The sequence below is a fragment of the Podarcis gaigeae genome (genome assembly GCF_964106915.1).
Source record: "Podarcis gaigeae genome assembly, chromosome: 9".
NCBI classification, from domain to species: domain Eukaryota; kingdom Metazoa; phylum Chordata; class Lepidosauria; order Squamata; family Lacertidae; genus Podarcis; species Podarcis gaigeae.
In genome coordinates this window covers 71648013-71720101 of record NC_139685.1, presented here as the reverse complement: position 1 = coordinate 71720101, position 72089 = coordinate 71648013, and the positions used below count along the sequence as shown (strand labels likewise).

At 44.3% G+C, this 72089-nt stretch overlaps 1 long non-coding RNA gene across 2 annotated transcripts; it reads right to left on the bottom strand.

Annotated features, from left to right (window-relative positions):
* Positions 1-29673: 29673 nt before the first annotated feature.
* On the bottom strand, positions 29674-66104 carry LOC310852922. Of its 2 annotated transcripts, XR_014568439.1 has the most exons (5): positions 65990-66104; positions 36737-36925; positions 35153-35296; positions 29950-30113; positions 29674-29801 (listed from the first exon to the last, which is right to left on the bottom strand). It is a non-coding gene; the product is annotated as an uncharacterized lncRNA (long non-coding RNA). The 2 variants fall into 2 exon arrangements; XR_014568440.1 differs by lacking the exons at positions 35153-35296; positions 36737-36925.
* Positions 66105-72089: the final 5985 nt, after the last annotated feature.

The window sequence follows — 72089 nt, the reverse complement described above, 5'->3', positions numbered from 1 at the left end:
ACACATTTCCGAGAGTTGTCGACCTTTTCCCCAAGCCTTTGTGGGGATCACTCTAATCCTGCAGAGGCTTGGTAAGGAAGCTGCACGTCCGCCAGTCATATAGTTGGTGGGGCGGGGCGCAGCTTCCATCCTAAGTCTCTGTGGGGATTGCTCTCTTCCAGCGGAGGCTTGGGAGGCAAGCTGCATGCCCACCAGCCATATGATTGATGGGGTGCAGCTGGCAGGAGTGCAGGAGGGAAAGGGGAGGCCACCGGCAAAGCCACGTAGCTCTCCCACTCACTGGGGTGCCCCTGAGAGGCCTGCGCCCTGGCGCAACACGCCAGTAAGCCCAATGGGAAAGATGGCTCTGGCTGCTTGCATCCATATTATATTCATTTTCACTCTAGTTTCACATAGGGGAAGATGCTGCAGGGCTCTGTCTTGGGCCAATTGCTCAACATATTTATAGATGATGAAGTGATTGAGGGGATGCTCATCAAATTTGCAGGTGACTCCAAACTGGGAGGGGGAGCTAATGCTGCCGAAGACAGAATCGGGATTCAGTATGACCTTAACAGATTGGAGAACTGGGCCAAAAGTAACAAAATAGGGGCTTATAGAATGTTCTGTACTTAGGCAGGAAGAACCAGCTGGACAAATGTAAGATGGGGAACACATTCCCAGCTCCTCCAACCGTTCCTTATCAGCCTTGGTTTCCAGACCCTGGCCACCCTCCTCTGCACACCTTTCAGCTGGTAAATAACCTTCTTAAATTGGGGCACCCAGAACTGGGTATGTTTAGCCTGGAAAAGAGGAGACTGAGGAGAGAGATGATAGCCATCTTCAAATATCTGAAGGGCTGTCACATGGAAGTTGGAGCAAGCTTATTTTCTCCTGTTCTGGAGGTTAGGGCACAAGAAAGTAGATTCTGACAAAACTTCAGGAAAAACCTTCTGACCGTAAGAGCTGGTTGACAGTGGAACAGTCTCCATCAGGAGGTTGTGGACTCTCCTTCACTTGAGGCTTTTAAGCAGAGATTGGATGGCCATCTGCCAGGGATGCTTTAGCTGAGATTCCTGCATTGCAAGAAGTTACACTAGATTAGGGATGTCCTGCTTCCAAGAGACTGCAATCTACTCCCACTATAAAAACACTGGCAGTGATCTACCCAATGGGTTGAGCTGTTGTTGAGCTTTTGGGCGGTAGGAATACCCACGGTTCTGGAGCTTCTTCTGGGGAGGCTTCAGCAGAGTTGTTCAGCTTTGGGGGGGGGGGGGGGTCATCTATTAGGATTACTCAATCAGCCAGGATTTACCAGGAACACCCCGTGATCGACTGGTAGATCAATCTTGGGGTTCCTTCCATCTATGATTCTATGATTCTCCTATTTTATTTTCACTGTCCACATTATATGCTGTTATCATTTTTGCTTGTTGTTTTTTATGTATGCGAAAAATTGGATTAAAAATCATTATGATTTAAAAGGTGTTTAAAACAAAAGCAGAAGTCTGTGGAACAGGCTGCTGAAATTCAGTGCTAGATCTCTGGAGCTGAACCGGTGGGGATTTCTATGTAGATTTTTTTTAAAAAAGAAATCATTATTTACTATAGCAGGAGTGGGAATCTATGCTTGATGGCTGCATTCCCTTCTGAACAGCTTTTAGGGAACCACATGCCAGTAGTGGGCAGGGCCAGATACCAAAGTGGGTGGAGCTATGAATATACATGTTTACACATACATTCACACATCCCTCTCTGTTCTCCATTCAGACAAAGGTCATTATGAGAATACAAGGACACACTCCAGCCAGGCAGTAACCCTCAAGGAGTTTGGAAAGCAGGGCTAGTGGGGGGTTGTGATCTAGGGAGAGTTATGAGGGCCGGACTGAGAGCCTGGAGGGCCATAGTCAGTCCCTGGGCCAGAGTTTTCCCACCACCTGTACTCTAGCAACAGACCAATTCATGAGCTAGTACATTTCCTGGCTTCACTGCTGCCTCGCCCACCCACCTCAAAGGAGTGACAAACTCCACAGTCCAGCTGAAACAGGATTGTGTTGGGGACAAGATGTGTTCTGGTGAACCAGAGAGGATTTCATACATTTCTGCCCTTTCATCATACCTTCCTCTGCCTTCTATTCTCACGCCACCCGACACTCTGGCAGCTTTGAAAACTACCCACACAACCTTCAAATCGAACGCCGGTCTCCTAGCCATCCAGGGAATTTTGGATTTATCATTGGCTTTGATATGAATTTTCTTCAAAAGATCAGCTCACTTCAGATCCCTTCGATGACCTGTTTAGAAATAATATATAAATGAAAAGGGAGGGTTGGAATGCAAAACGCTCCCTCCCATTCTCTAATGCTTCTCACAAACAGATGCTTAAATGGGCATTCAAAGAGCTTGGGGGGGGGGCAAATGAGTCAGATACCAAAGGGAGTGCAAGTGTCTTTGGAAAGCAGAGGGCTGTTTGCTTGCTTTTAAAATATTTTAAAATATGTTGCGAATCTTTAACTATCTTAGTGGATATTCAGCGTAGCTTGAAGCCCAACTGGTCTGCAGCTGAAAGTTGCTGCGGTAACTGCAGAGAGGAGATGGATGCTGCATCTCGCCTCGCAACCCAGGTAAACTTTTTTCCCTCCCCCAATGAATTGAAATGCAAAAGAGGATGGATGGATGGATAGATAAAGGTAAAGGGACCCCTGACCATTAGGTCCAGTCGTAGACAACTCTGGGGTTGCGGTGCTCATATCGCTTTATTGGCCGAGGGAGCCGGCGTACAGCTTCCGGCTCATGTGGCCAGCATGACTAAGCCACTTCTGGCGAACCAAACAGTGCACGGAAATGCCATTTACCTTCCCGCTGGAGTGGTACCTATTTATCTACTTGCACTTTGACATGCTTTTGAACTGCTAGGTTGGCAGGAGCAGGGACCGAGCAACAGGAGCTCACCCTGTTGTGGGGATTCAAACCGCCAACCTTCTGATTGGCAAGCCCAAACTCTGTGTCTTAGACCACAGCGCCACCCAGATAGATAGATAGATAGATAGATAGATAGATAGATGATAGATAGATAGATAGATAGATAGATAGATAGATAGATAGATAGAATAGCTATTACAGGTTGGTGACAGAAGCCGCATACGCATCATACATTTAAAGAATATTTCAAGCAAGAATCCAGGGAATTGTACCTAACCCACCACTGGTATGGAGCTCAGAAGGGAATTCGGTCTTCAGGCTGAAAAATGTTCCCCAACCCTGCCTTATAAGTTATCAGATGCAGCAAACGCTCTGCAGAACATTTTCAGTTCGAAAAGCAGCAACTGTCTTGGTCTGGCCAAGTGTGTTTTCAACCAAGTACAAGGGCCTGGGAGCTGGGATTTGCTGTGCTTCCTTGCCACATGGTGTCAGAGGGGGAGGAGAGCCAGCAGAACTGGGACTGTCCTGCTGCTGGTAACCTCTGAGTCTGTGCTCACATTGTCCTGGTAGGGCCTCCTCACCCATTTTGATCACTCAACCTTGCTGCTTCTAGCACCTTCCAACTCATTCCTTCCCCCGGACTGGTCCTCAATGTCCCACCACCATGTTCCAAGGTCTAAGTTGTCATCTTTTGTGACCTCCCTGGGTGGGGTTCTTGGGCAGGAGGCTCCCATCACTCTTCCTCATCCAGCCAGTCCCTGACACTGTGTAAGTGGGAGGATTGTCAGAGAACTGCAAACACAGCTAAGTTTTCTGATTCTTGTTTCATATTTCATAGCCATCCCTCATTGGAAGGGTGATTCATGCACTCTAGAACTCTTGTGCTTATGCCATGTAGCACGTGATCCAAAGGTCTAAATGGCTCAATAAGAGCATGCAATAAGAAGAGTCATACTGGATCAGGCCAAAGGTCCATCTAGTCTGATTTCTCGTTTTCAGAGTGGCCAACCAGATACCTATTTGGGATCATCAGCAAATGTGGTTTTTACACACATCATCATAATCACCATCACCATCATCACCATCATTATTATTTTCTGTGCCTCTCTGTACCAGACTGAAAGTTTGCTAAAATAAAATTCAGACCAATTGAAGCTTAACCTTGCATGCAACACTCTGTAACAGCAGTTGGCTAAGTGCACCAGGATTTCCCCAGGCATAAAATTTTCAAAACTAGGCTTTCAGAAATATAAAGCCTACCGTTTTATCTCCTAATAAAAGGTGCAACTGCATGGTTACCCAAACATGGATTTTGTTAAAGGCGCCACTTATTGTTTCTTATGGACTGAAAAACAGCTTGTTATGTGATAAGCAGAAACAACAACACCATGAAGAATACACCTTGAAAGGGGATTAAGCAATTGTGTTCATGGTCCCCAGGAAAGTTACAGCCATTTCAGAGATTTGCAAATCACTCTTTGTCTGGAGAAGAAGTGGGGGATTGCCTGCTTTTTCACTTAAGCAATTTAGGGGGCTGGGGAGGGTTGGGGGAAGGATTAGGGGCAGAGCCTGGCAGCTTCTAGACATGCTGATTTGGGATGGTGGGAGTTGTAGTTGAAACATCTGAAAGGCCAAAAAAAAGAAAAAGAAAAAGAAAACATCTGAAAGGTGCCAGGCTGGGACAGGCATTCTGTGGAGTTCAAATGAGCCTGCACAATTTGTGACAATTTGTGATCTGAATCTTCCATCATCCAGCTTCACTGGAGGTCCACAGAGGGAGGGGTTGTTAAGAGCAAGAAAAGGAAGGCTTATGATTGGTGGTTTCTCAAGAACTGTTAGCTTGTTATCCTTAACTACTTTACTACTCCACACAGAACAGGTAGTTGACTGGGCCAGGTAGTTTTTTTAAAAAAGAAAAAAAAGAAAATGGTTAAAGGTTAAAGGGCTACTTAATGGAGGTAGCCAGAGGCGGGGGCAGTTATTGAAATACTTTATTGTCACTTGTACAACTTGTATATAGTTAGGGACAGAGGAAGCGTGCTGGACGCCAGCATAACACAACAGAGATTACACGAGCACCCTCCCCCACTCAGCTCTCTTAATTCCCCTCATTTACTGATGCATTCTTTTCATTCAGCAGCCTAACAGCCCATGGATAGAAGCTGTTCTTTACCCTGTTGGTGCGACTAACCATGCTTCTATATCTATATCCTGAGGGCAGGAGATCAAGAAAGTGCCGGCCAAGGTGTGTATCATCCCTGAGAATTTTCCTCACTCTCCTGAGGCAACGTTCCTCTGCGATGTCATCCAGTGGATTCACGGGACAGTCTATAATATCTTGTGCTGTATTCACCACCCAATGTAGGCACCTCCTATCAGTTGATGTCCAACCAGCGTATCACCCCATGATGCAGTATGAAAGGACACTTTCTATTGTGGACCAGTAGAAGGAGATCATCAAATGTTGACTGACATCGTTTTTTCGCAATACTATGAGGAGGTGGAGTCTCTGTTGGGCTTTCTTAACCACCTGGGTTGTATTGATTTTGCAAGTAAGGTCTTCACTGAGATAAACTCCTAGGAATTTAAAGAAAGAGACTCTCTCCACACAGCCCTCCCCGATGTACAGCAGGGCTAGTTCTGCTCTCTTCCTCCAAAAGTCCAATACCATCTCCTTTGTCTTGCTGATATTAAGGTGCAAGTTGTTCCCTAGGCACCATGTAGCTATTTTTTTGGACCTCCCTTCTATATACTGATTCATCTCCACCTGTTATTAGACCCATTATGGTGGTGTCATCTGCAAACTTAATAATTGCAGTAGACCGGTCAGATGATACACAATTCTATGTATACAATGAATACAGGTAGGGACTTATGCACTTGGTGTCAGTGATGAAGTTAACCAGGTGCACCTGGGTTAGCTGCTTTGATTGCCACCCTTGCCTACCACAGTGCAGACTTCTGAGGGAGAGATCATGCTGGTGTGTAGAGGCCTAGTTCTGTCAGTCCCCCTAAGCTTGCTTCAGTGAGGAAGTGCCAGAGCTCAGTAGCAAAGCATCTCCTTTTCATGCAGAAGGTCCCAAGTTCTATCACCCATCATCTCCAGGTGAGGCTGGGAGAGACCCTTGCCAGAAACCTTGGCGAGCCATTGCTAGTAGATGGACCAATCATCGGCTGCAATTAACTTGCTGCTGTTCCTATGAAGACAGTTATCATTCAGGCAAAAAATTCAACGCATATAACATGCCTTTTATAGCCTTTCCTGTCTAGGAAGGACCAATGGCTAGCTAGGGTGGGCAAGGACAGTCCAGAGCCAGAAAATACTTCACTTTCAGGGAGAAAGGGCCCTAGCTCAGTCGTAAAGCATCTGCCGTGCATGCAGAAGAACCCAGGTTCATGTCAGTATATGGAAACATCAAAGCTGCAGACAGCCAGATTGTTGACATCACATGATGCGGCTATCTGTGGGAAAGAAGAATTTCCCAGGACGTTCACAGGCTGGATAAGTCTCTGTGAAGAGTGTAATTTAAAACCTTCTGTGTGCACATGCTCAGGAAGTTTGTCAGACGTGCTGGAAGAACTGAACTGAAAGGACGTGTTTTTCTCTAGTGCTGTAATGTCAGAAATAAACATCATATAAATAGATTTATTTTCTTTTTTTAATGATATTTTATTAGAATTTTCAAAATAAGACAATAGCTAGAAAAAACACAGGAAAAAATACAAAAATACAGACAATTAACATAATAGAAAGAAAAAAAAGAAGAAAAAGAAAAAAAGAATAACAAAAAATCCCTCTTTTTTTAATCTCTCTTCTTTGGTTAACTTATTTTCCTGACTTCCTCACGCCTCCCTTTTTTGTATTCCACTTAAAAACTTGATTCAGCAAATTCATCCTATTAGTATATCCTTAATTATTTTTCATCACATATTTAACTTTGAACTTTCATCTAATATCAATCCACTCTTGCATAATCTTTTACCTTATTACTACAACCCCTTCATTTCATTTCAATGTCATCAACATTCAGAAATTTTACAATGTTTCTGTAAATAGATTTTAAATTTCCTCCAATCTTCTTCCACCGACTCTTCTCCCTGGTCTCGAATTCTGCCAGTCATTTCCGCCATTTCCATGTAATCCATTACTTGCATCTGCCATTCTTCCAGGGTGGGTAGATCTTGTGTCTTCCAATGCTTTGTGATGAGTATTCTTGCTGCTGCTGTAGCATACATAAAGAAAGTTCTGTCCTTCTTTAACACCAATTGGCCTACTATGCCCAGGAGAAAGGCTTCTGGTTTCTTCAGGAAAGTATATTTAAATGCCTTTTTCATTTCATTATAGATCATTTCCCCAGATTTCTGACTTATTTTCTTTCCCCTGCGGAAGCAGGAGGGAGGGGTTGTGCATTTTACCCATGCTTGGGAAAATGTCGCCTATCAAAATCTCCCTGGTCTGTCTGGATGTCAGCCAGAGGAGGTTACCGGTAAGCAAGCTCCGAGAACTTTGAGAGGGGCCAGCCTCTGTGGAGGGGGCTTGCAAACCAACAGTTCAATCCCCAGCATCTCTAGATACAGCTGGGAATGCAACCCTGGAGAGCCTCTGCCAGTCAGTGTAGACAATGCTAAGCTAGACTGACCAATGTTCTGGGTCAGTCTAAGGCAGCTTCTAAGGTTCTTAACATTTTCATCTTCCATGGGTTGACCCAGCAGGCCTGTGATAACAGACTGATCTCCCTGGAAATCTAAATTTGTTTTTCCCAATATCAATGATTTTCTGTACAGATTCTGCCTCTCATTTGTTTCTTGTCTGGAGCCTGAGCTGTGTTTGTTTTTAAATATAGAAATAGAAAGTGTTTCAAAGAAGCATGGTTTGAATCGCAAATATTTTCTGCTTCTATTAACCAGCAAGGATCTAATAAAGCTATACTATTACCTAATTATCATTATCTGTTAAATGAACAAGGATGTTTTTCAGACTTGACTCTCGCAGAGAGAGTATTTCTGATTTGTTTCTTTGACCTTTTGCTGTCTGGGCCAATAGACTTTTAAAATCTCTTTTCTCTGAGCCTTCAGAACAGATGCTGATGTGTATGATTCCTGGATCAATCAGCGTGAATAAAACATGCCTTTACTTTCTTTGCAGCTCGAATACACATTTCCGATGAGGAATTCAACAACTGGGGGCTTTTAGGGCCATTCCATCTTCCTGTAGCTTTTCAGCCGGAAATAAAAAGCAAGTTTAGGATTTGTATTTGTGACTGAATGTAAAACAAACATGAAAAGGGTCTTGCTTCATCACGTCAAAGGTGCATCTTCTCCAGAATTAGGAACATAGAAACCTGTTTTTATAAAATAAAACTATTGATTCATCTAGCTCAGTGCTCAGTACACCAGGGATGGGGAACCAGATGTTTTTGGACTCCCATCAGCCCCAGGGTTCATGGTCAGTCGTCAATAATTATTGGAGTCCACAACATCTGGGTGGCCACTCCTGATCTCCTGACCATGGTTCTCCAGGATTTCACATGAGGGACATTCACAGTCCTACCTGGAGATGTCTAGGATTGAACCTAAGACCTTCTACATGCAAAGCAGGTGCTCTACCACAAAGCTATGGCCATTTCCTAAAGGGAGATGCCTTTCCCACAATGGACCAGCCCCAAACCTCTGAACTTCACTGTGGTAGCTCACTGGAAGGAGCTCCATACAGAAGGCCCCAAATTCAGTCCTGGGCATCTCCAGTTAGAGCTGGGAAAGTACCTGTCTGAATTTCTGGAGAGCCCCTGCCAGCCAGTATGTAGATAATACTGTGTTAGATGGATCATTGACTTCCTATGTTTCCATGACATGGATGATGGGAGCTGTAGTCCAACAAAACCTTGTTGGGTCAGAGGTTCCCAATCCCTGTTTTAATGTTTGCAGCCTCCATTTTGACTTGGTCTTGGGAACGGATTATGGGGCTAATGAGGATTTTGCAGCATTTGGGTGTTATATGGTCTGAAAAGTCTAGCTACTGAATTTTGCCTTGATGGAAGTTTTTGATACTTTTCAAAGGCAGCCTAGCACAGAGTACAATCCAGTAGCCTAACTTGAGATGTAAGCAAAGTGCGTGAAGCTGTCACAACTTTTTTCCTCCCCTATCTTTCCTTACAATCTACGAGCGATCAAATTCTGCTGCTGTTTCCTTGTTAAATATGCCTTAACACAATAGAAATCTTTTGTTTCCAATTTTCCTATATACTCCCACCTTTCCAGGCTTTTGGGGGAGGGGGATGCATTCCTATTACAAGCAAGAGAGGAATTAAAAGGCAGAGAAAGGAAATTGCATTTCAAAGAACCAAATCTCTTCAAATATTGCCATTAAATTCTCTTGTCATTTAGGAAAAAAGGTGAGAGAGAAAATGTCTTTGTTCAGTTCTGTCCTTAGGGTGTTCCAACAGACTCTGTAATGTGCCCCCAATCTCATTCTAGTCGCAGAATGCATTATTTCAAATCATGAGCATTTCAGGTTCAGGGTTCTAGTGGGTGTGTTTTAATGCTGTTTTGAAATTCTGCTATACTCCAATCCCAATTGCTGTATGAAATTCACTCTGGTGACAAAGTAACCTCTTTACATGGGAGCATAAGAAGTGTCTGGCTGCTAGATCAGGCCAAAGGCCCATCTAGTTCTACATCCTGATCTCACAGTTGCCAAGGAGATCATCATCAACATTTTTTATATGCATGCCGCCTTTCCACAGTTAAAAACAATGCTCAAGGCGGCTTACAACATGACAAGGTTTATATAATTACAAAAGTCATTAATAATAATCCCAGCCACTCTGGGTGGCTTCCAACAAAGTATTAAAATACAGTGGTCTGTTAAACATTAAAAGCTTCCCTAAACAGGGCTGCCTTCAGATGTCTTCTCAAAATCTGGTAGTTATTTTTCTCTTTGACATCTGGTGGGAGGGCGTTCCACAGGGCAGATGCCACTACCAAGAAGGCCCTCTGCCTGGTTCCCTGTAACTTGGCTTCTCGCAGTAAGGGAACCACCAGAAGGCCCTCCGTGCTGGACCTCAGTGTCCGGGCAGAACGATTTGGGGTTGAGATGTTCCTTCAGGTATACTGGACCGAGGCCAGTATAACAAGAAACAATAAATAAACCACATTAAAAAAAATACACAAGCAAATGGAGAACAATTTTCACATAAATCAAAATCTAAAACTAAGAATACAGCATTAATATCACAGTTTAAAATGACATAGGTAAAAAAATAGCACCAATTTAAACAAAAACAAAAAACAAAACGGCAGCAGCAGTCCTTTATAGAGCCCATCAGGCCCCGCCCTAAGCCAGGTGGTGAATGGCAGGACTGGGGCCCTCAGGCGCTGAGCAGGGGAGAGAATGGTGGCATAAAGAGAGAAGGGGGAAAGGGGTGCCACTCTCACTTTTTTCTCTTTTCTCACTTTTTTCTCTGGCCACACCTCCGCTGGCTGCAGTCCAACCAGCCGCCAAAGGCAGCACCCCACATATTATCTCCAATTGAATGCCTATGGATGATTCACCAATTTAGGGCTTATTTTAGGACTGCTGCTATCTGCCAGTTATATGTGGGTGGTTCCATTTTGGCTATGTTTTTGAACAGGCCTGTAAAGATTTGATTTTGAAGTTGAAGAGATTCAGTTTAACAGGTATCCACCATCTGTACTTTCTGGAAATAAATGAAGACACGCTTTTCCCAACAAGTTATTCCAGCTGGTACCTGACATGGATGCCTCCCTTTATTTCATCAATCTGCTGTTACTTTCTGTGCTTTTATTTTTTTTAAAAAGTATTTTATTGGGTTTTGTATAATATAAATGGTGCAATAAGGAGTAACCATAACAGTGAATGAAATACAGGTCTCTTGTGATCTGTTCCATAAACTAATCCATCCAGAGCAATGACAGAAAGAATGAAAATAAAACAAAGAGATCTATTGTTTTTAAACAGAGTTTTATCTGTTTTTAGTATATTGTGCACATTGCCTTGAGACACATATGTGGAAGGCAAAATAATAATAATAATAATAATAATAATAATAATAATAATAATATGCACTTTTGTATTTCAAAATCTGGTAAAGTGGGTAATCCGACTGGGAGTTCTGCTCAGAGCTGCAAGCAAATTCAGGAATGTCAACTTGCCTAATGACAAAAACGGTCTGTGCACTTGAATTTTCAAATATGGTCAGATGGGGAGCTCACCGACTGGCCACTGTTTTGTAATGATCATTTAAGTCTTCACTGAGATGGATTAGATAAGCCTTCACTATACTGACAAATCAGCCCCAGGGAATAGTGATTATGGGGCAATATCCCACTTCACAAGGTGGGCCTTTTGAGGAAGGCAGTAGCAAACACCCTCTTTTCTAGCCCTTTTGAAGACACATCCTGATGTAGTGGAGAATAAATAGATGTATAACTTAAATGAAATGACAGGAGCGCCCATGAAAACATGCTATGAAGCTTAAGATGAAAGCCGCGATATAGGACTAACATCTGTAGCAAAGCAGCCCAACCTGGCTATATATGGAAAAATCTAATTTCCTGGCCCCTTTGGTCTGGCAGAAAAACAACCATCCAGGTTAGATATCGAAAAGTGCAACTTTGGAAGCTTCTTTCTTTTTTTGGTACATGTAAATGTCAAGAAATATCAAGCTGCAAATTGAAATGAAAGCATTTCTCTCTCTTTCTCATCACATGTCTTATCAGTAATGAACAATATTCCCTTTGTTATCTGTTTAATTACACTCACAGGCATCTGCAGGATATTATGGAGAAGTTGGTGGTGGGGAGATGAGCACCACTGGTTGAGGGAGGGGTAGTAATAATGGTTCTTTACAAATTATGATGAATAAAACAGAAGATGAATATTTACAGATAGTGTATCAGCGTAATGGACTGCTCTCCAACAGCCTTTTTTTTTTTAACCAGTGCTCCATCTCACATGAAATTAAATTGCAAACTTGGGAAGGCAAACTCTTTTGCATAAGAATCAATCTGGTTTAGGTTGTCAGGGTGTCTTACAAGAACCCACAAGCCTTAGCTTGCTTGGCTATTGGAGCTGTTGCTTCTGCCTCCCACAGATTAAATGCCATAGCTCAGTGGCTTTGCATGCAACACCCCCCCCCCCAAGAAAAAAAACACATTCAATCATCTCCAAGTACAGCATCTCCAAGTACAGCTCAGAAATACTTCTGCACAGAACCCTGGAGAGACACTGCCAGTCTGTGTTGATAATACCAAGCTCAATGGACCAAGTGGCCTGACTCAGTATAAGGCAGCTTCCTTTGCTCCCAGGAGTGCAGAATGATGCATGTTATTAAAATGTTGTTTCATGTAGAGATAGATGGAGCCTGAACTTGATATGCCCAGCCAGGAAAAAAAACAAAAAACAAAGTTTGGGTCCTGGTTGATGGCTCACTGAAAGCAAGCAAAAGGAACGATATCATTCCTGGGAGTGTTTAGGAAAGGGTTAAGAAAACAAATTAAATGATAATGCCCTTTATGGCAGGCTTCCCAAAATTTGGGCAGCTTTGGGCAGACTGCCCAAAATTTGCATCCAATTCTGGCAGGGTTTTTTTTAGACTGTTCTGTTCTATTCTGTTCTTTTAAAACAGGGGTGTCAAACTCAAATTCATCGGGGGCCGCATCAGCAGTTTGGTCACCCTCAAAGGGCTGGTTGTATCTGTAGGACTATGTTGTATCTGTAGGACTATAAGCAGACCCCCCCTCCCCCCCACATACATCATATGTACTTACAGTACAGGAGAGAAGGGTTCAGGCAGCCGTTGGATCTGTCACATCACAGGATGGCATGCGCTCAATATAAAAACAAGTGGAGGTTCCCTGTGTAGAACGGCTGGCGCCGCTAGAGGGCAGACGTTCTCTGGCTTGTAGGCTGCCGTGCATGCGCTGAAGAGGCGGCTTTCTTGTGTCAAAAAAAAAAGTGAGAATAAAAGGTGAAGGCTGGCGGCCGGCGGCGGCTACACGGGCCACATGACGAGGTCTGGCGGGCCGGATTCGGCCTGCGGGCCTTGTGTTTGACACCCGTGTTTTAAAATATAATTTAAAGGTTCACTGTGTAGATCCTTTACCTGCAATTTTAACCACTTGTGAAAAAGTGGCGGGAAGATATAGTCATTTTTAGATCCTCCCCATTGTAGTCAGTGAGGAGGGGAACAGAGTTTAGAATTTAAGAGATTGGAGTTGGATGCAAATTGGAGTGACAAACCAAACTGGAGTGATTGGAACTGGACCCAAATTGGAATGGGCAGTTTCCAAATGCTACATACACTATACAAGGTGAATCTTGCGGTCTCTGCACAGCCCTAACACTTAATGGAATGGAATGGTCTTGATAGGCTGCATCAAGTCTTTCAGGACCCTGGACAGATCCCTGTAGCAGGTGGTTAACTGGAACTCATTATATCCTCAGCTGCATGCAGAAGAAGCTAGATGAAAGTGAGCTTGTCTGGCCTTTCTGCACACTCTCCTAAGAGACAGTTCCTGTCACAGGGGTTGCCCTCTTAGGAATAAAAGGATGAATTAAAGTATTGGGTTGGTACACCTGCCAGTCACTGAAGCCATTCCTTTGTATTTTACACTGAACCTTGCAATCCCCGAACTTGGATAAATAAAAGGATTAATGGTGGGAGCAGGGAGCAAACAGTTTGCAATCCCTTTACCCCCTTCCTTATGTTATTGATCAGTGTGAGCTTAACCTACAAGTACAGCAGAAGACATTTCTAATGGGCTTATTTTGCGGAGGCTCGATGGTTCCAATATAAGCCTCAGCGGTTCACGTTTCGAGAACTTCCGCTAAGCCTGTGATGAGATGCATGGAGCTGCTGTGCAAAGGAGCACCCCTGTGCTGAACTTCTTGACATTCTTTAATCAAGACATTTTATTGCTTCAGGTAAAGGACAGGCTGGTGCTTTCTCTCCTTTCCACATAGCCAACTGGAAGTGGGGCTGTCTATTGCATTTGTTTCAGGAATGGCAATTGGTGCAGAATGCTCCAGCACAATGACTAACAGGAATGAGAATGTGGGTGGGGAATATTGTGTTAGTTTTCCTGCTTATGTGTGGCAGCACCTACACTTTGGAACTCCTTGCCTCTTGATATCAAGGAAGTGCCTTCACTGTACTATTTTCAGTGCCTGCAGAAAGCATTCTTCTTATTATTATTATTATTTATTTGTACCCCGCCCATCTGGCTGGGTTTCCCTAGCCACTCTGGGCAGCTTCCAACGAAGATTAAAAATGCATTAAAATGTCACACATTAAAAACTTCCCTAAACAGGGCTGCCTTCAGATATCTTCTAAATGTCAGGTAGTTGCTCTTCTCTTTGACGTTTGGCGGGAGGGCGTTCCACAGGACAGGTGCCACTACCGAGAAGGCCCTCTGCCTGGTTGCCTGTAGCTTTGCTTCTCGCAGTGAGGAACCGTCAGAAGGCCCTCGGCACTGGACCTCAGTGTCCGGGCAGAACGATGGGGGTGGAGACACTCCTTCAGGTATGTTTTAAAGTCAAGCCTACCCATATACTTAGAAAGTTGAAATAATTTTAATCTGTTTCAGTATTTTAACTTGTATATTTTAAAATATGGTTGTAATTTTGTCTTGATTTTATTGTTTTATCTTTTTGTAAACTGCTTGGAGGGCTTTTTGGAAAATAAAGCAGGGTTGTTTTGTATTTCGATTTTATTCTGTGAACTGCCCTGAGACCTCCAGGTATATGGCAGTACATAAAAAAAAATATTGAAATATAAATGAAATAAATAAATTATAATGCTAGTGCTTCTTTCATGTTTTCTAGCATTCCTTTCACACTGTAGTACCTGTTGCATTGTGGAACTGTGACCTTTTGACCGATATACCAGCATGTCATGCTAAATTCCATTAACATCGGATGTCGTTGGACAATGTCGCACAATGTCCACCACCCTTTCCACACATGCATGCTTCTCTTCCCCCATGGTAACAGCAAGAAATAACTGTACTCTGGTATACCACCCCGAATTCCATCATTTCACTCCCACAATTTTCCAGCTTACCAGGGCTGCAAATGAGAGCTAAATATTAGTTTCCTGGAATTTGTTTTTCTTCACGTGAAAGCTCAGATGTAATGCAGAAATTAAGAGTTATGACAATGTTGAGGAAACTGAATAAACTGCTGTGTGAATGCAACACATACACATTCCAACATCTAATGGTTCCCCCACTGGGTTTCCAGGAGATCACCTGAATGCCATTGCAGTGGATGCTCACAGAGAACAGGATCAGGATTCTGTGTGTTCCAGCAAAAGATGAGACTGATATTCTTATTTCATGCTCCTCCCCAGTCAGGGCTGTGAGAGAAGTTGTGAAGAGTATTTGCTTCCACTGGTGTGTGTGTGTGTGTGTGTGTTTAATCTGATAATATTGGGATAGCACAGAGGCGAATAAATTGAAGAGGCATTAGCTTCTGTAAAGGTAATAAAACCTTGTCTTCTGAAACCATCTCCTGCCATTAATAAGTTCTCAGGTGTTCATTCGGAGGAGATTACTTTCTTAAGGTCATCTAGAAACTGTGTGCGGGTAACCTGAAAGCAAAACTTGTCTGATTTTATCCTGCTACAGCCGAGCATTTCGTAGCCAATATTTGAATACAGGCCACAGTCTCCTGTCAGTTTCTAACGCTGCATGCTGAGGGGTGCTTCAGTTAAGGAGGACGAACCAACGTACAGCCCACCAAGCTGGGTGTAGATTCACCGGCCCCACAGGATGGTTTATGAAAGCTCAGTACATCTCCCTGTTATACTGCTATTGTTGCTTAAGGCAGTGTTTCCCAACCTTGTGCCTCCAGATGTTTTTGGCCTACAACTCCCATCATCCCTGACCACTGGTCTTGCTAGCTAGGGATGATGGGAGTTGTAGGCCAAAAACATCTGGAGGCACAAGGTTGGGAAACACTGGCTTAAGGTTTGCCAGTCATCTTCCTCATAGAATTCGGAAGATTTGTATAGCACTTTCAAGTGAGGCAAGTCATCCCCCACATGCAATGCTTTTAGCATGTGACAGTTCTCACCACTTTGATTAACCATCTTCTCCTCTCTCTTTTTGTTTGCTGCCCATGACAACCATTTTGCGCTGGCAGCCACACCACTTCAGTCAAGAAATGTGTACTGGCACCTCACTTTTTACCAAAAAGAAAAAACACTGCCCACTTCGTAGAAGGGGAAAGGGGACGGAAGCTGAGACACTGGTTTTGTTTAGACCAGGCATGGCCAAACTTGGCCCTCCAGATGTTTTAGAACTACAACTCCCATCATCTCTAGCTAACAGGTCAGGGGTGATGGGAATTGTAGTCCCAAAACATCTGGAGGGCCAAGTTTGGCCATGCCTGGTTTAGACCAATTAGTCGTTTCAGGACAGAGGTGAGATTTGAACTAGAGGCATCCTGATTGCCAGCTCTGTCTCATTAGCCACCATGCTATACTCTCCCTCTCCCTCTTTTAACAGGTGTTTTTGTGTGTGCAGTTGCTGACTTGTATGCATCCTCTTTCAAGAGTGCATGTACCTGTCTAGGTGTGCAAATGTGTCTGTATGCCTGCCTGCCTGCCTTTAAATCTCCTCCCACCTGCCTGCCTTCTTACTTACAACTGGTTCAGGGGGACTTCTGGAGGAAGGACATTGGTGGACTGAAGGTATTTCTTTGGCGATAGCAGCATGGCTGTCCTAGCTCCTAGTTGCTGAAGAACAAATAATTGAGGAAGGATTCTTTCCAAAGACGTTAATGTTTAGATTACAGCAGTACATATGCAAATCGCCGACTTAGGACACTTCAAGCAATATGTGTGGTTACAGTAATTCTAAATACTGCTACAACCGTGGCAGATGCTCTGTCAAAGCTTTAGACATTGATTCAACACTGCCACACCCCCTTGCTATCCTATATATAGGAATCAGATGGGCTCATCTTAGGGCACTAACCAAATGCAGTCTCTTACTACACCCAGTAGGAACAACCCTCTGTTGCCGTCTGTTTGGACTCCTCCTGGACCTAGGTGATGAAGGAGAAATCTCTGTAAAAGAGGTGGCCAGGACTGATGAAACATCCCCTTCTGGGTGAACAGAGCTACACCCAGTAACTGACAGTGCTGGGCTAGGCAGTACAACAGGCATGGTGGAAGTGCCAGAGAGAGGCTCTGACAACCCTGGAGATGGAGGGAGTGATGGAGATGGCTCTCCTCACAGGGATGGAGGGAGCTCCCACCCTCAATGCAAGGATCTTCAGTAGCAGAATTCTCCACTCCTGACAGAGGCCCCCACATCCCACTGGAGCCCTGGGTCCTTGGCCAATCCTGCATCTGCATTGTGCTGAACTCAGCCAACCCATGACATCAGCAAAATCTCCCAAATTGCAAAATTGTGTTGTTGTTGTTGTTGTTTAAGGAAGTGTGGTCTATGCATATTATAATAATAAATTAATAATTTTTAAATTTAATCTTAAAAAAAGTTTTCCATAATTGCATTCCAGCATCTACATCCACCAAGTAGCATTGCAACTTCATTGGCTGATGAGTGCTTTGCCAAGTGACTGTTCTGCCTCCACCAACTGCAGATTGAAAGCCTGGCTGCTTGTTCACCCCTTGCCTCCAGATGGGAACTGAAAAGAGCATTGCCGGATTGTGGTTGCCAGCACAAGGCACTCCAACCCAGAAATACATTTTTTATGTTCAAAGCAAATATGGCACCCTTCCATCCCTCCCTCTAATGCCTGATGCACCATCTATCGGGGACCAATTTGCTGCTCCGTATGCAAGACAATGAAGATGTAGAGCAGCATCAGAGAATGGCAATTCTGTGAGTCAACCACTGCATTCTAGGGATATAAACTCTTGGCATGCTGGGAATAATGCACCCCACACCCCACATGATACCCTGTTTACAAAGATTGACATGTGGGTTGAGAATGTTAAATATCCTGGATCTCACAGTACTCCTGGAAGAAGGTAGCAAGGCAGGGGGAGTGACAAAGGTGGGGAGATAGTTCCTTATAATTCACTGGCAGCTAGAAAGACCTGAATGCAGTTCTTCTGTATCACAGATTCTGTAATGCATTTTCTTCTTGCTTGCTTCAGCCACCTGCTCTGCTTAGGAGAGTGTGGATGTAGGAAGCCATCTCCCACCCCCTATTCCCAAACACATTTTTTAAAGTATGTAATCCCACTATGCATCACTTGCCATAAAATATCTCCAAGCAATTCCATGGTAAAGCCATCAATAAACAACAATTAGAAACAGTTCCAAATATAAATACAATCCAAAACGATTCCAAACATAAATACAATTCCATATGCAAAAACCATCTCAGATCCAAGACAGATGCTTCCTTCGATAAAGATCTCCACTTAAACAGCTTGTTGGAAAAGGAAGGTCTTCAACAAACACTGAAAAAACAGTGTGGGCAGAACCTGTCTGATATGCAGTGAGAGGATGTTTCACATGGCTATACGATAAAGATGGTAGACCCACCTCTGTGGAGATGGAGTTCCACAATTTAGGGCTACCATAGAGAAAGCCCTCTCCCAGGCCATGATTCGCTTCACTTCTGAGAGTGGTGGAACTACCAATATAACCAGCCCTCCCAGTCATAGGATCATAAAATCTTAAGAGTTGAAAGAGACCCCAAAGGCCATCTAGTTCAACTCCCTGCAATGCAGGAATTTCAGCTATAGCATCCATGACAGATGGCCACCCAACCTCTGCTTTAAAACTTCCAATGAATGAGAGTCCACAACATCCCAAGGGAGACTGTTCCACTGTCGAACAGTTCTTACTGTAAGAATGTTTTTCCATATGACTAATCAGAATCTCTTCAACCATTGATTTGGGTCCTACTCTCCAGAGCAGGAGGAAACAAGATTGCTCCATCCTCCATGTGACAGCCCTTCAGATACAGTGGTACCTCGGGTTACAGATGCTTCAGGTTACAGACTCCGCTAACCCAGAAATAGTACCTCGGGTTAAGAACTTTGCTTCAGGATGAGAACAGAAATCGCGCAGCAGCAGCAGCGCGGCAGCAGTGAGAGGCTCCATTAGCTAAAGTGGTGCTTCAGGTTAAGAACAGTTTCAGGTTAAGAACGGACCTCCAGAACGAATTAAGTTCTTAACCTGAGGTACCACTGTATATGAAGGTGGCTATCATATCTCCTCTCAATCTCCTCTTTTCCCAGGGACGCAGGTGGCGCTGTGGGTAAAACCTCAGCGCCTAGGACTTGCCGATCGTCAGGTCGGCGTTTCGAATCCCCGCGGTGGGGTGCGCTCCCGTTGCTCGGTCCCAGCGCCTGCCAACCTAGCAGTTCGAAAGCACCCCCGGGTGCAGGTAGATAAATAGGGACTGCTTACTAGCGGGAAGGTAAATGGCGTTTCCGTGTGCTGCACTGGCTCACCACGCTGTCACGCTGGCCATATGACCCGGAAGTGTCTTCGGACAGCACTGGCCCCCGGCCTCTTAAGCGAGATGGGCGTGCAACCCCAGAGTCGGACACGACTGGCCCGTACGGGCAGGGGTGCCTTTACCTTTTATCATATCTCCTCTCAATCTCCTCTTTTCCCAGCTAAACATACCCAGCTCCTTCAACTGTTCCTCATCAGGCTTCCATTTTCATGGTGGCCAACCAGAAGGCTACAGGAGCTCAATGAGTAGAACATCAGCACAACAGCCCTCATTCCCAGGAGCTGGTATTCAGAGGCATACTGCCTTCGACAGTGGAGGCAGAACATAGCCGCCATGATTAGTAGCCTTGTCCTCCATGAATCTGTCTAATCCGTGAATCTGTCTAGTCACCCAAGTCTTACTTGGATCCTGATTGTGGGGTTTCCCACAGGCATCAGGTTGGCTACTGTGATAACAAGATGCTGGACTAGCTGGGCCATTTACCTGATCCAACAGGTTCTTCTTATACTGTTCTGTGATGTTCAAGTTGGACACAAGGCAGGATAGGACAAGCTTCAGGCTGCATACAAGGCTCTGGGAAACACACAGCTCAGAAGTTGCTCCAGGAGTGAACCAGCTGAAACTGAGCCCTTTTATAGAAGTAGCACCAGGTGCAGCCTAATTATTAACAGATGCTGCTCTACGTACAGGGGTGCAGCCTTGTCTAGGAGCAGAGGTTGTTCAGGGCTGCCTAGGCAGTCCTTAGAGTCAGAGGATGGCTTTGCTGGGGAGGCACTGGCCACACAGGTTTATCTGGTAGCAGCACCTCTGGGAATTTCATGCCCTCCCCCTTCAATTTTGCAGTGCTCACCTCCTTCACCCGATGAACAAAAAATCTGACTCTTGTTCCCAGATACAGGGAGGGATTCAAGTGCTTGCTGGAAATTTAGTTGTACACAATGAAAAATTAATTGAAGAGCTCTGTCACCCTAGCAACAAACCCAGTTTTTTTAAAAATAAAGAAATAGATGGTTTTTTTATAGTTATGAATTTGATGAGAAAAGGGTACTGAAAAGCGTTGATGAATGAGAAGGCTTGTATGCACCCGGGAAGCAAATCAGGATAAATAGTAATGGTTGTATAACTGCCCCATAAACACATCAGAATGAATGCTCAGTAAAGGCCAGGCATCATAAGTTTTGTGCAAGTGAGTCACGATGAATGCTTGGAGAACAGGTCATCTGGAGGAACTCTCAGAGCAGAACCAAGCAGAAGATGGACCAGCCTCTGATCCCTCATGTCAAATTAATTTCACCCACATCATGCAAATAGTTTGATGAAGGCATTGAAATGTTAGCCAGCTTCTTGCACCTTGCAACCCCAGTCTTTATGGCATATTAATTTCTTTTCACCAGCATGGGTGGCCAAGGAAAGCTGGACCAACAATATCGCCCTAAGTATTGTGTGGACATCTGTAGGTTGGGTTAGGAACGTGTGAATGATGCTCTAGGAATAGCATTGATATTATATGGATTTGTCACTAAACCCCACATGCAATTGAAACTTACCTTGCAGTTCATAAGGATGTGCAGAATTAAACAGTACAGCCCACCACAGAGATTTCACGATGGTATTTCAAAATGGCTCGCCTGAGTTGTTGCCTTTTATGTTTGAGCAAAGCCTTGTAATTATTATTAATTTGGAGACGTTTGATCTGCAGCTCTATATTTGATCTAATTAAGGGAAAGCTTTTACAGCCTTTAATTTTAAATTTGTAAATGGCATGAAAACACGATTTAGCTGCCCTCATGGGTATGATGATAAATTATAAAATCAAATGACTTTATCATGAAAATGATGATAAGAATGATAATTGTAATAATCTAATTGATGAAGATGAGCAAGGCATTTATCCAGCAGCAAAAATTCCATCATTTTTAAAAAATTTCTTTTGCAAAGTTCACAATAAGATAAAGACAATTTCTGTATAAGAATAAGAATAAATAGCATTGATAATTGATATTCTGCTTATCTTAATAAAGCAAATACTCTAAATGTTTGAACATTGAGTGCAGAGAGAAGAAATGCCATGGTGCATCCGCAACAGCACAACTGGACACCTTCTTCTGCTCCAGCTGCAACAAAACATGTCTCTCCATGTCTTTATAGCCACAGAAGGGTGCTGCAACCATCCAACAGCTGGACCTCACTTCCAAAAGCTCTCTACTCCATTGTCTCCTGAGACAGACAGATGCCAATAATCTCCTGACATTCGTCACTTCAGAACATTGCAAAAAGTGAGCATCTTTTTCATATTCAGGTATTTGATCTGTTTTGTGATATGCCAACTTTACTGTGGCACATGTTTTCTCAAACTATTCATAAGAACATAAGAAGAACTTTCTGGATCAAGCCCATCAAATCCAGAACTTGTTCTCACAATGCCAGGCCAGATGCCTATGGGGATGTGCAAACAGGACCACAGCATAAAAACATTCTCTCCTCCTGTGCCTTCCACACAGCTGGAATTCAGAAGTGTTATTGACTCCAACCTAGAGGGTCGTGGTGTCTGCTGGAGCAAGAGCACCATTCCCTTTCCAACCCCTAGCAAGACCCATTATTGAACTTGTTCATACATTTGCTATTATTTCTAGACCTACACCTAATGCTGCATGTTTGTGGTAGAATACAAGCAATATTTTTGGTGCTAAATATAATATATAACCAGTGGTGGCTGGGGGCCACCAAGACTAGTGGGACAGAGGCAGAGAATCCACGCAGTAGGCAGGGTGGGAGCCAATAACACAGAGAGCTGGTTTGGTCCACATCCTCTTCTCTGCAGAGGTCTACAAGGACAACTGTGATGGCCTGGGAGTCTGATTCAGAAGCTGAACCCGAAGAGTCCCAGCCTGCACACGGGTCCCCGCCTCCAGGGCCGGTTGAGCCAGGGCAGGGGCTTGAATCTGAAGGGCCTGCACCTGTGCCGGATCCTCAGGAGCAGACGCCAGATGTATCCACTCAGGCTCTGGAGGTGATTGAGGACCCATTGCCTGCCAGTGCGCCTCTCCCAGCCCTGTCAGGGGAAGGTGAAGCTGCCCCTGGGTCCAGTAACCCTCCAGGCTCTTCTTCTTTTTTTTTTTATAATAATTTTTATTAAGGTTTTCCAAATTAGAACAAATCAAAGCAAATTAAATCCAATCTATTGCCAATAACTAGGACTTCCCCTCCCTACCCCCTCTTGTGTTCCAAATCTTCCAAATAAGCAATTAAATTCAACAAATTCTTATCCCCAAATTACACTCTTCGTCAATAACCCTATTTATCCAAATTCTCGTCCCCTAAGATCGATCTTTACCCTTCCACGGGTTTCCCCCTTTCAAACATAGTACAGATGAAAATAAGATAAATGTAAATAATAATTTTACAGCCTTTGGATTCCAATTTTCCCTCCCCTCTTTCCCCTTTGCGTTTCACCTATCCCTCCACTTCTAATATCTTCCTGGAGTTCCCACATTATACTATATCCCTCCGATTCTTTGCCAGTCTTTAATTACGGATGTCCAATCGTAGAAGGAGTCTATCAAATAAGGGCCCATTTCTTCTATCCAGGTTTTTATATCCAGGAGTAAAAACTCCAATTTTGTATCCATAAGCTTGTCAAACCTGAATATCCCAAATGTTCCCCCAGTTCTGTCCAGTTCTTGTTGTTTCCTTGTTCTTATCAATCATTCTCCTCCTTTTTATTTCTCTGTTCTCCCACAGAAATGTTCTTTTTCCAAAAGTTTCTAGTGTCTCTGCAGAGGTTTGTTATTCTTGAAGCAAAGCATTACATCATGTTCCTTTCATTTTCCAACAAATAGTTCCATTGTTTCCTGTAGTATGTAGACCTCTGTAGACAAAATAGTGTTCCATTCCTGCAGTTTCCCAGGAGATTGAAAGTTCCATTCAACTGTTCACATTTCCTGTGAAAAACACATGCAATGTCCCTCGGCTCCTCTAGGTGGATTGCAGTAACAAAGTTCCCTTCCAGAATCACATCCACCAGACCAAGTAGCTTGTTGACCGATATTTAAAACAGTTTGTATTCAATTTGTAACAAATATAACCGGCAAAGTCCTCATAACAAAGTCTCTATTTTAATCTTCCTTTTTGACAGCTCTTTGACAGCTGTCAAAACCTCCATCACTTTTCTCCAGGCAGTTTCACGAATCGCTCCAGGGATTCCGGGGGGGTTGCTTTTTTTTAAAACAATTCCACTTTTCTCCTCCAGCTCAATCTTATAATTTTCCCTCGCGAAGTTGCTGATTCGGCAAGATAAGGTTACACTCGATCTTAGTTGTCCAGTCCTTTGTTTTGGCTCTTCTACAATTTAGGGGTAGGCTGACTTCCTTTTTTCCACCTCCCCCGTTCGCTCCGAATTTTAAAAATTTATCCCCTTTTTTTTTTAGTCCATATTCCAATTACTCACGGGTTCTTCTTTAGAGCCGAATTTTCAATAGAAGAAGTCAGCGCTCTCCGCCGGATGGCATGCGGCTGCGCTCGGCAGGGATAGCAGAGAACTCAAAGCACCACGCTTCTCCCCGGCACCCGATCCGTAGCCTTTAAAAAGGCTCCTTCACGAGTCGGGAGGGCGCTAACGGTGCCAGCCGAGTCTCCATGTCCACGGCCTCAATCTGGCCGTGGTTTTTAAGGGTCCCCGCATCGCCGGTGCGGTAGGACCCAGCCCCTGCCAAGCCGGCTCCCTCCGGAGCTCGGAGGGAGCCCGCCATTCGGCGATGGCGCCGACCCGGAAGTCTAACCCTCCAGGCTCTTCTGAGCTGCAGAGGCTCAGGGCAGAGAGGTCTAGGGAACTGGTTTCTCCCAGGAGGAGTGCTCACCTTAAGGCCAGGAGAGGCGAGTCACCTGTGGGCCAGGACCGCCCCTGGCCTCAGAGGAGATAAAGGCCGACAAGATGGATTGCTTCAAGAGGTGGCAGAAAGATATATCTAAATTTGTCTGGCAGGGCAAAAAGCCCAGAATAAAGTTTAAGATTTTAACAGATGCGAAAGATAGAGGGGGATTTGCCCTGCCAGACCTAAAACTCTATTATGAATCAGCAGCATTTTGCTGGCTGAAGCAATGGCTACTTCTTGAGGACACAGATATTTTGGACCTAGAAGGGTATGACAATAACTTTGGTTGGCATGCATATCTATGGTATGACAAGGTAAAGGTGCATAAGGGTTTTAAAAACCATATTGTTAGGAAAGCATTGTATAATGTTTGGATTCAATATAAAGATTTGTTGGAAAGTAAAACCCCCAGGTGGTTGTCACCAATGGAAGCTAAGGCAGTGAAAAAACTTAACATGGACACCAATTGGTCAAAATACTGTGAAATTTTAGAACAAGATGGTGAAAAGCTTAAACTTAAGAGTTATGATAAGCTAAAGCATAAAGTTCGAGATTGGTTACATTATCATCAGATAAATGAGGTATTTAAGCAAGACAGGAAAGTAGGATTCCAGAAGGAGAGGTCGAAGTTAGAAATAGAACTGTTAGAACCCAATACTAAGAATCTGTCTAGAATGTATAACTTGCTGCTGAAATGGAATACACAGGAAGAAACGGTTAAATCAGCCATGATTAAATGGGCACAGGATATTGGTTATGACATTATGTTTGCTGACTGGGAGCAGTTATGGACCACTGGTATAAAATTCACGGCATGCAGTGCCTTAAAAGAGAATATAATGAAAATGATCTATAGGTGGTACATGACACCAGTCAAGCTTGCAAAGATCTATCATTTGCCCAATAATAAATGCTGGAAATGTAATGAGTCTGAAGGTACTTTCTATCATCTTTGGTGGACCTGCCCAAAGATTAAAGCCTTTTGGGAAATGATCTATAATGAAATTAAAAAAGTCCTTAAGTGGACATTTATAAAGAAACCGGAGGCTTTTCTCTTGGGCATGGTCGGCCAGCTGGTGTCAAGGAAGGATAGGACCTTCTTTATGTATGCGACCACAGCAGCAAGGATCCTGTTGGCAAAGTATTGGAAGATGCAAGAACTACCTACTCTGGAAGAATGGCAGACAAAGGTGATTGACTTTATGGGACTGGCAGAGATGACCGGCAGAATCCGTGACCAAGGGAAAGAGACAGTGGAAGAGGACTGGAAGAAATTTAAAATATATCTTAAAAATTGTTGTAAAATTGAGGACTGATAAGATGTCTGGGGGTAAGAAATAGAGAATTACAGCTGTAAACATTAACATTAAGGAAATTTAAAGAAAACTACTAGAGAAATTGACTGAAGGGTTGCTAAAGAGTTGTAAAACAAGGATGCAGTGAAAGGGAGGTATGGGGAAGTCATGTTTTAAATGTTTTTTATATGTTTTTGTTTTGTGTTTTGTTTGTCTTTTTGTTAAAAAACCAATAAAAATTATTATAAAAAATAAAATAAAAAAAACAGAGGAGATAAAGGCCAGTCAGCCCAGTCCCAGGTTGCGGGAGCAACGTCGTTGGAAACCTGTTTCTGCCAGCACCCAAACCTGTTCTTCCGGAGTTCCCGACTAAGCCCGGCTTCTCACTTTGGACACCGCTTCACCCTTTGTGGACAGTCTCCAGACCCTTGACCCAGGACCGGACTCTGACCATGCCTCACGGTAACCTCCTCCCCCCCCCCCCCCCGGGACCAGCACAACAACACTGAGACTAAGGAGGAAACTGATGGGAAGACCCACCCCTGGAACACTTATAAGGAAGGAGAAAGGAAGAGAGGGGCTGAATGAGTTCAGTGGGGCAGTGCCCCATTCACCTTAGTGGATCAGCCTCCAATGCATTTACGATTTATTTATTTTTTTGTAAGGTGGGGTGTTGCTTCCTCCACATCTAACTTTTTGCATGTAACCCAAAACATTAGTCATTCCTTTTCAGTGAAAAGTGTTTTCTCTTGAAACTCTCCCTTGTATAATTATCTGGCTTAGTAAGCGCAGAGAAAGCCATGGGTGGTGGGGATGGAAGATTCACAATTTATTCTACCATTCCTCCTTTCCCTGGTGTTGTAGAGTTCTTTGCCTTGATCCAGAATTACACTCCAGGCTAAAAAGCCAGCCAGATTCTGCTCATTAGCACCATTCATCTCTTTAGGTGGCAGGCATGGGGAGAGAAAGGCTAGGCTAGGACCCCTCCTGATTCCATTATCAAGGATTGGTGCTATTGAGAAAACTCTCTCTGGGGCTGTGAATTGAAGGCTAATGTCCCCCAGAAAGGCCCAAATCAACCTAAATAAAGATATAAATTTGTGTACCAAATCACTTATTCCACCCTTCGTTTCTCCAGCCATGTTGTAAAGGGGGGTTTCAACATGAACAATATATCCCTACTGTGCAATTTGTTATTATTACTTTTATTCAATACCTGCCCTTCACCAGCAGGTCCCAGGGCAATTTACAACATCAAAAGCCATTTAAAACAACTTACAATCACAAAGATAGAGTGGTTCCTAAAAAATAAACATCTCACATGTCAAAGACCAGGGTAAAAAGGTGGATCTTCCACATTCACCCAAAAAGGTATAGTGAAGTTGCGAAATGTATCCCTGAGAGGAGGGGTTGCAACTTAGGAGCTGCCACAGAGAACCAGATATCCTCTAGATTAGAATATCTGGTTGGCCACTGAGATAACAGGTTACTGGATTTAATGGGCCATTGGTCTTGTTCAGCACCAAGGAGAGCTCCAAGTGAGCAACTTGCTCCGACTAGGGGTGCATGAGAATTGAAGCCTTTTAAAGCCTCTGCATCCAGTCTATGTCTCCTATGTCCCACATCCTACTGGAGAACTAAAACATCTTTAAAAGCCAGCCCTCTAGCCTGAAGACAACACTTCTACTGCCCTCCATGGCCTCCTACCCAGCACACTCTTTCCCCTGTTGAACTGACAAGGAACTGAGGGAGGCATTCAGTTCCTAAGGCCCAGAGGAAGGCACCCAGAAGCATCCTGGCTCCAGTTACAATGCCCTGGTGTTGTGAAATCTGGTTCAGTGGAATCTTGCCTGCCAGTCTCATCTTCACTAGTTCTGTGATCATCCTCATCAGGATCAGAGCCAGGAACCCAGTTTGGCTTCTCAGCTGGTGGCATTGCACTGTCCAGTTATGGGCGTTGCTGTACTCTAGGATCATGACATCAGTGATTGTCTTTGCAAATCTGCAAATCTGCAAACATTAGTCTCTAATACCCCCTTTGGGTTACAGCACTTGAGAGGATCGGTGCTCAATGCAGAGACGAGCTTTTTCACCAGCTCTGTGGAACAATCTCTCTGCTGAAATATGAGAGTTTACATCAGTATTGGCATACCGCTGACTCCTGAACATGCACATGTTTAGGTAAGCATTCCCCTGTATTTGAACTTCTGATTTTCTTGTTCTGTTTGTTTTTAACAATTTTAATTGTCATGCTTTTTAGCTGACTTTGTATTGAATACTTTACTTAAGAATGTTTTGATGTCCTAATCAGATTGTTAATTGCGTATTTAAATTATGTCCGCATTTTATAATTGATTTTTTAATACCTTTAAGCTGCTTGGAAGCCAGCTTGGTGTATAAGCAGTATATAAATTAAATAGTAATACAAGTGAAGAGCACTTGCCTGGCAGTTACAAAATATGCTCATCCAGATTCACAGCAAGCTGCTCTGAAGTCTCAAGACATGAATCTTGCAGGAGACTATCTGAAGAAATCTCTGCAAACAAGGAGCCTAGGGATGAAGGTTGAAATGAAACTAATTAAGAAAAAGCAGAGAGTGATTTCAGTTAAAGGATTCCTTCAGGGCTTGGTGTAGAACTGGCTAGCAGTGGACACAGACAATTGGTCTACAGCAGCTTTTTGTGTAAGAAAGCATCACTCAAGAGCATTGGCTTGTTCTGTTCTTTTGTCTGCATTCACCATAATTTATATGGCTGTCAAGGCAAGGAAAAACAGGAAAATAGGAAGCTGCTTTCTATCAAGACAGACCACTGGTCACTCTCAGTTCAGTACTGCCTGCACCAACAGGACGTGGTTTTCCCATATTTGAGGCTGGGGATTGAGCATGGGACCTTCTGCCTGCAATGAAGGTGCTCTTCTGCTGAGCTATGGCCTTTCCCCAGAGGAAGAGTCTCTACACTGGGGGATCTTTGCCTCTTCATATCATATAATCACAGAATTGTAGAGTTTCCCAAGGGTCATCAAGTCCAACCCCTTGCAATTCAGGAATCTCAGCTAAAACATCCATGACACATGACCATCCAAACTCCATGGAAGGAGACCGCCACACCGTTGTCAAACAGCTCTTACTGTCAGAATGTTCATCCTGATGTTTAGTCAGAATCTCCTTTCTTGTCACTTGAAGTCATCGGTTTGAGTCCTACCCTCCAGAGCAGGAGAAAACAAGCTTGTTCCCTCTTCCATGTGACAGCCTTTGAGATATTTGAAGATGGCTATCATATCTCCCCTGGGCAAAGGGCTGGGTAACAGGATGCAACCAGAGCTCCACCTAGTATCCTCTTGCGAGGTCTCCAGCACATTGTGAGAAGTATCAGTATCTTCAATATGTGGATGACAAACAGGTCTACACCCTCCATACCATCTGAACCACAAGTAGTCATATCAGCACTGAACTTGCGTCTGGAGGCTGTAATGGGTTGGATGAGGGCTAATAAACTGAATCCAAACAAGTTGGAGTCACTATTGATGGGTGGTAATGTGCTCTGCATAGGGTTGTCCTTGATGGCCCTGCAACAGCAGCAATTGTAGTCTAGGATGCAGCAGCCAGAGGGCTGCTTGAGGCACCTGCCATTTAAGACCTACACTGAGATTTTGTGTTGGCTGCCTCTATATTACAGGGCTCAATTAAAACATATTAATGTTAGGTATAAAGCCCTGGATTACTTTGGACCCACCCAAGTACTTGATGGAACTCCTCCCCGCCCCCCAATACCAGGTCCTGTGATGAGCTTGGTGGTGGCTTTTCATTGTTCCACCAGTGACTGTAGCTCACTGTGTAATGATGCAGGATAGGACCTTCTTTGTAGGCCACTTGATTCAATTTTGTCTTCATCCAGTGAGCCAATCATTTCTCCTTCTCTTTCAGCTTCCTTTGTTGTTGTTGTTGTTTAGTCGTTTAGTCGTGTCCGACTCTTCGTGACCCCATGGACCAGAGAACGCCAGGCACCTCTGTCCTCCACTGCCTCCCGCAGTTTGGTCAAACTCATGCTGGTAACCTCGAAAACACTATCCAACCATCTCGTCCTCTGCCGTCCCCTTCAGCTTCCTAGTCAGTGACAAATAGGCTTCATAGATGTTCCCCTACAGTTGTATCTGCAGTGATCAGGCAGATGTGATGTGGATGATGTTTAGGGGACAACCTGAGCTCCACTTCAAAAAATGTCACACGGTTGGTCGAGGAAGTGTTTCCGTGTTTCCGTGTTCCTGTGATAGACAGAGAGAGAGAGAGAGAGAGAGAGAGGTTTGTCTACATAATCGTAGATCATCTGTGATTCTTGGCATGCAGGTTGGAGTCTCTTCCATGATAATGACTAGAGGAAAATCTGTTGGAAGATTTAATAAGTGCACTCACTTCTATAACAGCTTTTATATACGCTCAAGCTGCTCTGTCCCGACATAGAAATGCAGGGCTCGTTCGGCAGTCTTTGTGCCTCTCTTTTAATGACTTCATTAATCAAATCAGGTAGGGGGAAGGAGGGGCTGGGTGGGTGTTTTCTTTCAAGTCCTTTTCAATAGCTGTGGGATAAGAAGAGAATATCGGTTTAGCTGATCCTTGTAGGAGGTTATTGTGCTGTAGGCACAAAGTCGATCAATCAAGCATGAATATTTTCTCTCTCCTCTTTCCCCTCTTATAGTTTTCATAAAATCTTTTTTGTTTAAAGGACTGTATAACACAGTTAACTCCCCCCCCCCCTTCGTTAACTGTTTGAACATCCTAAGCTGGTGTATTGATCCATCTTAACCAATGCCATCTACACTTGTGGATAGTGCTTCTCTGGGGTCTCTTCCATCACCTGCTGCCTCTTTTAAGAGAAGGTGCTAGGGATCGAACCTCAAATGTAGTGCTTGGGAAGCAAATGTCTTGGCAATGAACTATGGGTCCTCTCCATCTTTTTAAAAAATGTAGGGTTTTAGGTGGCTTTTTGCAGCTGAGGTATGCTGCCAGAGTGTGCAGTTCTGTGCAGATTAGTCGAGCAGTGCCAACTGAAATCTATGCAGGTGAAGAGAGCCTACACAAGGGTCTGTGCATGGAGCAGAATAATGAAAGGAAAGGCTTAGGGAGCACAAGAGCTAAAGGTGTTCACGCTCAAAAAATCAGTAGTAAAGCTTGCTTCTGATCCAGAAACACACCCAACCCCTGCTATTTGCCACCGCCTGTAATTTAGAAAAATTCCTTGTAATTCTAGATTATTTCTGGACTACCACCACTACCACCCTTTACTATTGAGCATAATCTAGAATCCAACCATTTTGTGAAGAAAATGATGCCCTCCAAGGTGTCCATGCTTTACAGAGGACTGTGCTTCATTTGAAGGGCAAAGTCCTCTGTTTGGAGGGCTGTCCAATCGAAACCAAGATTAAATATAAAGAACCACAGGAAAGGAGAGGTTGGGGGGCCTTGGAAGTTGCTCATCAGGACTCAACTCCTGGACAGCAGACTGAGCAGCCACACAGCTCACTGTGCTCCACAACAATTTTTTTTGTATATCTATCTATCATCTATCATCTATCTATCTATCTATCTATCTATCTATCTATCTATCTATCATCTATCTATCTATCTCTATCATCTATCTATCTATCTATCTATCATCTATCTATCATCTATCATCTAAATCAACATGCACAATGATTTGGAAATCTGTACCCTCTTCCTTTGGTGATGGCATCCCCTCTCACTGATTTGGCAAAGTGTAAATGACCACTCCAATGCCCTCCCATCTTTCATGGGGTGGCCTGGCCAACATAAATGCCAAGCATTGATAAGGACTGATGGCATCATCAGCCTATATTAGCATGCCAAGCTTCATAGCAGGGCATCAGTACAAGGAAGGGATTTTCAGGCTTGCTTCTATCCATAAAGTCACCTTCTACAGTGGTACCTCGGTTTTCAAATGTAATCCATTCCGGAAGACCGTTCAAGCTCTGAAACATTCGAGGCATAGGTGGAGGCACAGGTCAAATCTGTATCCAGGGCAGCTGTTTACCAGCTCCATCTGGTACGTAGGCTGAGACCCTATCTGCCTGCAGACTGTCTCGCCAGAGTGGTACATGCTCTGGTTATCTCCCGCTTGGACTACTGCAATGCGCTCTACGTGGGGCTACCTTTGAAGGTGACCCGGAAACTACAACTAATCCAGAATGCGGGAGCTAGACTGGTGACTGGGAGTGGCCGCCGAGACCACATAACACCAGTCTTGAAAGACCTACATTGGCTCCCAGTACGTTTCTGAGCACAATTCAAAGTGTTTGCACTGACCTATAAAGCCCTAAACGGCCTCGGTCCAGTATATCTGAAGGAGCGTCTCCTCCCCCATCGTTCTGCCCGGACACTGAGGTCCAGCTCCGAGGGCCTTCTGGCAGTTCCCTCACTGCGAGAGGCCAGGTTACAGGGAACCAGGCAGACGGCCTTCTCGGTAGTGGCGCCCGCCCTGTGGAACGCCCTCCCATCAGATGTCAAAGCGATAAACACCTACCTGACATTCAGAAGACATCTGAAGGCAGCCCTGTTCAGGGAAGTTTTTAATATGTGACATTTTAGTGTATCTTTCATCTTTGTTGGAAGCCGCCCAGAATGGCTGGGGAGACCCAGCCAGATGGGCGGGGTACAAATAATAAATTATTATTATTATTATTATTATTATTATTATTAACTGAAACTCAATAGCCAACAGCTAGGCTTTAGGGTTTTGCACTCAGTGGAAGGCGGGTTTACTGTTCGACTTCTGAGGCACGTTCTGCGTTTACAGTGTTTGAGTTTTGAAATGTTCAGAAAGGAGGCATTCGAAAACCAAGGTACCACTGTATCTGTATATTTTCATGGGGTGGGGATGTTATACATCTCTGAGTTACTGTCTCCTCTCCACTTGGATATGCATTTCAGGTTCCAAGCCACTCTATAAAATGAATATCTGCCTTCCCTCATTCTCTATAATGGGTAATTAAAAAAACAAACAAACAAAAATCTGCAACTCCCTCCCCCCAATCATTTTGGCCAAAGTGCATGAAATTTATCGGCACAGAAGCCCTTCCAGAGTGGATTAAGCATGCTATTTTTAATTTTTTTTATAAGGGAAGGCTTTTGGTGGGGGAAGTAAAGGGATTTCATGTTCCTCCATAATCCTTTATGGAAAGGGAATGTGAGTTTCGTCTCTTTCTTACCTTAAAATAATTAAGAGGTGGCCAAGTGGTGTGAATTCTCATTTGTACATTTAAAAAAGAAAATGTTGCAGCTTCACAGTGGGAATGTTTGTGTGTTCCATATTCTTGCAGGCATTCCAGTATGTCTTTCAAGGTCTCTGCCAGGCCTTATGACATCCTGAAATGCTCCCTGTGGAGTTCTAAAGAATCATAGAATCATAGTTGGAAGGTGCCCCAAGGGTTATCTAGTCCAACCTCCTGCAACGCAGGAATCACAATTAAAGAATCCCTGACAGATAGCCACCTGACCTCTGTTTTAAAAGCCTCCCATGATGCAGAGTCTACCACTTTCCAAGCTAGACCTTTCCAATGTCAAACAGCTCTTACTGCCAGGAAGTTCTTCCTAATTGTCAGGGAACTGACATCAGAGCGAGAGGTGGAGGCAGGGCTCCAGAGCAATGCCAGAGAGGGGACCAGCAGGGGGGAAGGAATTCAGCGCAACACCAGTAGAGAAGGGAGGGAGATGGAGGAATTGGAGACTGGTCTCCAAGACCCTGCATCAGAGACTAGTGGAGAGAGCGCTGGCACACCCCTGCCTTCCCCTTACTTGCGCAGACGAGTTCCGCACAGGGAAAGTAGGAGGAGACTTGGCGTCAAACAGCTCTTATGCTGGAAAAGGTTCAAGAAATGCCCACTGACAGATTCTGCAAGCGACTGACCGGCCACGGAGTGTGGGCTGTCAGCCAAGGCATGGTGAAGCAGGCAATCGGACACAACTAGCAGGCAACTTACGCACAAGTAACCCCTTACAACCATTACACTAATGTTTAGTCAGAATCTCCTTTCTTGTAATTTGAATCCACTGCTTCAGGTCCTACCCTCTGAAGCAGCAGAAAACAAGCTTGCTCCATCTTCCATGTGACAGCCCTGGGTTGGGCTGTTTTTTGTTGTTAAAGCAGAGCAACATCAGATTAATTCATTTGGGTTTTTTAAAAAAACTTAACTTAAGCTCTTAACTTTTTTTTTCAAAGAAACTCCTCCGCTGCTGTGCTATAATAAAAACAATCCAGAGCTCTTCAGTTTTCTACAGCGACAACTTTGACTCTTGCAAGTATATATACAGGGAGATGGAGGAGGAGAAAGAGAGAGGTGCCGGGACGATGTTTTCTAGTCTAGCCTCCTCCCTGATGTATGAGTGTCACAGCCGAACGATGCTAACAGCACTGAGTAGGTGTAGACAAACAGAAAAGTGTTCAGACGTGTTTTGCGTGGGATTCACTGACAATTAGCCAAGGTTAACAGCAGAACGTTTATTTGTCTGAGGAACAATTCAATCACATGCACACAAAATTGAAATCTGAGGCAAATATCATGAGTGCTTGTCATCTCCTGACCTCATTCCCATCCTGCTAATTTCTTCTGCCTTCCACCTTCTTCCAACTAGATTAAGAATAGTTTCAGGTTAAGAACGGACCTCCGGAATGAATTAAGTACTTAACCTGAGGTACCACTGTACTGTGATAAGCTATTAATCCTGACATCCAATACATGTAAAAGCTCCTTCAGTGGAGGTTTTTAAGAAGAAGTTGCATGGCCATGGATGCCTTGGTTGAGATTCCTGAATTACAGGGGGTTGAACTCAGAGTCCCTCAGGGCTATTCAACCTCGGCTTTAAAACCTTCAAGAAAGGAGAGTCCACATCTTTCTGAGGGAGACTGTTCCACTGTCAAACAGCTCTTACTGTCAGAATGTTCATCCTGATGTTTAGTCAGAATCTCCTCTCTTGTCACTTGAAGCCATCGGTTTGAGTCCTACCCACAAGAGCAGGAGAAAACAAGCTTGCTCCATTTTCCATGTGGCAGCCCTTGAGATATTTGAAGATGGTTATCATATCTCCCCTGGGTATAGGGCTGGGTAACAGGATGCAACTAGAACTCCACCTAGTATCCTCTTTCGAGGTCTCCAGCTCATTGTGAGAGGTACCCATATCTTCAATATGTGGATGACACACAGGACTACACCCTCCATACCATCTGAATCACAAGTAGCCATTTCAGCGCTGAACTTGCGTCTGGAGGCTGTAATGGGTTGGATGTGGGCCAATAAACTGAATCCAAAGAGGTTGGAGGCATTATTGATGGGTAGTAATGTGCTCTGCATAGGGTTGTTCTTGATGGCCCTGCTACAGCAAGAGGCTGCTTGAGGCACCTGCCATTTAAGACCTATATTGAGATTTTGTGTTGGCTGCCTCTATATTACAGGGCTCAATTAAAACACATTAATGTTAGGTATAAAGCCTTGAATGACTTTGGACCCACCCAAGTGCTTGTTGGAACTCCTCTCCCCACCCCATATCAGGCTCTATGATGAGCTTGGAGAAGGCTTTCATTGTTCCACCAGTGATGGCAGCTCACTGTGTAATGATGCAGGATAGGATCTTCTTTGTAGGCCACTTGCTTCAGTTTTGTCTTCATCTAGTGAACCAATCACTTCTCCTTATCTTTCAGCTTCCTAGTCTTCAAGAAATAGGCTTCATAGGTGTTCCCCTACAGTTGTATCTGCAATGATCAGCAGATGTGATGTGCATGATATTTAGGGGACAAGAACAATCTAGAGGACCACACACAGATGTGGCTGACCAGGGGGCATGGGGCTGCTATACTGTGATCCCAGCAGGGGGGTCGCTGTTTAGTTCCAGGATGGGTGATACTGCAGGGAGCTCAGCACAATGCAAATACAAGAACACCGGAATTTCTCTGCTGATTTGTTTGCATCAAGCCAACCTCTCTATCACCTCTTGAAGTAGTAAATCTGCAAAACCCTTTATTTCTGAGTCCAGCTTCAGGTATCTTGACTATCATCTTCCAAAGCAAAGACTCTATTCTGAACTTAAAAATGGAAAGCGTAATGCTAGTGGACAACAAAAGAGGCTTAAAGACTCCCTCAAGGCAAATCTTAAAAACTGTAGTATAAACACAAACGACTGGGAAACACTGGCTTGAGAGCACTCCAACTGGAGAACAGCCTTTACCAAAGGTCTCATGGGCTTTGAAGACCCTCAAACTCAGGATGAAAGGGAGAAACATGTTAAGAGGAAGGCACGCTTGGCAAACCCTCACCGTGATCAACTCCCACCTGGAAACCTATGTCCCTACTGTGAAAGAACATGTGGATCCAGAATTGGCCTCCACAGTCACTTATGGACTCACTGTTAAGACCGTGTTCATGGAAGACAATCTTACTTGCCTACGAGGAATCACCAAAGAAGAAGAAGTAGGAGCCTTAATGCTGACTGGCAGAGTGAAAAACAATTCCAGATAAGTTGCAAGGAGGGCCCTGCACTTAATGCAAAGAACTTGGGTTCAATAAGTATTTTCAATGACTGGAGTGGCAGAAGGTTGAGAACAAACAGCTAATAACAGATTTTACTGTTCCAGTTACAGATAGGTAGCCGTGTTGGTCTGCCATAGTCAAAACAAAAAAAAATTCCTTCCAGTAGCACCTTAAAGACCAACTAAGTCAGTTCTTGGTATGAGCTTTCGTGTGCATGCATGAAGAAGTGTGCATGCACACGAAAGCTCATACCAAGAACTGACTTAGTTGGTCTTTAAGGTGCTACTGGAAGGAATTTTTTTTTTTAGATTTTACTGTTGTTATTCTGTCTCTCACAGCTACAATAAACCTACCATTAAAATTATGGACTGGTCATTTCTTCATCAGAGGGCAAACGGGCAAATTTAGCAGGGGATCAAATACTTTCCTCCCTCACTGTGTATATAAATATTTGTGTGTGTGTGTATACATATGTATGTATGTATGTATGTATAGCTAAAATATATAATATATAGTTAATATATTGCCTGTATAGGGATTGTGCTATCTCACAGACTCTTTTGGACTCTATCCAGTAATACATTGCTGAATAAAGTCTAACTAATTGGAAATCTGGTTTGAACCTCCATATTGAATCCACAAAGGGAATTTTCTCCCCCACTCACCCTTTTTCTTCCGGGCAAACATCAGCGCCCCACCTGTCAGCAAGCCAGTGTAGCAACTTTGCCCCACTTATCAAGTTGCTTTGGGCCATGGGTTCCCCATCTCTGCAGCGCATGATGGGCAAAACGGCAATGAGAGGGGCACAAATGCATGCTTCTCCGGCACAAACCTGCAGCCCCGACCCGGAAAGTCTACGAACCAGGCCAGAGGAAGAGAACAAAAGAGTTAATGAATCATTTCTGTTGCCTGACTTTGCTGTAATGTGTGGACGTCTTAATGACAAGATGGCTGTACAAAGAACATAATCCCTTCCCACTGAAGCTCTCGAAAGAATGCTGCATACTCAGAGAAGAACAAAAGCCACGGAGGTTGAGGCACCGAGGCGTGAGGTTAGCGTTGCCATGCTTGTAACTTTGTGCTGTCAGGAGCTCCTTTGTGTTCCTCTATCGTGTGTCTTTGGGGAGCAAGGATATATTAAGTTGTGCAGCAGACTTGTGGCACGTGCTGCTACAAGTGTAATAATAATCGTAATTGCTAGATGATCTGGCAGATGGTTCTTCACACAAGCTTCCAGAATCTCTTTTTCATCTTAACGGGCAATGGTTACTTTTATGCATACCTTGATTTATTAACATGTGAAAAGAGAGAGAAAACAAAGGAGGGGGTAAGTGCAATGTTTATTGCTTCCTTGTCTTTCTGGATCATGTAAAACAGGAGTGGGGAACATTTGGCCCATTTCAAGGTCTCCCATGGAACCCTGCCTTCTCCCTCTTTACCCTTCTCCCTACACTGCAATGACTAATCCTTCCATTTTTTGAAGAACCCATCTTATTTCTATGATTGCAAGTTGTTTTAAACTGTTTCCAACATTGTGCTTTACTTGTCCCCCCCCCCCAAAATCTAATTGCTAAAAGGAGGATTATGGGGAGTTGGGCACAGCAGGGAAGGAAAAGGTTAATATTCCCTGCATGCTACTCTGTAAAGAAGAAGAGGCAGGGGATTAGAGCAAAGGGTGAAGGAAGGTGTTGGGCGCAGAGCTCTGTCCTTGCTTGTTTGCTCTGCTTTTCATCTGACATCATAGTTGTGCTGGTCCCGTGGGTTACCCGAGAGGCGAGGTCCAAGTCTGGTCGTGGTCAGAGGTGCAATGTGGAGGCAGTCCGTAGCAGCTGAAGCTGGGTGCAGGGGAGGGAGTCGGGTGAAGTCAGGAACAGGCAGGCAAGCAGGGAGCCAGGGCAGGTCAGGAGCTCTGGCAGAAAAGCAGGATAGGGTTCAGGCAGGAATTAGCAACCAACAATGTTGCTCCCGCAACTTGGGACAAGGGCTGGCCGGCTTTAATCTGTCCTGAGGCATAGGGCGGCCCTGATCCTCTGGTGACTCGCCTCTCCTGGCCTGGAGGTGAGCACTCCTCCTCCAGGAACTTAGTTCCCTCCGCCTCTCTGCCCTGAGCCTCTGCAGCTCAGGAGAGGCTGGAGGGTTACTGGACCCGGAAGCAACCTCAGCTTTCTCTGACCCAGCTCATGCCCCAGCCCTGGCTCAGCTGGTTCTGGAGGCGGGGATCCTGTGCAGACTGGGATCCCTCAGGTTCAGCATCCAAGTCCGAATCCCAGGCCATCACAATAGTGGTCACAAGTGATTGCCAGGCCTGCCTACCTATCAGACTTGGTTCACAGCAGAGTGAGATAGGTATCTGGGGTACAGGCTGTACACCCCTTGCTGTACAGTTTGGGATTTTGCCCAAGCAAAAATTGTCTTCCTGGCTCTGGTCTTTGGCTCCCAGCTCCATTTTGACAATTGCCAATGGGTGAACCCATGACAATGGGATAGCTAAGAAAATGGACAGCTCTTGTCCCATTTAACTTGGGTCTCTCTCTCTCTCTCTCTCTCTCTCTCTCTCTCTCTCTCTCTCATCTATCTGGGATTCTTATTCACCCCTTCCAGCTGCATAAGTGAATGGTTGCAATCTGTTAAAGATGATCACTATATCCTACTGCATGTCTGAACATCATGGCTCAGGGTGTGGTCATATTTATTCAGTATATAATGATAATACAACTGCCAACATGTAACTAACAGGTCTCAATGGAGGCCACCCTATAGGTCCCCTCTGCTATTATCATTGGCCTTATTGGTTGTTCCACTACCCTCCAAACCTTGGTAGGATGGGGGTGGATAACCCAGGAGAAGGAATTCTCTGTGGCAGACCCTAAGTTGTGAAACTCCCTCCTCATATCTAGCAACTTCATTATACAGCTGTCAGGGAATCCTGAAGACGCACCTTTTGACACCTGATATGTTTCTTTTTTAAGAACCCATCTTATTTCTATGATTGCAAGTTGTTTTAGACTGTTTGCAACATTGTGCTTTACTTGTGGTAACCTGCACTGGGACCTTAGGGTGAAGGGCAGATATAATAATAATAATAATAATAATAATAATAATAATAATAATAATAGGTTCCAGCTGCTCTGCTTTGCCAGCACACTGTGTTCTCTCTCCCAGCCATACTGACATATCACATCCCTCATAGAGTCTGGACTTTAGTCCAAGAATTCTGTGGCTGTATGCCATTGCCCTAGATTCTGGACCATCTTTGGTGGTTCTGCTGTCCTTTTGTGTCTAGCCTTCTTCCCTTTCTGAGACATGTTCTTAATTACTCTTCATGCAACAGAGCATGTTTCTCCACTGGCCTCCTTTAATCTGTTTCTCTTTCTTTCACAGGGATATCACTCATTTAAATCTGTTAACACTGCAATCAATAAGCCAAGCATACAAGGACGTTTAGCATTGCAGCGTCTGGACTGATGATTTTCTGTTTTTGATCTGAGCATAATTCCCCAGCCAAGCATTCAATTAAAATAAACAAGGGAGCACCTTGGAATGATCAAATGCCTAGCTGGGCGAGGGATTCATTCAGAGTGAAAATGTTAAAATATTGAAAGTTCTGCATGCACCGGAAGAGCAGACGACGCAATCCAAACTACTCAGAAATTGTGCCAAGCAACTTTAAAGGTATGCAAATAAAAGGAAACCAGATGCTTCCAAGACATGAATGGCAACCTGTAACTAAAGATCTCCATGGAGACATGGCCCAATTAATTGACTGACAGTCTCCAGGCCTACACTGAAGATTTAATAGACCAGTTTAATAGTTGTCCCAAGTTCCCTAGGAAATCATGGAAAGCTTACATATTATATATATATATATAAAGGAAGAACCCCATAGGCAGCATTCTAGGCAGCCTTGCCATGTAAGGCATATTAGAGACATGGAAAGGCCTAGGCCTGTAAGGTGTATCAGAGGACACAGAAAAGAGACAAGCTCTGATGCTTTTGGTAATCAGCTGTTTATTACCATAAGCTGGATGAGATTTGGGAAAGGCTCATTTGCTGGGAGCTGTATCAACTGTTCAATTTCTCAACTCCCAACAAAAGATGGATTTGATAGGTCCAAGCATTAACAGATTCTTCTTGAAGCATCCCTCCAGTTAACTCCTCTCTAGGGTTGATGCTCCCATCCAGACCTGCAAGGCTGGTGCAGCTTTTTCAGCTTCTACGAATGATTTAGGTGCTATAGCGATCAGGAAAACACAGAGCTTCATTTTGCACAGAACAGCTCGGCACTCAAGACACAGAGCGAAGCAGAGAGCACACAGCAAGCAGATCAGAATAGTAAAATATGTGTTCTGTAATACAGATGTCTTAAAAGGCAGAGACATCACCTTGCTAACAAAGGTTAAAGCTATGGTTTTCCCAGTAGTGATGTATGGAAGTGAGGACTGGACCATAAAGAAGGCTGATCACCGAAGAATTGATGCTTTCGAATTATGGCACTGGAGGAGACTCTTGAGAGTCCCATGGACTGCAAGAAGATCAAACCTCTCCATTCTTAAGGAAATCAGCCCTGAGTGCTCACTGGAAGGACAGATCCTGAAGCTGAGGCTCCAATACTTCATGAGAAGAGAAGACTCCCTGGAAAAGACCCTGATGTTGGGAAAGATGGAGGACACAAGGAGAAGGGGACAACAGAGGAGGAGATGGTTGGATACTGTTCTTGAAGCTGCCAGAATGAGTTTGACCAAATGTGGGAGGCAGTGGAAGACAGGAGTGCCTGGAGTGCTCTGGCCCATGGGGTCACAAAGAGTCGGACACGACTAAACGACTAATCAACAACAATACAGATGTGAGACAAATCTTGGGGCTCTCACACACCCCTAATTAAAAGAGAAGTAGACACAACTGAGCTTTAATTAGGGGTGCACACAGATCTCAAGATTTGCCTTAAACTGGGAAAGTTTGCACCGATCGACTTATCTCTTTGACCTTCCTCGGAATATTTAGGAAGATTTTTATTAAGACCAACTCAGGTTAGATTTCAAAGTACTGCCACGAAGTCAAGGGAGAAATGGGCAATCTGCTTGATTCTGGCCTCTTTTTCTTATGAAGAAATTATGCATTTTTACTGGATTTTCAGCCTAGTAGTAATTGCTGCCTCCTATACTAGACATTAATTATGAATCACTAATGAAACAATGGGGATTCCAAAATGATTCTAGACTTTCAAGGTCACTCACATGGGAGGCATGGCAATATTGAGAACCTAGGAAGAGCCCTCCTGGATCAGGCCAAAGACCCATGCTGCTCAGACTCCTGTTTCCAACAACAGACGAAAAGGTAGGAAGGCAGGACTACTGTCTATATATGCATCACTATCAGGGCTAGGCAGCATCACCTGGAAACTGGCCAGTGATCACACTATTGCAGGAGTCCATTGTCAACCCCTGGGGCATCTTGGCCCTATTCCTCCTCCATCTTGCTGTGACAACTTATTCACTTGAGAAAAGCATTCATTGCTTTCATTACTGTCTCCACTGGCGGAGGAAGAGGAGTGCGGGGGAAGTGCACTGCCCCCGGCAGCACAATCCCCAGGGTAAGTCCCGAAATGAAGAGGAAGTGGAGACACTCAGAGAGGGCCTCCGTAGTGTGTGTCTTGCCCCAGTGTGCTTTAAAAGATGAAGCCATCACTGCATGAAGGTAACAAGTCTCTTTCCTTGTTCATTCCCCAGAAACTAGACGTTCGCTGCCTTGAAATATTGAGGTTCTCCTTAGCTTGCTTAGCTATGGAATGGAGTGCCGAATCAGACCATTGAACCATGCAGCTCAGTATTTTCTCCAGCTGTATTTGAACTGCAATTCACATCATCCCTAACCACTGGTCCTGCTAGCTAGGGATGATGGGAGTTGTAGTCCAAAAACAGCTGGAAACCCAAGATTGGGGAACCCTGGTCTACATTGATTGGTGGCAGCAATCCAGAGTTTCAGACAGGAGTTACCTCCAGGCCTACCTGGATTAAATCTAGGACCTTCTGAATGCAAAGCAGATGCTCTACCACGGAGTGACAGCTCGTCCCCTAATCGTAGACCACTTTTTCAGAAAATTGTTCCAATCCCTTTTCAAAGCCATCTGCATTGGTGGTCATCGCCATGTCTTGCAGCAGCAAATTTCATAATTGCACACTTGTGAAGGAGCACTGAAATTGTGGCGGTGTATCCAACAATTCATATACTACCTGTGGCAAGTGCAACTTATGAGAGAATCAGCTTTCCGCTTTGTCCTTGCCTTCCTTTCCTTCTTCTTTCCACTCGGCACCAGTCAAATGAGTTAGCAATCTAAGGCTCTTTAAGTAAAAAAAAGGTGAATATAGATTTTGCAGAGCTAATGCCGGTCCACTTAGAGCACTGGTAGGACCTGTACACGAATGCTCTTTTAAGCTAAAGAACCCAGCAGATTTAACAGCCTTGCGTTCCCTCCGTGCTGCATAGAGACTGTCACCTACCTTAACCTCAACATAATGCAGCCTTCTGCCCATTAAGCGTGAGTCAGCTCCCTCTAAGCGAAGAGAGACTGCAATCTCCCAGGTTATTAAGATAACAGAGGACAGTATTTTCCCATGGCAAACTTAAGAATAAGTGTTCCAGTCAGCAGAACATGGACATTTCTTTCCTCGCCTGGAATCGCAAGCACAGATTCAGACAGCCTTTAGGAGGGAGGGAGAGAAGACACAGCCTGCAGAACACAATGCTACAAAACCAGCAAGATGTCCTAGCTAATTATGTGTACTTGTTCAACATTCAGATAGCTGTTTTGAACCAATATGGGGAATTTGGGGTTTCCCATCTTTCCAAACTTTGTACCCCCCTGCAACAACACTGTTTCCTGGCTCAATGTTGAGAAACTCCGCCCCATCTCCGTCCAGACTTAACTAGTTTCATCTGTAATCAGCAATCCCTAACTGCCCATTCCAACTTCTTCAGTCAGAATGTTTATGCATATTCCATTGTTAAGTATAATTGGTGTAATTGACACAGAAATGGAAAATGCCGGTGTATTAATGAAGGTTCAACACTTCCCCCCCCCCAGTAGTTTTCTAAGAGACTCTGAGCTTCTTAATGAGTTGATCATTATCTAATTGTTGTTTTCTGCCAGCTAACATGTGAGTGTTGTAACCTTAGAACAGGTGACAAAGGTATTGAATCGCAGGTTGCCATTTTGAAGGGAGTTGGCTGTTTAGTCTTTCTCTGAATGCCACAGAGAACAAAAGGATATGATAATGGGTCTCCAAGAAGCTGCATAGCCTTAGGCTGGGATGGAGGATAGAGACACTGTTTCAATTTTTGGAGTTATCTTTTATTTCCAAGATGCTGAGCCTGTGCTGGACAGGGTAAGACATTGTACGGATGTTTTGGAATCATCATTTGATGTATTATGTTATAGTTTGGAAGAGTTCTGCAAGTAAACTTTGAATAATATTTTTATGGGTCTGGACAATGATTTTGTCCAAAAGGAGTCAGTTCTTATGCTTCCAGTCACTTCAGGCTTCACAATGTGAATATCTGCAACTTCCATGACCACACAGGAACTTGCCTTATACTGAGTCTGACCATTGGTTCATTTTTTAGCTCAATATTATCTACAATTCCTGGCAGCAGCTTTCTGGGGTTTTAGGCAAGAACTTTTGCCAATTCTATCTGGGGACACTAGGGATGGAACCTAGGAGGCAGATTCTCTTCCACTAAGCTATGGTCCTCCCACAGAAGCTGTCCCCATTGTGAGAACTTCAATGAACACAAGTGGTAGGGAATGGCAAGTTCACGAGGCAGAGAATTGTGGGAGGAAGGAATTATAATCACCGGGAGAAAAGTTGCTGTACTTTTTCCAACTAACTTTGTGTTACTGTCTTCTCCTTTAACCTCCCTACCTTCCTTGTGCCGGGGAAAAACTGATGGGAAACACAAACCTCGATAATAAACTCACTGAGGCAAGGGCCCATTTCTATTTTTATTGTTTATGCAGTATTTTGCACAAATGAGGCCTTGGTCTATGATTTGGGGTTTTAAGCACTCCCCCGTAGCCAACTATTAATTATCGGCTTAACATTCATTTTATTGCACATCTGTTTCAAAACAGCAGCTCCAATCATGGAAGGAGTCCCTATAATGGGTAGGAGTAACGAACTTAAAAAACAGCAGCTATTCCATTCAAAAGTATGGTCCCTGAAATGAGAAAAAGTAAGGCACAGTGCAAATGCAGAAGGAACTGTAGGCACCCCGTGACTGGATGAGTTGGTGCAATACGGTGAGATTGTGTGAAGCATAATGAGAGAGTGTGGTGGACTGGCTAAGAACCTGAGCTATAAGTCAGGAAGTCCTTTGTGTGAATCTCACATCTTTACTGTATTTCTTGGGCCTAGGGTCACAAACGTGGCACTCAGAGGAGCCTGTGTGCTTCTCATCACCTCTGATGGCAAACATCTCTTTAAAAATCTACAGTGCATTAGAGATTTCTGTTCTTCCTGTGGAGTTCCTGTTTGCACCGACTCAACCTCTACTGCATAGAATGCAGCTTCTTCAATATCCGCCATGTATATTGGATTAGCCATTGGATGTCTACCCTCCTATCTGTTCTGAACGGAGGAGAGGAGCCTCTCTCTGTGAACAAGGGTAGTGCAGACTGAAGTCCATGCCCTTTCCTCCACTGATGGAGCAACAGATGGAAGTAGGGGTGCCAACTTAAATAAAATAGTGGGGGGCCATGTAAGCCCCATCCTGCATAATTGATCACACGACATGGTGCATGCACACCATTTGAAGGGCAATGCACATCAACTTTTTGGGGGTGGCTCCCTCAAATATTTTATGGGGGGCAAAAGGGAGCTTGGTCCCTAGAAGTTGGCTCCTTTGGGTGGAGGGGCATGCCTGTATCATTTAGTTGTCAAAGCAACATGATATTATTTAGTGGTCCTGTCTCTCACACCCTCCAACACTTTGAAGCCAAATCCAGGACGTCATCTTCCCTGATGCCATCTTTCCGTTTATCGTAAGATCATGGCAGCCATTTGGGTTTCTGTAACCATGTGTGATTTAGCAACGTGGTTTCCCCACCCCCAAAAAAGAACACTTTTTGGTTACTGCAATCCAAAACATGTATCTTGGGGCACCACACGATATTGCAGCCCCCCAAAAGTGCTTTCATCAGGGGGAAATTGCGCTACAAAATCATGTGAGATGTTGGAGTACTAGGCCTTGGTCTAAAGTTAATCAGTTTGCCCTGAAACCAGATGGTTCTGTAAGGACATGTTCTCAATCAATCCAAGCCTCAAGTCTATTACATAAGTGGGCAGCATATAGTTTACTGATAATGCTTAGGAGACTAATTGGCCTGTAATTAGCAGGGTCTGATCTGCTCCCTTTCTTGTACACTGGGATGATGATTGCTAGTTCCCAATCCTCTGGGATGGTAGCCGATTGATCTATGCTGGTAAACAAGGCAGCAAGCACTGGGACCCACCAATCAACATTGGCCTTAAGAAGCTTGGGTGAAATATTGTCTGCACCAGGAGCTTTGCCAGGAGCTTTAAGAGATTGAATGAGCCTGCAAGCTTCTTCAGTTGACACCGGGGGCCACTCAGCACCAGTATCACTTAGAGGTAGGGATAGAGCCTGTAGATGTTGGTTAGTTGGGTATAAGGATTCGAAGTATGATTCCCAGACCCCAACAAAGATGGTATATAATAATGATTAAGGCCTTAAATGATAATTTTAGGTTGTATGTTAGTGACTATGTTTTAATTTATATATATTTTTAACTGTTGCTATATCTGTATTGTCCCTGTTATACCTAACTGCAAATTCAAATGTATCCCTATCGTGTTTTATGACTTCCTTGATATTGTATGTGGGTTGGAAGTGGTCTGTGACTGAAATAATAAAATTCATTCATGTGAGATCACAGCAACCAAAATGGCCACCACTCTCTTATGATAATCAACGGGGTGTCCCAGTTTTTCTGGGACACTTGTGGGATATGGTCTCTTTTTCTGCCGCCTTTGTCCCTTGTCCATTGGCTGGAATGAGACTGGTAGTGCTCAGCTCTCTCACAGTTTACTCATGGGATTCTGCAGGGTTCCAGCTTATCCTTCTTTGGCCTATCTAACATCTACATGAAAGCACTAGGAGACGTTATCTGATATTTAGGACTGGGTACCATAAATCAGCTGAACACATCTAGCTTTATCTTTCCTGGATGAGATAACTTGATCCACAATGTACCAACACTGGTGCCTTCTGGGAGAAAAATAATGGAGGATGCTGGCCAGTAGTTGGCTATTCCAATGAGCTTTCTCTCCCACTGAGGGAGGGAGGGGAGGAGGAGAGGGAGAGACTGAATTAGGCCTCATTCACAACATACATATAAAGCACTATGATCACACTTTAAACATTCATGGCTTTCCCCAAAGCATTCTGGGAGCTGTGGTTTGCTAAAGATGCAGAGTTGTTACGAAATCTCCCTTCCCAGAGGTATAATTCCCAGAGTTCCTTTTGGAAAGGATTTGACTGTTAAACCACTCTGGAAATTGTATCTCTGAGAGGGAAACAGGGATTTCATAACATCTCTCAGTACCCTTAACAAACTACAGCTCCCAGAATTCTTTAGAGGACTGTTTAAAATGCGATCATAGTGTGAATGGAGAGAGGGGGTGAATGGGAGACAGAGAGAAATCATGGCCTCTAACATTTCTTCGATGAAAATAGGGATGCCCCATTCCATAACGATAATTTTACTATTTATACCCCACACATCTTACTGGATTGCCCCAGCCACTCTTGGTGGCTTCCAACACATATAAAAACATAATAAAGCATTAAACATTAAAAAATAACTTCCCTGTACAGGATTGCCTTCAGACGGCTATGGGGACAGATGACTCCATATCCTCCAACTTTTCTCCAGTGAAAATAGGGACATCTTAAGGAAAAGCAGGACATTCTGGGATCAAATCATAAACCAGGATGGCTTCTCTAAATCAGGGATGTCCCTGGAAAATAGGGACACTTGGAGAGTCTGTATCTTTAAAGTATACAGGGTAAAGATAAGCTAACCAGAAACATTTCAGGACAGTTCTCCAAACACCTTAAAAACAGCCGATATCACCCCATTCCTCTGCCTCCTACCAGAGGGGCAAAACTTGGTGGGCTATTTTGGTGCATCCTTCAGAAAGAGAGATAGAGGTGTCTGCTCTGCAAAGCAGAAGTGAACGTAGAAGGCACTTTGAGCCAGCTTCGCCAGCTCTTTTGCCTTCACAATCAAGGGCAATGAAGGCAATTCTCCAGTATGCATTAAGTTGCCCGCTTGAAACAGACAGCTCTGCACTTTGTCGTTAACCTGCTTCAACTTAGCAGATGTTTTATAAGCAGAAGGGGCCTGCGTTGACCTCTGCTTTATTGCAAGAGCAGCTGGAGAGGCCGCAAGTGGCAGAATACTTTTTTAAAAAACAAAAAACAAAACCTTTAAAGGCTCAAACCCTGCTTTATGATCAAGCAACGTGCCCTTAGTCACTGCGGCACTTAAGCGAGCCTTCTGTCATTGCTAATGCAAGTCCATGGCTTCATCCAAGCCACTTCTCAGTGCCAACATCAAAACCTGTGGAGGAGCTCAACCATACATTTCCACTGGCTAGGCTTGCTTTGGAAGGACACCCTCTCTTCTCCCCCCACTCCAACTCCAAGTGAAATGCCTTGAAACAGGGACAGGGAACCTGTGGATTAGTAGGGTTGCCACATGTCCTGTATAATACAGGGTTGTCTCATGTTTCATTGTAAAACGCTTGATAAACGTTTTGTCCTGTACTTCAGGTCCTCTCTTTCTCATTCTCTTTCTTTCTCTTTCTGCGAAGTTTGGGGTCCTCTCATAATTTCTGTGTTTGAAAGGGTGTGTGAAAGGTCATGTATTTAAGCTCAGGGGAGCAGTGGCATAGGTAGCCAGGCTGAGACCCTACCTGCCCGCGGACTGTCTCGCCAGAGTGGTGCATTTTCTAGTTATCTCTCGCTTGGACTACTGCAATGCGCTCTGTGTGGGGCTACCTTTGAAGGTAACCCAGAAACTACAACTAATCCAGAATGCGGCAGCTAGACTGGTGATTGGGACAGCCACCAAGACCATATAACACCGGTCTTGAAAGACCTACACTGGGTCCCAGTATGTTTCTGAACACAATTCAAAGTGTTGGTGCTGACCTTCAAAGCCCTAAACAGCCTCGGAAGGAGCGTCTCCACCCCCATCGTTATACCTGGACACTGAGGTCCAGTGCCGAGGGCCTTCTGGTGGTTCCCTCGCTGAGAGAAGCCAAGTTACAGGGAACCAGGCAGAGGGCCTTCTCGGTAGTGGCACCCGCCCTGTGGAATGCCCTCCCACCAGATGCCAAAGAGAAAAACAACTACCAGACTTTTAGGAGACATCTGAAGGCAGCCCTGTTTAGGGAAGCTTTTAATGTTTAGCAGGTTATTGTATTTTAATATTCTGTTGGAAGCCGCCCAGATTGGCTGGAGAAACCCAGCCAGATGGGTGGGGTATAAATAATAAATTATTATTATTATTATATAGCCAACTAGGGAAAAGCACCAATGCATGCAAGGCAAGCATCAGTAAGTAACAGACATAGTGCAAACAAAGCTGTAAAGCAAAGGAACCGGCTAGTCAATTGAATGAAAGCCAGCAGGGAAGACAAGCAAGAAAGACAATTTTTGTCTCCTTCTTCCATCGCTTGCGGTGGAACTGTCCCTTTTCTGCCTTATTGTCTCGTTATTTAGGGTACCTGTTTGGCAATGAATATTCTCAGTGTTCTTGTAGGAGCTGCTGCTGTGAAAGTTATTTTGTCTTATTCCCCTTTTCTTTTCTTTTTTTACTCTTTGTCAAAGCTCTGCCTAATGTGCCAGCAGAGAGGGAGAGAGAGAAACTTTGGCTGCAGTTCAGGCATAATCAGACACTGATTTGAGATGGGGAGGGAAACAAAGTTATTCTGGGGGCAGGCGATTGTTCTGTTGTCATACTTGTTGGTTCTGGTTGCCTTCGGCGGTTACTTTGACAGTGTTCCTTCCCTGTGAACTCCTTCCAGCAAACATCTGAAGTGCCTCCATAAGCCTGCTGTGTTGGTCTCAATCTGCACTCCGCAAATTGGCCTAATTGCTGAGGAAGCAGAAGCAGATCACAGCATTCTTGTAGTCCCTTGCAAATCTGGCTTCTTCCCTTAACTATTCCGAAAGTGGCGACTATGCCAGGCAACAGGTGATGGCCTTGCATGTTTAAATGAGCTGTTGCAGATTAAACACTGCATTTGAAACTGTCCTGAGACTTCAGGATACAGCAGAATAAAACAGGCAATCATGGCAACAGTGGGGATAAAGACTGAGCTGAAATGGCTCACTGTTTTTTTGTGAACATTTTCAACCACTTTTCGCCATCCTTTGCAAAAATATTGGCCTGTTTAGTTTCATTTGCCCTCACTTTCCAATGCCATCACTTGTCTTAAGTGATGGCTGCTTACAGCCACATCTTATTGGTTGTGTAGCATGATGACATGCATACAATCAGGGTAATAGTTCAGAGGTAAAGCACCTTGCATGTAGAAAGTCTAAAATTCAACCCAGTATCTCCACTTAACACCTGCACCCCTGGTGTTATCAGCACCATGAAGAGTCTGAAGAGCTACAGGCTAGACTACATGAACAGTCTGAATACATGTAGAGTTGCTATCAGTCAGTGTGCACCAGAGATGGGGAACTCCAGATACTGGACTCCAACTCCTATCAGCCCCAGCTTTCATGGTCAATGGTCAGGGATGATGGAAGCTCTGGATTCAGTTCAGTCTGGATCATGAGGCTTGAGGTACCAATAGGAGCCTGGCTGGCTAGATATAACTTCAGCTCTAAGTTGTGTTGCATGGACTTATCTGATAGAGCAACAGCAAATGATGCCTTGCTTTGCCATCTTTGACTATGTTCCTGTCTCTGGCACTTGATCTGGAAACAAAGAAACATAGGAAGGTTCCTTATACTTAGCTCAGTAGTGTCTACACCAGCCTTTCTCAAACTTGGGTCCCCAGAAGTTGTTGGACTACAGCTCCAATAATCTCTGGTCCTGGTAGCTAGGGATGATGGGAGTTGTAGTCCAAGAACATCAAGGGACCAAAGTTTGAGAAAGGCTGACCTACACTGGCTGGCAGAAGTTCTTCTCGAGCTGGAGATGCTGGGGACAGAACCTGCTCTACCCACTGAGCTCAAGGACACATGCCAGGAAGGCAAAAACACACAAGGAAGGGTGCAGAGCAGGGGAGGGGAGGGGAGGGGCACGGCTCAGGAGAGTGTCTCACCTTCAGAGAGCTGCAAAGATAATACAGAGAGGCATAGGAAGGGAACAGCGGTCATCCATTCCCTGCACTTAGGTTATCCATCTCTACAATAGGATACCGTAACATTACAGCTGGAAAGGAACTGCCGTGCAAAGTAAGTTTTAAAACATAGCAAGAAAGTTACATTTTAAAAAAATACTCTGCCAAGTTTGGAGCCATCTATATCCCCCAAAAAAAATTTTTAGAGGAATTTTAGACCTCACCTCCCATTATTTATGGTGTCTGGGCAAATAAAATATATTCAGCATTAATCCCGTCTGGAAATGCAGGGCCTTCCTATGCTTGACACTTCTTAAAGCTTATAATACAAACTGGAACTGCAGAGAAATATACAGAGAAACATAAATATGGCCTCTGATGCATCTCTGCAGCATCTGTGTGTCTATAAATTTATATTATAGCTCTACTGCCATCCGGTGATAGAATGATTTTATTTTTAAAACATTTACTGGAAATGTGGCAAGTAACCACAAAAAAATCTAAAGAGGCTCTATTTAAAAATTAAAATGCACAAACAAAGTTATTCTCCATCACTCTCATTTGAATTTCAGGATAGGGAACCCGTGGCTTTCATATGTTTCTGGACTACAACTCCCATCATTGCTGACCATTGGCCACGGTGGATGAAGATGACGGGATCTGGAGTCTAACCACATTTGGAAGGTTACTGGTTCTCTATCCCTGATTTAAATGGCTGTATGATCCACTTCCCGGGACGCGGGTGGCACTGTGGGTTAAACCACAGAGCCCAGGACTTGCCGATCAGAAGGTTGGCGGTTCGAATCCCCGCGACGGGGTGAGCTCCCGTTGTTCGGTCCCTGCTCCTGCCAACCTAGCAGTTCAAAAGCACGTCAAAGTGCAAGTAGATAAATAGGTACCACTCCAGCGAGAAGGTAAACGGTGTTTCCGTGTGCTGCTCTGGTTCGCCAGAGGCTTAGTCATGCTGGCCACATGACTTGGAAGCTGTCTGCGGACAAACACCAGCTCCCTCGGCCTATAGAGTGAGATGAGTGCACAACCCTAGAGTCGGTCACGACTGGACCTAATGGTCAGGGGTCCCTTTACCTTTACCTTTATGATCCACTTATAGGGGTATAGTTTATTGAGGGGTCCAAAAACCCCTTCACCCTTAGGAGTTGGTGTGCCTGCTGCCAAGGAACAAAGGTCAGATATGAAATGTTACAAATCCATGTGGTTTTGGTGAGAAAAATAGGAGGTGAGTTTGGATAGGGACTCACATTTAAGGATGTAAGAAGTGCAGTGGTGAATCCAGGTGTGAGGGCTGTGGAGGCTTGGGGTGTAAGGATGAGGATCAAGGAAGCAGGATGTAGTCACATGGAGCCTAGAGACATGAGTTGTTAATGTACTTCTGTCAGGAAAGCATATGATGAGCTAAAAGCAGCTGGACTTCACTCACTGAATAAATGAATGAAAATGCAATCCTTTGATGGAGGACCCTAATATGCAACAATCCTGCAATTGCTAGGACATGTCTTCTTTGAACATAGATAAGTTAATGCAAAGCCTCTGGAATGCCTCTGCATAAGAGACCATAAGAGACCAGCTCTTGCATGGTCCAAGGAAAGTCACAGAATAAAGCTACAGGGGAATTGTAAAACAAGAAAGGATCTTATATCTAAAGAGCAAAATCTGCCATATGAAAACACTCCCTGTGGATCTGACAGAACGAAAGGAGAATAATTATGATGATCCCTCAGAGCTGGGAATGCAAAACGTGGAAGAGAGCATAAAGGCCTAATATATGCAGAGTTAAAGGTGACATGCAGCAGGACAATTTAAAATATGTCTATGATCTTAAAACATTCTTAAAATTCACATAAAAGTTGATCTAATGCCAATCCAAACAACTTGTGACCCATCAAACTGTGAGATAAACAGTCTCATATAAACAGCATGCTTAAGTCTAATTAAAGCATGAAGGGGTTAAGACCATAGAATAAGCTGTCCTGCCAGACTTAGTTCACATTGGGAGAAACTAGGTAACCAAGGCTTCATTCCCTTTCAATCTTCCTGAGAAGTTCAGCATGTGAAGAGGCTAAGCCACGTGGCTCTCAAAAGCCACTTTTTAGTTCCCATAACAATAATTTAGGAACTTTCACCACTGTAACTAAGCCAGGTTTTACTTCTGGTGCAACCTTTCTGATTGATGTATGTAAAAGCACATGAACCTGACCTTTGAAGAGTTTGTAAGTAAACTTTTTAACTTGTCAAATGTGTAGTGTTTTTCTATGCTAGGGAAAGAGGGAAATGTTTGGAACTCACAAGGGCATATTTTAACAGTCTATCAGCCTATATTTCTAATGCTATAATTTGCTGCATATTTTGCGATTTTAAATCTCTGCAGAGGTTCTCTCACAAGAACCTGGATGTCCCAAACCTGGATATTGGGATCCAGAGAATTCTCCTTTTATACCTCCTTTTTCCTTGCACCAACACAAACCAAATATGATGGCCCAGCAGGGGCTTAATAATTCTTTAGCTTTGCTGCAAGCAGGGGAGGAGGTTTATCAAGCACATCCTTTGAAGACAATGTTTTTTGTGCTGAAGGCACCCTGCGCTAGATTCATCTGCAACCTTACTGCACAATTCTATGTATGTTTCCTCAGAGGCCTGTACGCAGTCTACACTGCTCCTTGACCTCCTAGTTTTCCATGTGCAATGAATTTTTGCATGGAGAAACACTCAACCATGTGAGTTTCCACAAGCAGTATGAAGTGCTTTACAGAGCTTTACATTGTAATCAAAACATAAGAAGAGCCCTGCTGGATCAGAGAAAATACGTTATCTAGTCTCACATTCTGTTCCCAAGGAGACCCAAAGGATGCAGGGGAATATCTCTAGCTCTGCCAGGGACCTTGCTGAGGAGGGCTGCATTGAGGAAGAATGGTCCTGTTCCTGAATCTTCCCAGGAGCAGGAGGACAGTATTTGGAACAGTGGTTTTGCAGAGGAACATAGTTCAAAAGACAAAAGCTGGGAAATACTAGATGATGAAGAAGAAAAAGTGGGCGACAGTTAACAGACTCACAGTCGCTGGATAGCCCAAGGTCAAGAAAAGCAAATAAGAGCACAGAAAACTCAGGTTACAAGATGCAGTAGTGACGTGGATGACTAGGGAGGAAGTGGGTGGAACCCTTAATTGGGAGCACCTTCATTCCTAGGAAATTGATTCTTTGTTCTCTTGCTGTGATCATTAAAGTTTCTAACTGGTAAGAAGACTCCTTTTCCTTTGCTCTGCTTATCTATGGCCAAAGGGGGGGGGAGGGGAGCTGATTTCCTGAAGCCTGACAAGCTCACTGGCAGAGCTTCTGCATCACAAGCTCCCAGGTTCAATCCCCAGCATCTCCAGGTAGGGCAGGTAAAGGTAAAGGACCTCTGGACGGTTAAGTCCAGTCAAAGGCGACTATGGGGTTGCGGCACTCATCTCACTTTCAGGCCAAGGGAGCTGTTGTTTGTCCACAGACAGCTTTCCGGGTCATGTGTCCAGCATGACTAAATCACTTCTAGCACAACGGGACACCGTGACAAGTGCCAGAGCGCATGGAAACACCGTTCACCTTCCCGCCGCAACGGTACCTATTTATCTACTTGCACTGGCGTGCTTTCGAACTGCTAGGTTGGTAGGAGCTGGGGCAGAGCAACAGGAGCTTAGCCCATCAAAGGAATTCGAACCGCCAACCTTCTGATTGGCAAGCCCAAGAGGCTTAGTGGTTTAGACCACAGCGCCACTTACGTCCCTGTCTAATTCCCTATCTGAAACACTAGAGAGCGCTATCAATCTATATAGACAACACTGAACTAGACAGACCAATGGTCTGACTCAGAATAAGACAGCTTCATATATTCTTAATCTGATGAAGTAAACCTCACAATTCAATGGGGTTTACTCTAAGGAAAGTGTGCATAGGATTGCATCTTTATTACCATATCGCAACCATTGAAGATGCAAAAAAAAAGCCCATGTTGGCTCAGATCAGAACTACTTTCATAAGGTTGGCAGGCTCAATAAATCCACTACATTTGGATAGTGAGATTTAAAAGCAAAACAAACCATATAAATTCTAATGAAGCAAAGAACAAATATTTGATCTGCAGTATTGGGAAAGAAACTGTAGCTTTGCTGAAAGAGACATTTACATGTTAGGGGTCAGCACTGGAGTGTTCTCTCCTCCTGGCAGTGGTGGTGCCAACAGACAGCTACTGTGGGCTACTGTGGGGCCCGGTGCCTACCTATGGCAGCCTTTGCCAACCTGGTGCCCTCCACATGTTTTGGACTGCAACAGCTGTGCTGGATGTGATTGGTAGAGCATGTAGTCTGAAACTTGGTTGGTGTCAACCTAAGGTGTCAGTAGCAGGTATCCAGTGACCATGGGCCAATCCAGAAGCCAAAAAGGAGAATGGGAGGAGCTGGCAGGTGGGAATGAAAAAAGAAGATCTTTTCCTTTGCTAAGCCATTAAATTTCAAGAAGAAGGAAGAAGAGGAGGGAAGAAATAACAGGGCGGGAGGAGAGGGAGAGGGAAAGCAGGGTCCTGGTGATAGATGGGAATGGATGGCAGCAAAGCAAACTTCAAGGCTGACAGTGATAGCAGGAAAGACAGAGGAAGGGAATCAGTAAGAAAGACAGGAGAGACAGTGAAGGAAACTACAGCTCCTAAATGGGCAGGCAGAAGGATCCAGGAACATAGGGAGATCACAATTTAGGAAGGACGTTGACAAGCTGGAACATGTGCAGAGGAAGGCAGCTAAGATGATCAAGGGTCTAGAAGCCAAGCCTTATGGGGAATGGTCGAAGGGGCTGTGTATGTTTAGCCTGGAAAACAGGAGACTGAGAGGGGATAGGGGATAGCTGCACTCAATGAAAACTAGTCAATAAATGAGAAATTTATGTTGAGACTTTGAGACAACAGGGAGTGGCCATTTTTCCTGGCCGATAAACAAACACAGGAGTATAAGATGGCTAGCAGGGATACTTCGTTTCTCATCCTGAGATGCAGAAGAATTATACAGGGCAGTATTTGATTTGTTTTGTTCCTGAGTATTATGAACTGGGCAGATTCATTCCTGAAACAGGTAGTTTTGACAACTCACAGCTAACACTATTCATGGCACATCAGAAAACAACAGAATCAAACAGATCTAGCTGAACAGCATTGGTTTTCCCCCATCACCTTTCATCTCAAACACCCAGTATTACTGAACGTTGCTTAATCCTGCCTAGAATGTTGGCTTGCCTGAAATGACAAAGAGGTCTAATAATAGCCAAAAGATGAGAGCAAATGTCACGCTCCCTCTCCAGCCCCCAAGTGCCTCAATCAAGAGCCATGAAATCAGGATGCTTTGATTTCCTGCCGCATTGTATATAGGTGGATCAATCTGGCTTTGCAAAAATTGCCGCCTAGACATTGCACCAATTGCCTGGATAATCAGAGGACGCCCAATGGAAAGATACCTTAACCAAGAAGAACAGACTCAAAAGCTGTTAGGAAGGCAATAAAAGAAGAAGAAGAAGATGCATCCCTCCTCCCCCAGTGAAGTCAATACTCAATTTGTGTTGGTGTTCAGTATAAGGTATGTTACAAATGGGGAGGGGGTAGGATTTGCTATCTCCGAAAGAGCCATGGCCCAGCAAAGCTGTTGGCTTTATAACCGAGCTAAGCTGGACATCTCATCCATCAGGTCAAGATGGGGCTGTCAGTCTGAGATGCTTCCTTTCCTGACTCTGAGCTATTAATCTTAGAGGTTGTGCGGTGCACACACATCAGCCACAATCCAATACTGAGATGTCTCTCTCTCTCACACACCCCCTCCTATATCCACTGCTGTTGTGTTGTCAACGTTGAAACAGGACAGAGCTAAGAGCCCTCCTGATGCCCGGACTGTTCCAGTGCAAAGCGGGAGGCACTGGAGAGAAATATGGGGTCAGTGGTGGACCCTGGCTCCTCAAAAGTTCAGCAACACCAAAATAAGCCCCCCCCCCCCGCTTCTCACCTTCAATTGGATGTCATAGTTGCAGCGTCTGCTGCAGCACCCCAGAACATCTGCGCCCAGCATCAGCACTCCACTTTGATGGGGCTGAGGGTTCTTCCACACAGGGCCATCTTAAGTATATCCGGTGCTGTGGTGCAAAGATCCCTCCAGCGCCGCCCGCCCCCGCCCCATTTCCCAGAGTTGCCGACCTGTGGGCTGTGACGGGGCATGCAGAAACCAGAAACCAGCCTACTCTACAAAGGCAAAATTTGCATGTATTGTTCCACACGCACCTGTGGCCCTCCCTGCCCATTTCTGGCATGTGGCCCTTGGAATGTTGTCCAGAAGCGAATGTGGCCCTCGCTCTGGAAAAGACCTTCCAACCCAGGACTAGATGGATCCTAGATCTAGTCTAGTGAAACCTCACCCTTTCCTAGGGGTTGTCCTTATGATCTTCAACAGCTGCTCCTTTTATGCAGTCGACCACTGGAGCTGTTGACGGTTTCTTCTCCAGAGGGTTTCATCAGAGCAAGACAGGCTTTCTCGTGATCTCCAGCCAAGAGAAGTGGTCATTCTGGAAGCATGTGAAAACAATGAGGTTTTGCTGTCTCTTTAAGCCATCTGTGAAGAGGCATCTTGGCATTTATTTATTTATTTATTTATTTTCTTCCTGAGCTGCTGCTGCTGCTGCTGCCGCCTGCCAGGCATGGTTTCGAAGCGAAGTCTGCAAATGTCAAAGCCATTACCAGTCACAATGAGAGAGGCACATAATGAAGGCCGCTGTGAAAGTGGCTCTTTCCTTCTTCCTCTAAGGTTTCTTGCACTCAGAAGAAAAGGCTGCCATGATGTCAACACAGAAGTGTTCCCCTTTTAAAAGCCTCGGCCTTCGGTGACACAATACAAGAAACTGTTTGGAAGATCAGATTGAGCTTTTGGATCGTCATTCTCACACAAACCAGCTTTCCAGTGCAGTTTCATACAAGATCTTGCTTTTTCTTCCCCCCCCCCCCCACATGTGTCACCAGCAAATCCAAATGATGATGCAGAAGGAGGAGGAGCAGCTGCTGTAATCCTGGTATTGTGCGCTATAGCTTCGTATCCAGGCATCCCATACGGCATCATGACATCAAAAGTGATGCCCAGATGATCATTGTGGGTGCTCTGCCCAGTAACAAATACTGGGAAGGCTCAAAGGGGGGTTCAGCCCAGAGGAGTCATTACCCCTGCATGGGACTATCCAGTTGAAAGGAACACTATGTAGCAGCTAGTGAAAACAATGCTTCCGAAAGTTCTCAGCTGGGGTGTGCTAGTCCCATGACAGTTACTTAAACTGCTGGTGAAGCTCCACTATTACTCTCTCACTTAGCATAAAACATAAAGCGGGTATTAGACACTGTCATATACCAAGTCCTTCTTCCTCTTCTTTTCTTTGGCAGCCAAATAAGATTGTCTTCCATGAACATGGTCTTAACAGCGAGTCTGTAAGTGACTCTGGAGGCCAATTCTGGATCCACACATCCTTCCATAGTGGGGACATAGGTTTCTGGGTGGGAGTTGATCACAGTGAGGCTTGCCAAGCATACCTTCCTCTTAGGATGTTTCTCCCTTCCTTCCTGAGTTTGAGCATCTTCAAAGCCCACAACACCTTTGGTAAAGGCTGTTCTCCAATTGGATCACTCACAGGTCAGTGTTATCGGTGTTTATACTACATTTTTAAAGATTTGCTTTAAGAGAGTATTTAAACATCTTTTGTTGACCACCAGCATTACGCTTTCCATTTTTAAGTTTAGAATAGAGCAGTTGCTTTGCAAGACGATAACCAGGCATCCACACAACATGACCAGTCCAACGAAGTTGATGCTGAAGAATCATTGCTTTGACACTGGTGATCTTTGCTTCTTCCAGTACACTGGCATTAGTCCACCTGTCTTCCCAAGTGATGTGTAAAAAATTTTGGAGACACCCAGCATTGTCTACACAGACTGACAGTGGCTCTCCAAGGATTCAGGCAGACGTCTTCTGTGGAAGATGATCTGGAGAAGGACTCTTGGACCTTCTGCATCCAAAGCATGTGTTGTACTGCTGAGATGCAACATTTGCACATAGGATTCCCACTTAAACTGCTGGTGAGGCTCCACTATTACTGTCTCACCTAGCATAAAACATAAAGCGGATATAATACTGGAGCCTCACCAGCAGTTTAGGTGGGAATCCTAACTACACATATACATTCATGCCCCATAAAAAGAAGCCCACTGCCCTTATTACTGTCCTCTCTCATGCTGCAGTCTTGCCAAAAGCCTTTTCTCATGACATGATACATTCCTACACGCAACTGACTCCTGAAAGAGTGCAGCCTAGAACGATCCAAATATTAGTTAAGCCGTTTCAGGTCTGCATTCAGGATCTTCTCAAAACATGTACATGTCCGTTCACCTCTCGGTTGTGGTGGACGGATATCCTGCCCCTCCTCTGAGTTAGGGCATCTGACTTCTCCGAGGTAAGTTGCATCTGTGGTGATGTGCAATGACAGCCCTGAAGGGTCAAAATGGAGTCAGCAAATGAGTGAATTTCTCCTTTGCTGGCATGTTTCACCTTATCTCCTGTCACTGCCATCCCTCCGGCATCCATATCATCGTGGATATGACAGGGGCAAGAGCTGAGAATACATCTCCTTCCCGGGTGGGTCCGATATGAAATCAGAGTAATTGAAGCAATTGCTGTATCCCATGTCCATCATTCATCTCCTTCGTTGTATGGCTTCACTTGCTTTTGCTGGAAAATCAATTAGGTCACGTTTGATTCCAGGAGTCCTCCGTGCGATTGTCAGATGTCCAGAACTTGAAAAAGGAGATCAGAGATCAGCTGACTTGATTGTGGCTTCTCTATCTATCTATCATCTATCTATCTATCTATCTATCTATCTATCTATCATCTATCTATCTATCATCTATCATCTATCTATCTATCTATATCTATCATCTATCTATCTATATCTATCATCTATCTATCTATATCTATCATCTATCTATCTCTATCATCTATCTATCTATCTCTCCGGTGTCAGCTCTAGCATAGAGTTCCTCCGATTTGTTCCCCACAAGCAGATCCTGTAATTAATGGAGGGTATGCCACTGGCCCACTTCCTGAGCACATATAAACCTCAATGTCAAAAGGAGCCTCTGGCTGGTTGTCTCAGTGATCACTTCTGACAGCTGCTATAGAAAGATGGAAAGCCCTGTTCTCTCTCTTTCTTCCCTTTCAGTCCACTAGGGGTTCTTCACGCAAGATGGGAGAAGAATAGGAAAGTCACTGTGATATGGATTTCTCCCTGCAAGGAATACTGAGTTTTGCACTCTCGCAACATGGCTGCAGAAATACGGACTGGGACAGAGTGGAATCCAAAGCTCCTTTCTGCTGGGCTGGGGGCGGGATTGGGTGGAGGTGTCTGCCTGCACAGACTTTCCCACATTTGCCTGAGAAGTGGTGCCTGCTCCTCCTTCCACCTGCCAAAAGTGGGTCACTTGAAGTGGTCCCATCAGAATCTCCAACACTGGCAGTGACCCAAAATGCCCTGAAACAGGATGATAATGATAATTTATTAGTTATACCCCGCCTATCTGGCTGAGTTTCCCCAGCCACTTTGTGCAGCTTCCAATAGCATATTAAAAGCATGATAAATACATTAAACATTAAAAACTTCCCTAAACAGGGCTGCCTTCAGGTGTCTTCTAAAAGTCAAATAGTTGTTTATTTCCTTGACATCTGATGGGAGGGCGTTCCACGGGGCAGGCGCCACTACCAAGAAGGCCCTCTGCCTGGTTCCCTGTAACCTCACTTCTTGCAATGAGGGAACCGCTAGAAAGCACTCGGAGCTGAATGATGGGGGTGGAGATGCTCCTTCAGGTATACTGGACTGAGGCCATTTAGCGCTTTAAAGGTCAGCACCAACACTTTGAATTGTGCCTGGAAATCTACTGGGAGCCAATGTAGGTCTTTCAGGACCGGTGTTATGTGGTCTCAGTGGCCATTCCCAATCACCAGTCTAGCTGCCGCATTCTGGATTAGTTGTAGTTTCTGGGTCACCTTCAAAGGTAGTTCTGGTGGCATTGGGCTTGAGCTGGACCCCATTGCAGCATCCCCTCCCGGCTGCTGCAGTGATTTATTTGCTCACCTTTCACCACTATCAATGTGTTGAGCAAGGCTGCAGATGCAGCAGTGGCCCCACTGGTCCATTAAGACCCACTGAGCAGCATCTGATCTTTGGATGGTACCCACTTTTAGGAGAAGTACATTAAAATTAAGACACTTTTACAGGATTTTTCCCCCCACCTCCAGTTGAGCTAGTTCCAGTTGAGCTTGCTGAGGCCCGTCTGAGCTGGGATAGAGGATTTATGCCTCTCACAATCTGGTCATCTACTGGAAAGCTAGATCCAGGAATTTCTGCAAATTGTGGTACTGATTATTATAATTTGGGGAGGGAGGGATATTTTTATTGACTTTTTCAAGATAGGCAAAAGAAGGTTATTTCCTCAGAAACACACCACAACAATGCAATGATGTAACAAACAACACCATGAGCATATGTCATGATTTATAAATACGAAATCAACTATTTTGCCCATTCTTTCATAGACTTGTCAAGGTGCCCCATGATATTCTTGTAAAGAAGCTGGTAAAATGCGGTCTTGACTATGCTACCACTCAGTGGATTTGTTATTGGCTGACTGACCGAACCCAAAGGGTGCTCATCAATGGTTCCTCTTCATCCTGGAGAAGAGTGACTAGTGGGTTGCCACAGGGTTCTGTCTTGGGCCTGGTCTTATTCAACATCTTTATCAACGACTTGGATGATGGACTCAAGGGCATCCTGATCAAATTTGCAGATGACACCAAACTGGGAGGGGTGGCTAACACCCTAGAGGACAGGATCACACTTCAAAACAACCTTGACGGATTAGAGAACTGGGCCAAAACAAACAAGATGAATTTTAACAGGGAGAAATGTAAAGTATTGCACTTGGGCAAAAAAAATGAGAGGCACAAATACAAGATGGGTGACACCTGGCTTGAGAGCAGTACATGTGAAAAGGATCTAGGAGTCTTGGTTGACCACAAACTTGACATGAGCCAACAGTGTGACGCGGCAGCTAAAAAAGCCAATGCAATTCTGGGCTGCATCAATAGGAGTATAGCATCTAGATCAAGGGAAGTAATAGTGCCACTGTATTCTGCTCTGGTCAGACCTCACCTGGAGTACTGTGTCCAGTTCTGGGCACCACAGTTCAAGAAGGACACTGACAAACTGGAATGTGTCCAGAGGAGGACAACCAAAATGGTCAAAGGCCTGGAAACGATGCTCTATGAGGAACGGCTAAGGGAGCTGGGCATGTTTAGCCTGGAGAAGAGGAGGTTAAGGGGTGATATGATAGCCATGTTCAAATATATAAAAGGATGTCACATAGAGGAGGGAGAAAGGTTGTTTTCTGCTGCTCCAGAGAAGCGGACACGGAGCAATAGATCCAAACTACAAGAAAGAAGATTCCACCTAAACATTAGGAAGAACTTCCTGACAGTAAGAGCTGTTCGACAGTGGAATTTGCTGCCAAGGAGTGTGGTGGAGTCTCCTTCTTTGGAGGTCTTTAAGCAGAGGCTTGACAACCATATGTCAGGAGTGCTCTGATGGTGTTTCCTGCTTGGCAGGGGGTTGGACTCGATGGCCCTTGTGGTCTCTTCCAACTCTATGATTCTATGATTCTATGAACCAAAAGTTCTCCATCAGAAGATCTCCATGACTGAGGTGGAGCATAAGGAATCAGGCACACCTTAATGCTGAATTATGAATTAACAAACGATCCTTGAACCTGGCCTGTTACTAAATCAGCAACCAGTGCAGCTCTTTCCACAACATAGTAACATTTTGCCAATAACCTACAGTAGTTATAGCTTTTGGACCAGGTACAAGGGCAGCCTCAGATAGAGTGCATTACAGTAGTCAAGTCTCAAGGTTTCCTAATAGACTGCTTATTTTCCAACAAAATTAAGGATGGGAGTTGGAGGAAACAGCAACCCAAAAACTCATGTCTTTGAAAACTATTATCCCATAATAGCAATGAAGTCCTCCGACCAAACCATTTCCTGGGAAATTAATGACCATCTTGCTTAACAGCCCGGAGCTCTGCTTCAGGCCATCAACTCCCCCAGCCAATCATCAATCCCCAGGAAATCTCAAGGCCTGGAATATTATCGCTTCAAATTTTTCTTTTAAAAAAAAAGCTAATATGCTACTTTGCAATGTCACTCTCAGGATGGGGTGACACGTTCACATTTGGCAACTGCTCTTTTTTGTCACGACAAGGCTGTCAGAAATTAAAAGCCGTTGCAAACCCCACTCCGCCAGATCATTTGCCGGAGAGTCTTGTCACATGGACTGAGAAGAAGGAGAAGGAACGTTTCACATTTCAATAAACTCCCCGTGACATGTCAGAGATTTGCTGCTGCTGTAGCAGGCAGCCAAGCTAAACGTTCAAAGAAATCGCTTGGTGGAGTCCTGTGCATAGAAAAGAAATAACCTCTCTGAATGGGGACAATTAGCAGCTCAAGGAGAAAGTTTGCAACAGTAGCATCCCCCTGAGGTGCTATTTTTCTGCATCACGATGATGATGGTGGTGATGATTATTTCAGGTGAGAGAAAAGGCAGCCTGCCACAGTCTGAAATGATGCTCTCTAGGTGGGACTCAAATGCCTTGATCAAGTCTTCAGGTACGTAGTTACATTTTGGTACAAACCCATCACTGGAGGGATTTTGTTCTTCTTAGAAAGACAAAAACAAGCATCAACAGGACCAACTGTGTAGATAAAAGGGGGATATTTAATATCCAAAGTATTTCAAACATCTGTCTTCTGAAGGGGGTTGGACTAGATGGTGCTTTGGGTCCATTCCAATTCTACAATTATATTTTATTAAATGTCAACATTTTTAGCATATGAAATCAAAACACAATTATGTCTTTTTTTCTTATCATTGTTGACTTCCCACCCTGTTTTCCATGGAGTTATTGTTTCTCCCCTTCTGCCGCACCCTGTATTCTATCTATTAAATCATAACCACAATATTATAATCTAAGCACACCAACATGTCATACATACAGAAAACAGAAATCACAGCACATTTGCAACATCCCTGTTTGCAAACCTAAGGTCTCTAGCCAAGATCTTCTGCCAAGGCCTCTATTCCATCTTCTCTAAACTAATGTTCTCAACCAATACCCTGCCCTGTTTTGAAATCCAAGAGTGTGGCTACTCTTTAAATATATTATAGTGCATCACAGATCACAGAATTGGAAGAGACCACAGGGGGCATCTAGTTTAACCCCCTGCAGTGCAGCAAATAATGTGGGGCTTGAACCCACAACCTTGAGATTAAGAATCTCATGATCTACTAACTGAACTAATTTTATGATATACTAGAAGCGGGGTGGGTGACCCAAGGGCAGTATTACTTTCTGGGCAACCTCAGGGCAGGGCCAGAGGCAAAAGGAATGCATGTAAAGTTTACATCTGGACAGCAGGAAAGCTTCTACACATGAGCACCTCTATCTTCATCCCAGCAACCAAGAGGCATCATTGGAGTTCAGGGAGACATTTCATACAGGGGTAAGGAAATTACGAATTAGGGCTGGTGAAAGAGGGTGGCCCAGGGAAGGGGTGTGGCCTGCGGAGAGTCTCAAGGGTCCTAGAGATAGATGCATCTGGCTCCTGAAACCTGAGGTTCCCCATCCCTGGCATAGAATATCATTATATACTAGAGCACAGATGAGCAACCTGAGGTCCCCAGACTAATTTCAAATGCCCACTGCAAATGATCTGTTCAGACCTCTGGCAAGAGCAATTTGTTCCTTCACTCCTGCAGCTCTGGGCAGGAAGGGAGAAAGGAGACCGTTTTTGAATGGGAAAGGTCTACAACATAATTGGCATCTTCTGGGATGAGATTTATGGAGTACTGGGTGCAAGTGGCCCAAACGGAACATTATATGGGAAGTAGCTGGTCTCTAAACTGAGCCAATGGAGAGGTCCTGCAATCCCACCTCTTGCCTTCTCCTATAGACTGAACATCCACCCCCACTTTTTTTCTGCTGGAAGATGCCTGGATATTTAGAACTCAAATTCAGATTTTAATACTCATGTTTTGAAAAAACCAAATTCCAACTTCTGTAAGTTTTTCGATGTTTCTTGGGATGGTAGGGGGATTGTTTGTGAATCCTTGCAGTTAGCAACAAAAATCTTGGTGAGATTCTTAAAATGATTCTCACAGGATCACTTTTCAAGTGGGGAAGAGAAAGTGCTTTCCTTATAGTATATACATTATGGGAAAAGTTATATGTTGGCTGTAAAGGCATTTTATTACCCTACATAGCATAGGAAACACAGAACAGATTCTCAGACAGAGTGATTCACATGCAGTGGCCAAATTCCCACCTGCTACCCTGGTAAGCTTCTCCTTGATGGAAATAAAAATTGGAAAGTTTGGAGACACTAAATCTGCCCTTGCTTTAAGAAGAATAAAATGGTTGTACCTAATCTAATGAACAACCTGACAGCACCTCTTTGGGGACCTGATTTATGGCACCATAGCTGCCTTGTTACAATTGTATTTGAAATTGTGGCTCCTTTGTGGCTATTTCTTTCTTGTCATGAGTATGAATTATTATTTCTGGTTCCCTGTAAAAGGATTGCCCAGAGGAACGGTTATTTTGCAACTTGGCCTGGTGAATTAAAAGAAAACGAGCATGGAGTGCATTGCTTCATAACTTTGTAAACCCAGTCCAGGGCCCAACTACATGTTATACTAACTTCCTTAAAAGCAGCCAAATGTAAGCAAAGCTCTGACCAAGGAGAATTCTGAAGGCCCCTCTGTAGAGCAGCAGAGGAAGCTGGAGAGGATCACTGGCAAGCTCCTAGCCAAGGAGCAGACCCCAAATGCCTATCTCTGTCCATTGTCCATCTCTTCTTAGATCTTTCATTCAGGATAGGGGTCTGGAACCTAAGAACATAAGAAGAGCCTGTTAGATCAGGCCAATGATCCACCTAATCTCATTTTTCCAATCTTATATTTTATTCTTCCTCCATATTTCTGCAGCAATAGGCTCTCTCTCTCTCTCTCTCTCTCTCTCTCTCTCTCTCTCTCCATATATTTAATATGGAGACCAAGTTTGGAGACATGAGAAACTGGGAGAACCAAAATTGACTGATCCATTCATCTCTAATCATGAGTGGGCAGAAAGTAGCACTGATCCACTATATCAGCTATTGCATGGTGGCGATATTCACAGGACAGGAAAACAAAATTTAAACACACACACACAGCTGGAGGGAGGAGAAACGTATGGCTGTGCTAAGGTCCAGCTCCCTGCTCCCTCTGCTTTTTAGGGTTTCAGTGCCAATCTGACCCCAACACATGTTTGTTGCTGCCAAATCATGTTTGTCCCCAAACGAGACTTTATATAACACAATGGGATGACTATACCTGGGAGCCGCTCCAAAGGAATGCATTATGGTAATGTCAACAGGCATCCAGTGGTGAAAAGCCGATTGCTCACGGCACGGTCGGCGTCTTCTGCAAGCCCTTTTCAACATGCCTTACAGTGTGCAAATCGGTGTTTGCTGGCCCCAGTTCCCTGCTGTGTGATCTATTAAGCTCAGTGTACCTTGCCCTAGCTATGGCATGGTGTATTACATTCGCCCGCACTATCATTCCCAAACACTCTGTGTACATAAAGCCTCATTCTCTCTGCCAAATTTATTTAAACGGCCCAGGCATTTTTTTAAAAAAGACCTCCTTTCCTCATGTGTTTGTGTTTTTCTGTAGTTATATTCTCCATTGGGCTTTTACAAAACAGCTGAACTGTCCAGCTGAATATCTCAGCAGATGAACAAAATGTTCAAAGTTTGATTGGCTGACCACTGGCACATGATATGGCCATGTCACCCTACCTCATTTCCATGCTACCCATATGCACAAAGCGCTTTTAACAGCCATGGCTTACCCCAAAGAACCCCCAAAGAACCCAGTAGTTTACCCCTCACAGAACTACAATTCCCAGAACCTTTGACAAACCACAGTTCCTATGATTCTCCATGACTGTTAGAGATATGAAAGTGCTTTAAATGTATGGTGCAAATCATAGGAGCCAACTCCTAGGGGTTGAGGTCCCTTTGCCCCCACCCCATAAAATATTTGAGGGGGCCTGGTCTCCCCAAAGTTGATGGACATTGCCATTCAAATGATGTGCATGTGCTGTGTCATATGATCAATGTTGCTGGGCGGAGCTTACCTGCCCCCCCCCCCAATTATTTTATTCAAGTTGGCACTCCTGGTGTGAATGTAATGTAATTGAAGAACAGGCACCCAGGAAGGCTGCAGAGTGCAAGCCGCTGGTGAGATGTTTTGCAGCATGATAGAAAGGCCCTTCAGCCACCTCAAAAGTAAGGTAATCACAGCTGAAACCACTGTACTCAACCCATGTGAATTTTAGTGTGTGTGTTTTTCTCCCCTTTGATAATTTTCAAATGCAATTTCTTTTCTCATTAACTGATGGAGAGCAGCCAAAAATAATAATAATATGCAGGATAAATGTTCAACACAGTGCTAATCTTTTCTTTGAGGGACTCCTGATAAGCTTCTGAGGAACTTCTGAGGCAATGCAGAACATTCAATAGGAGCAGACCATGAGAATGACCTGGATGAAAGTTTCACCTTTCCAGCAGAAACATGAATGACTGGTTGGGACTGCAGATCCTCCTCTGCCATGTATTTTTCAGCCTAAGGGCCACTTTCCCTCACGTGGAACATTCTGGGGGCCACATTCCAGTGGTGAGGGAAGCCAGATACAAAAGTGGATGGAACAATGGTCCCATTATGTATTTATGTCTGTGCATAGAGACCTCAGGACAGTGCATGGCTGGAATGTAGCCTACAATTCAAAGGCCGTGCACAATCCTAAGGTTTCTATGCACAGACGTAGATACACATAGAAACACAGTCACACATCTCTCCATCCTCCTAAAGTCACAAGTATCTACACACATTCACAAACCCATCTCTGTTCTCCATCTGGGCAAATAAAAGGCACTATAGAATCATAGCATTGTAGCATTGGAAGGGACCCCGAGGGTCATCTAGTCCAACCCCCTGCAATGCAGAAACCTCAGCTAAAGCATCCATGATATATGGCCATCCAACCTCTTCCAAGGCAGGAGAGTCCACAACCTCCCAAGGGAAACCGTTCCACTGCTGAATAGCTCTGTCAAAAAGTTTTTCCTGATGTTTAGTTGGAATCTCCTTTGTTGTAGCATGAAGCCATTAGTTCATGTCCTACCTTCAAAAATACTTCCCAGCCAGCCAAAAGCACTCAAGGAGGATGTGGTGAGAGCTATGGCCCGGGGAGGGGATGTGAACTCGGTAGAGTCCCAAGGGCCAGATACAGAGACGTGGGGAAGCCATGACATTCAGATACAGAGACGTGGGGAAGCCCAGGCCTGACATTCCCCACCCCTGAAATACACAGTAGAGTGTCCCCAAAACACATCATGAAAACTACAGGTCTAGAATGTTTCTGCCTTATGCCAGATGCTGTCAGGAGTAACGTGCAGAAGCCAGGCCCTGTGACCAGTGGGGCTTCACAGGACTGGGGCCTTCCTAAGTTTGTTCTGGAGAGGCAAGGCGCGGCCGCCCAGGTGAGGCCGCTTTGTAACTCAGTGCACCTGGTGGCTAGAGCCAGGAAGGGATATAAGGTCAGCATTTCCCTTCGGTTCTTTGCCACAGCAACACGTTCCCTGCCTTGCTGTGTCTGGCTTCTTGCTTCCTGATCCTCTGACCTCGGCTTCTTGACTCCTTGCTTCTCGACCCTTGGACCCTTGAGTTTGTGACTCCCTGCTTCTCGACCCTCAGACCCTTGACTTCTTGCCTCCTTGTTTGTTTGTTTTTAAAAAAATAATAATATTTATTAAAATTTCAATAAGAAAAAAGTTACAAAAATGATAAAAAGGGAAAAAAATACAAGTTACAGAAAGAATAAAAAACAGTTAAAAATGAATCCCTCTTTCTATATCTTACAATTCATTTACTTATTTTCATTACTTCCTCGCACCTCCCTTTTTTGTATTCCAGTTCAAATAGTTAATTCAGCAAATCCTTACCCTCTTTGTTTTAACTTAGTTCTTTATCTTCACATAATTATAACTTTATATTTTCTCTAATATCAATCCATTTTTACATATTCCTGTTTAACCTTATTACTAAAACCGCTTCATTTCATTCCAACATCATTTTAACATTCATTAATTTTACAATATTTCTGTAAATAATCTTTAAATTTCTTCCAATCTTCTTCCACCAACTCTTCTCCCTGGTCTCGGATTCTGCCAGTCATTTCTGCCAGTTCCATATAGTCCATTACTTTCATCTGCCATTCTTCCAGTGTGGGTAGATCTTGTGTCTTCCAATACTTTGCAATAAGTATTCTTGCTGCTGTTGCGGCATACATAAAGAAAGTTCTTTCCTTCTTTGGCACCAATTGGCCGACCAGGAGAAAGGCCTCTGGTTTCTTCAAGAAGGTATACTTAAATACCCTTTTCAATTCATTGTAGATCATCTCCCAGAAAGCCTTAATCCTTGGGCACGTCCACCAAAGGTGAAAGAATGTACCTTCGGTCTCTTTACATTTCCAACATTTATTATCGGGCAAATGATAGATTTTTGCGAGCTTGACTGGTGTCATGTACCACCTGTATATCATTTTCATAATATTCTCTCGTAAGGCATTACATGCCGTTAATTTCATACCTGTGGTCCACAACTGTTCCCAGTCAGCAAACATAATGTTATGTCCAACATCTTGTGCCCATTTAATCATAGCAGATTTCACCGTTTCATCCTGAGTATTCCATTTCAACAGCAAGTTATACATTCTTGATAATATCTTAGTTTTGGGTTCTAACAGTTCTGTTTCCAATTTTGATTTTTCCACCTGGAAACCAATTTTTTTTTGTCCAAATTGTAAGCCTCCCTTATTTGGTAATAGTGAAGCCAATCTCGCACTTTATCTTTTAGTTTCTCAAAACTCTGCAATTTCAGTTTATCACCCTCCTGTTCCAAAATCTCCCAATATTTTGGCCAATTAGCCTCCATATTGAATTTTTTCAGAGCCTTCGCTTCCATAGGTGATAGCCACCTTGGGGTTTTATTTTCAAGTAAGTCTTTATATCTTGTCCAGACATTAAACAATGCTCTTCTAACAATATGATTTTTAAATGCTTTATGTGCTTTAACCTTGTCATACCACAAATATGCATGCCACCCAAAAACATGCCTCCTTGTTTCTTGACCCTTGGACCCTTGACTTTGTGGCTCCCTGCTTCCTGACCCTCGGACCCCTGGCTTCTGGACTCTTCTTCCTGCTTCCACCCCGCCATCTTGCCCTGGTCCCGACATCCTCAGCCGGGACTTTGATCGCCCATAGACCGGACCGTGACAGATGCCCTGAAGGTACATTTTCTGTGTCTCATTGAGCTTGCTCCAAGATGGCCAGACATTGATGTGTGAATTCATGCCAATATTTTGCCCATAATTGTTCTTACGAGAAGCAAGCTTTGGGTGCAGCTCCCTCATCGGACTTTGGCAACATTTTCAAACAATCGTCCTAGATCTGTTGCCCACTGGTAACCATTACAAGCATCATTTCCCCATGACAAACAGAGACTGTTTGGGGAAGTAAATCTAGGAGTCTTCATAACCCTGCACCATCGACAGCAATAAATATGATATGAGGCCAGACTCTTGCTGTCCCTCCCTTCTTGGAATTACTGATTGAGTAGCCCTGGTTTTGAAGCCAGCTCTGAAGTATGGATTTTTTCCTCTCATCACCATCTCTCATCCAGCAGAATCAGTCATTAAGCTGTCCTAAAGATCTGTTGCCCAGGTCCAACTGCTAGGTATATATCAGAATCTAGGGTGAGTTGTGCTGGAGCATAAATTGGCAGTGCAGGCCATGCCTTTGGAAGCCAAATGAATGGACAGTGGCTATTATTGGCTACAGCTACACAGACATAAATAGGCCAGATCAGAGCTTGCTTAAATCTGTTGCGGAAAGAAATATTCCCTTTAAATGGAGTGTCAGGGACTGGGCAGAGGAGGAAGAATGGTGGAGACTGCCTCCCCAGCCTGACCCTTCCAGGGAGAAGGAAGAGGAAGACAGTATAGATTCACAACAGTGGTTTGCGGGAGGTCACAGCTCAGAGGCAGATGAGGGGGAAAGTTGGGAAATAATGGGAGAGGAGGAGCAGGCAGAACCAGAGCAGCAGCTGGCTGACCCGTTGTCATCAGAAAGCATTCCAGACCCACCATCTCCCAGAACCTGGCAAGTCTTAAAAGTAGGAGAGCAAAGAGCTCAAAGACAGAGGGCACGTTGCAGCACCTGTAGCGGAGGTGATGATGACGAATGAGGAGAGAAGGGGGGTGGGGTGGAGATTCACTCGAGACAATGCCATTTTCCAAGAGGCTGGGTTCTATAACCTCTCTCTGTAAAGTTTGAAATAAAAAAGACTGTAAGAAACTTCTCCTTGTCTTTATACTTTCTTGGGCAACCAACCGCAAGCCGCTGATGACACTCTGATGTGGAGAGAGGTACACAAAGCAAACAAAAAGTTTCTATTTTATGAAAAATAAATATTCTGCTGTAATTGCAATTTAGGCAGGGATGGGGAACCCAAGACCCAGTGGCCAATGGCCCATCTAGTCCAGAATTCTGTTCTCGCTGTGACCAACCATGTGCCTGCAAGCTAGACCTGAGTACAAGAGCCCTCTCCCTCCTGTGGTTTCTACAGTGGTACCTCTGGTTAAGAACTTAATTCATTCCGGAGATCCATTCTTAACCTGAAACTGTTCTTAACCTGAGGTACCACTTTAGCTAATGGGGCCTCCCGCTGCCACTGTACTGCCGCCGTACGATTTCTGTTCTTTTATTTCCCATTCTAGCAAAAAACTATATGCATCCAATACTCTTTTAAAGCCATCCACGTTGGTGGCGATCACTGTCTCCTGAGGGGGCCAAGTTCCAGCGTTTATACACCACATGGATAAATACTTTTATCTTTCCTGAATCTTCCAACGTTCAGCTTCACTGAATGCTCATCAGTTACGAGAGAGTGAGAGAATCTTTTCTCTATCCTCTTTCTCCATGCCATGAATATTTGTATCAACTTTTATCATGTCACTTCTTCCTTGCCGTCTTCACTGAGGGACTGAAGTTTTGCTTTTCTCTGGGTGGGCCAGTGACCAGCAGTTCCCGGTGCTTCACTGGGAAGTTGCATTTATGCACTTACTGCCATGAGGCAGTTGCTGACATCAAAAGCTATGCATTGTTGGTATGCAGCTGTCCCCATTTTAATGTCCCAGGCTGTCAGTTGAAAGAGAATTATCAAGCCCCTGTCTTGCTGCCGTTTGTGGGCACTTTTCCTAGCTATCTTCCTTCCCTGCACCTTCTGCAAGTGATCACAACCAATCAGGGATCATGTAATGGCAAATCCAATTCAGAGTGAGGGCAGGAAGTCCTTTATCCCTGATAGGT